The sequence below is a fragment of the Canis lupus genome, chromosome 23 (genome assembly GCF_011100685.1).
Source record: "Canis lupus familiaris isolate Mischka breed German Shepherd chromosome 23, alternate assembly UU_Cfam_GSD_1.0, whole genome shotgun sequence".
NCBI lineage: Eukaryota > Metazoa > Chordata > Mammalia > Carnivora > Canidae > Canis > Canis lupus.
This window is the reverse complement of record NC_049244.1, coordinates 2,597,858-2,658,805: the sequence shown is the minus strand read 5'-3', so window position 1 is coordinate 2,658,805 and position 60,948 is coordinate 2,597,858. Positions and strand designations below refer to the sequence as shown.

Here is a 60,948-nt window from a genome sequence, read left to right as displayed (position 1 = left end):
GAAAGATCTGCTTATAGAAAAGTCATATCGAGAGAAGAGAAGGAAGGAAGAACTTCAGGGCAAATAATATAACCTACCACCACAGACAATAAGGTTGTTCTCACAGTAATGTGACCATATAGCATAGTGATTAAAGACATAAACATCGCAATATGGGTTTGAGTCCCACCTCTGCTACTTCTTGGCAAAATGACCTTAGGCAAACTGTCTGGGCCTCAGTTTCCACATCCAGAAAATGGAAACATTGACACACAGACCTTCCAGTGTGGTTGTGAGGGTGAGTTAAGAAGACAGATGTAAACTACTGAGCTGGGTGCCTGGCATCTGGTAAGAACCTAATAGATGCTGGCTGGTATGTTGTTAGGAAGAATCTATTGAAAATTGTGCCTTCTGGGGACAAGCCCTGCAGCAAGGTGAGGGGAGAAACATTTCAGGGAAATAATTTGAAAATCCCTGCATGATAGGCTCATGAAAAAAGGAAATAGCTCAGTAACTGAGTCATTCACTGAGCTCTGGGAACAGAAAGCCTGCAGGTTGGCACTGTTCTCCACTGCAGAGTTGACAGCTTGTTGGAGGAGGGATGGCACAAGGTGGGGGTGGGGGGCAATTTCCTCTCCCGATTGCTTGCTCTGGCTCACCCAGAGCTGTGTGCACATAAGGGTCCAATTTCTGGAACAGCCTCACTGACTCGTAGAAATTCTGGGTCCCAGGAACTGCCACTCTGCAGTTTGAGGAGCTAAATATATGTAGATGCTTTGTCTATACTTAACGATAAAATCCCTCCAAAACTGTATCACCCTACATCATTTTTTATTCTTGTGCCTACCCAAATCAAGCCCTAAGCTGATGGAAGAGAGAAAATAAATAATAGGAAACAGGAAACTAGCAAAACCCCGATGACTGGCTCAGAAGTCACACCAGGTACGGGATTCCCCCCAGCGGGTGCTAAGACAGCAGGTGTGGGTGTGCAGGCCTCCAGCGGCACAGTGGTTAGGGCATATCTTTTAGAATCACATTGCCTGAGTTCAGGTCCCATCTCTTTGCTTCCCAGAGAGGTGACTGTGAGTAAACAAAGCCCTCACAGTTTACTGATTCAGAATCCTCACCAGTTGAAAGGGGCGATGATAACTCACAGTTATTGCAAGATTTGCATGAAATTCTGTGGGTTTGAAGCACTCGCTGTGCTGTAGCCACATGCATTGTTTTTCTTCATGACTGCTCAACACAGTCGATAAGCATTCCATTAGCCAAGGTCAAGGGTTTTTATTCCTACGTGGAAAAGAGTGTTTGCTTTGAGGAGGGACACAGGAGGGATGGGGGAGGCATGTAGATCAAAACACCACGCAGGCTAGATTCAGCCTGGTGGCACCAGACTGTCGGCTCACAGCATTGGAGGCTCTGCACTTTGATTCGTTCATACATGTGTCTTAGTAGTGCTCCCCAAAAGCAGACCCTGAAATGAGGATTCATGTGGAAGTGATTTATTAGGGGATGATTTTTTAGCAAGTGCCTCCTGGAAACACTGGTAGGAGAGAGGGGGAAATGAGAGTGAGCAGCAAACATGCCACACTAAACCCAGAGGGTAGGTCTGGCTCCATCCTGCTTCGAAGAGTGTGCATCACACCGCAGAGCATCTCCAGCACGGACTAAGTTGTGAAAGCTTTAGCAGTCCTTGGTCAAGGGTGGCCCAAGAGGATGCAAATTCCTAGGCATTTCCGGCTCTCCCTGCACTCAGACAAAGTGGGTTTGGCAACCTGAGATCCGTCCTCAGGCGTCAGCTGTTGGAGAGAAAGCATGCAAGTGCACACAAGGTAAGGGCATCCGAGGGATGGGCAGAGCCCCGACAGCAGCTGGTAAAGCATCCAAAGGTGACTGGGTGCCAGGGACGGGCTAATGTAAAGCAAACGCCCAACAGATGGCACTTCTCCAAGGAAAAACAGAAGTAGCAGGCACTCCGGGTTCCCTTGTGTAGGACAGACCCATGCTCTCCAGGGAGGAAAGCCTGGCCCTAGCAGCCTACGGGCTGAGGTGCACTCGGCGGGAGAGCTGGCTGGACTTTGTAAAGGCCCGGTCCCGGAGCCCCGGTGGTGATCAGGCCGGGACAGGTGTTTGTGGGTTGGGATCCCACATTGTCTTGGCAGTGTGCGAAACAGGCTCTCCTGGCCTTGCCTACGGTAGCGGGACAGTAAGAAGCCTGCTGTGGGCGGGAGTGGGAGGCCAGGTTCAAATCCCAACGCTTCGTGGGCCCGCGGTGAGCTCCCGGCCTCTCTGAGCCTCGCACCCAAGATCTGAAGCAGCTGCCATCCGCTCCCTGGGGGGTGGTTTCGGAACCAGTGTCCCAGACCACTCCTGACAGAGCCAAGGGGTGACTACGCTACCCAAGGGGACTGTCGCTCATGAAAGAATGAGTGACAAACCACTGTGGCCCGTCTTCCTCGGGCTCCTCCCTACTTCGAGGCCCATCTCGCCCTTCTTCCGGGGAAGCGGCCTTTCTTCGGCGGCTGCCAGAGGAGCCCTCCGCCCAGGGGAGCGCTGACCCCCGCGCCGCCACCTCGCTGCCCTCCTTCCCCAGGCGCCACCAGCAGGCTGCGGCTGCGGCCGCGAAGTTGCCCTCAAGGCTTGCGAGGGCCGAGGGCCGAGAGCGCAGAGCGCAGAGCGCAGGGGGGTCATGACAGCGCACGGAAGGAAAACAACTTTCAAGGCGGTCCCGGGGCTCCGGAGCCTGCAGGCTGCCGGCCCTTCCCCCCGGGCGGCGCTCGCTGACCCTTGGTCTCCCCCCTCCTGCTGGGCCCCTCTTTCCAGAGCCTCCCGGGGCTCCTCAGCTGCCACCTCCAGGCTGTCCCAGGGCAGGGCTGCTGCACTATCTTCACCTCTTTCCTGGCCCAGGTGCAGGGGCCTCATGGTTCTCAATCAGAAATAAGCAAGATCGAAATTTCCAATTTTTCATTGTGTTCTCATGTTGTTTTGTTTTTGTTTTTTATTTTTTATTTATGATAGTCACACACAGAGAGAGAGAGAGGCAGAGACACAGGCAGAGGGAGAGGCAGGCTCCATGCTCCAGGAGCCCGATGTGGGATTCGATCCCGGGTCTCCAGGATCATGCCCTGGGCCAAAGGCAGGCGCTAAACCGCTGCGCCACCCAGGGATCCCTGTTTTTGTTTTTAAACAAAGATGCAGCACAGCCCAAGAGGCAAAGAGGGACTTTTTCCCAAGGAGTCTGGCTCAAAAGGAAGCTTGGTTTTAGGAAGCACATACCCTCCTGTCCCGTGCTGGTTGCCACCTTCCCAGCTGGCGCCCTCGTGGTCCCCTCTTCCCTAGTCTCCCCACCCTCCTTCACCTTCTTCTAGCCCCTCAGATCCTTCAATCTAATCAAGTCTGGGCTGGAGCCCTCCTGCCTCTTTAAGGTGACTTGGCATTTCTCTGCGTGGATCCATTTTGCTGGCTTTATGGTTTAACTGGCAGAGGGAAGCCTCTTTTCCTTATTCCTGAAGGCTTCCTTCCAGGCACATCTCCATGGCCTCTCCTCCACCCAACCCTACCCCCAGGGGTGCCTGCAGAGCTTATCCACGGTAATCAACCCCCATACCCCACACTCCTACCGCCCTCCTGTTTGCAGATGCAGCCCCTAGAGCTGCAAGTCTTTGGGATGCTTTGAGGTATTCTAAAATGTTTTTATGACAATAAGAAAGCACGTTCATTGCAGAAGAAAAAGAAAACACAGATAAGCAAATCTAAAAATCAGCCTTAATCCTCCATGAGAAAGAGTCTCTGCTAACATTTTGGTAAATCTTCTCCCAGATTTTATTTTCCATGGACCCTCATGCACCTTAGTCCTTTCTAGGTTGCAGGTCACAGAAACTCAGCTGGACTCCTTTGTTAGGAGCTGGACTGTGTCTCTCACCCCGCCTCCCGGCCTCCAATTCAAATGTGGGGGTGTCAGCCTCCAGTACCTGAAAACATGCATGTATTTGGAGACAGGGCCATTCAAGAGATAATTAAGGTTAGCCGAGATCATTGGAGTGGCCTGATCCCAGGTGGTTGGCATCCTTCTAAGAGCCGAGGACATGAAAAGGAGAGAGGGGAGAGGCCTCGGCAGAGCCTAGCCCTGCTGACAGCTGGCCTGCAGACTCGTGGCCCGGGTACAGCCAGGAAGTACATTTCTGTTGTTTACAGCCTGTGTGCTGTGTTGTGGTAGCCCGAGCAGACTAATGCATCCCCCTCCCCCCCAAATTGGCTGCAGCCCAGAGGGGAAATCTGTAGGGAGAGCAGAGTGAGGCTGGGCTGCAGGTGGCTCACATGGTTCAACTGAGTCAGGGACTTGGAAACCACCTAGGGCCACCCAGGACTCATGCTCTGCCTTCCACCGCCCCTTCTTTCTGGCTCTGTCCTCCGGGAACCAGCTTCCTGGACCCAGCAGGAAACAGCTTCCCTGCCAAAGACAGGTAGGCCTTTCATGTCACGGCTGCTTTACAGAATCCCAGGGCTGCGTTTTGATTGGCCTGGCTTAGGTCACGGCCCACTCCAGGCCCCACAACAGGGACACAGCAGCTAATTTGTTGAGCAACGATTCTGAGCCAGGTGCTGTGCTCAACTCTCCATTCATTCCATCCCTTAACTCGCTAAGCTTGTGGAGTTATTCCTATTATTACCCCTTTCCAGGTGAGCACACCGAGTCATGGAGCAGTCAGGGAACTTGCCGGGTCACTGCCATGCTGATGGATCTGGGGCAACGGTGGTCAGAGAGGACACTAGAGGCCTTGTTCACAACCAGTGAGCCTCTACAACCCTGCCCCCATCCCTGTGTCATCCACTGCGCAGCCACATGGCCCAGCAAAGTGTGCCTGCCAAGGGGCCTTTTTTTTTTTTTTTTTAAGATTTTATTTATTTATTCATGAGAGAGAGAGAGGGAATGGCAGAGACACAGAGGAGAAGCAGGCTCCATGCAGGAAGCCTGATGCGGTACTCGATCCCGGGACTCCAGGATCACGCCCTGGGCCAAAGGCAGGCGCCAAACCGCTGAGCCTTCGGGGATCCCGAAGGTCACATTTTTTATTCAAAGGTTGCAGAGGCCAATGCAAATTACGTGAGGCCAGTTGGTTAGCATCCCAACCCTAAACAGAGAATGTGTGAACTCCAAGAGCCCCACCCCGCTGCCTTCCGGCTGGGGCTTTCCAGGCAGGAATCCACAAGGCACGTGGTGGGCTTGTTTTCGACTTGTCCTTTCTCCTCTTCTTTCTTCTGCTGCAGCTGTAGACTGGGGCACATGCTCAAGGGCAGCCGTCTGCTCTCATCAAGCCCAGCCGGCACTCCCAGGGCTGCTCAGCAGGCACTGCTGGAAATGACACTACCTACGAGGCCACCCAGGCTTCCTTTGTTGGGCTGGCTGGCTGGGCCGGGGGCAGGGGTCTAGCTTGGGAAAACTGCACAGCAACCCAGCATCTCAGAGATGAATCCTGCTCTCCATGGAGGCCATCCTGTTAGGATGCCACCCAGTGAAGAGTGCTATATTCATTTGTGTTTTCTTGACAGCATTTGGGTTCTGCCCCAGGGGTTTTGACAGCCATTCAAGGTTGTGCAGGAGAGCAGAACCATCTTCCCAGCACTTCCATGCTACATTCTGGTCCTGCTAGTTGAAATCTGTTCCCGTAGGAATCATTCAGGTCATGGTGCTAAGGAGCTGGGCTGAGACCAGGGTGAGGCAAATGAGGCATTCACCTTAAGTGCAAAATTTATGAGGTGCCAAAAAATCAGAAATCGAGAGAAATAATATTCTCATGCAATATTTTAAAAAATCAAATCATCAAAGTATGGCCTCAAGGCTGTCTGCCTGTTTTAATAAATACAGTTTTATTAGGACACTGGGCTCACCCATCCTGCAGTACTTTGCTGCTGTGATATTAGAGTCTGCCAAAGAGTGAACTTCCGCAGACACCTCTGACTTTGGTACTGTATTAGGATTCTGCAGGGAAAAAGAACAGAGGGGATATAAATATATACATATATATGTATACGTATATATATGTGTATATATATAAAGAGAGAGAGAGAGAGACAGAGAGAGGGACAGAGATGGAGAGAGACAGAGAGAGAGAGAAGAGGTTTTACTCGTAAATAACTGGCTTACACTATTGTGGAGGCTTGGCAAGTCCAAGACCTGCAAGGTAGGCTGGCAGGCTGCAGGCTCAGGAGAGAGTTGTGGTTCAAGTCCAAAGGTGATCTGCTGGCAGAATTTCCCTTTCTTCTGGGCAAGGCAGCTTTTTTCTAGTAAGCCCTTCAACTGATTGGGTGAGGCCCACCCACATTCTGGAGGGTAGTGTGCTTTATACAAAGTCCACTGATTTAAGTGCTTATCTCATCTACACCTAGAATAATGTTTCACCAAATACCTGGGCAGCCTGGTCTCACCAAATTGACACATACCATTAACAATTACAGGTGCCTTCTATTATTATTGAATCCATTGTGGCCACTTTATATTCTCCATGAATACTTTTTCTCAACAGCAAGGGGGGAAAAGCCTCCATTTGCAGAGAAGCAACTGGTTTTTAAAAATTTTTTATCATTATTTTTTTTTTATTCGTGAGAGACCCACATAGAGAGAGGGAGAGAGGCAGAGACACAGGCAGAGGGAAAAGCAGGCTCCACGCAGGGAGCCTGACGTGGGACTCGAACCCGGGTCTCCAGGGCCCCGGGCCGAAGGCAGAGCTAAACCGCTGAGCCACCCAGGCTGCTCACGACTGTGTTTTATATTTCTCTGCGTGCTCTGGCGTTTTCTAGCATAGTACTTTGCACAAAGTATCACATGTTATTTACTGATTTATTGATTTATTTTTCTGGGGGGGTCAAAGATTTGCAGGACCTTAGGAAGAAACTGGTTACTTTTCAAAATTCAAGTAACAAATAGTCCAGGTACAAATATCAGAAAATAGTCCTTTCGAGAATAGGTTCACCAGTTCTTCCAGCTCACGACTTAAAATCAGTTTCCAGCCGTTGGCCTTTGGGAGAACCCCTGTCCATGAGGATTCAAAGGTCCAAGCAGTCTTTCTCTGTGGAATGCAGTAACTATTCCTCTTACAATTTCTTTCTTAAAATCTTAATCCTAATAATATGAAAATGATTTATCAGATGAAGACATAAATTAATCCTGTCTGAACAACTTGATGTTATCATATTTAATTTCACATTTAATTATTTTGGCATTTAGATACAAAACAGTTAATTACTTGATTGTAATTATGTGTCTTTTTAAAGGAGGAAGAAGCCAAAACTCCCTGATAAGAGGCTGCCCTGAGGCACAGCCCTTTCCTGGTTTATCTCGAATTTGTATCAGCCCTGCTTCTTGATTTTCCTGCTGCTCAAGCTTCTCTGTCATGTCCTTTAAATTTCTCAATCCCTCTCTGTTCTTGGTCTCTTCCTACACTTCTAGAACCAACACCCAAAGCCACCTTCTGCTGCTCCATTGATTTCTACGAGCAGGTCTTCCAAAGCCTTGTTGTTTGACCAGATCACTTAAATAGCACTACTCTACCTACCTCAGAGCCAGGAGCCTGTGTGGCGGTTTGAAGTCATGGGTTGTGACCCCCAGGCTGTCAGGTGTCACTTGCCTGTAGGCACCAGAATAGGGCGGGCATCATCTGGTCATGGTGGATGCTGGTCCTTACTCTGCTGCCCAGCTGTGGGGTCTGCAACTTCATCCTTCTGGAATGAGGGGTTCTAGGGAAGATGCCAACACGCCTGGTGTGCTGGGGTCGACTCGGGGCTCAAGGAGCTGGCTATTTGCCTATTGGCACAGAAGCATTTTGACATTTTCACAACTGGTGCATGACCAGTACTGCAGGGCCCAGTCTCCTCCCTGACCCATGGGGGCAAGGAGGGTAAGAAAGTGCATGAAGCAGGCTGATGGTCACCCGTGTGCTGGGGGATGCAGGAAACTGAAGAAGTGTGCCCCAGTAACTACATTGCTTCAAGGAAGCAGCCTGGTGATGATCACAGAAGGCAGACTTTTTTTTTTTTTTTCCCCAGAGAAGCCCAAAGCCAGATTTTTATGAAAAAATTTTAGATTTTATTTATTTTATTTTTATTTTTTAAAAGATTTTATTTATTTATTCATGAGAGACACACAGAGAGGCAGAGACACAGGCAGAGGGAGAAGCAGGCTCCATGCAGGGAGCCGGATGTGGGACTCAATCCCAGGACTCCGGGATCACACCCTGGGCCTAAGGCAGACACTCAACCGCTGAGCCACCTAGGGCATCCCCAAATTTTAGATTTCAAGATGTTGAAAGCCAACTCAAGTTATTGTCTTCTTTTTTCCAAACGCCTGTGGGTCAACCAAAAAATAATTGAGGGCTGGAGCTGACCCGGGAGGCCCCCTCCCCTGCTTGGAGTCCTTGCCTCTCCCTCCAGCGTGGAGGTTCTACTTTCCACCTTCCGTTTAAAAGTGAGGCTGGCCTTCTGGTGTCCACGGAAGACATAGGGAGCTGAGGAAACTTCACTCCCACCCCTATAAGATAACGACTCAAACACTGTACAAATTCAAACTTTTCTGGAACCCGGAGGACAGCTGAGGTCACCAGCTAAACAACTCACCCCAAATCCGAAGAAAGGCAGGCACCTCTCAGGAGCCTGTGGACATCACCGGATGCCACCCTAGTGAGCACGAACAAGCCCTCCACTTTGTAATGATTTGCTGAAGACGGAGCCCCCGAGGGCCGGGACACGGGCACCTGGCGGCAGCGGCAGCCTCGCCCGAGCCGGGCCCCTTCTCCCCTGTGGGGCAGCCTGAGGCGGGTGCGCTCCCTCGAAGAAGAGGCACAAGTGCGTCCCGCACCCAGACCACGAAAGGCCTCCTACGGCTGGGCGAGGTCCAGCGTGCCGAGAAGGCCTCCCTCGTCACTTGGGCAGGGACAACCTGCCGGCCCAAGACGGCCTTTGAATCCGAACAAGGCCATGACCGGGTCAACAGGCGGCAGCGTCTATGGCCGGGAGGGGCGCAGCGCACGGAGAGACACCTCCGAGGGCCGCTGCCGGGGGCCCTGAAGCTGAGGGTGGAGCAGACACAGACAAACCCCTCTGGAAACAATTCAAACGTCCAAGTGGGGTCAGGATAAACGTACCGTAGTACGTTACACTGTAGGATGCTGAACGGCACGGCAGCGGCTGGCGGTCTGGATCACTGATGCCCTCCGAACCGCGGAGGGATCTCATAGGTGCTCTGCTCACTCCTCCATACCCACCTGGGAGGATTCCATTTATAGGAGGTTCCTGCAAAGGCAAACATCCAAGGACGGAAAACAGATGGGTGGCTCCCAGAAGCTGGTGGCAGGCTGCAGATTAAACAACAGGGAGGGGGTAAGCAACAGAGCTTACCCCCTCTGGGAAATGCTGGTGGAGGGGGTAAGCAACAGAGCTGGTCCTTATTTTGACCGTGCTGTTGGTTCCATGACCCTACTCTTCTCAAGACTTGCAGGATTATGCACTAAAACGGGAGACTTTTACCCTGTGTAAAATATGCCTTAATAAAATCAATGGAAAAAAAAAATGAAGATCCCAAAATAATCAGATCAAGCATCTATTTCTTTTGGTCATCTTTTTTTTTTTTTTCATTTAAGTTTTTATTTAAATTCCAGTTAGTAGACATACAGGATAGCATGACTTTCAGGCGTATACTATAGTGATTCATCATTTCCATATATCACCCGGTGATTGTCACCATCACCCACCCACCACCCCTCTGGTGATCATCAGTTTGTTCTCTATAGTTAAGACTCTCTTTCTTGGGTTGCTTCTACTTTCTCCCCCCAACCCCCCATGCTCATTTGTTTTGTTTCTTAAATTCCACATATGAGTGAAATCATATGGTATTTATCTTTCTCTGATTTACTTTACTTAGTATTGTACTCTCTAGCACCATCTTTTACTTTAAGTTGGCCATGCTGTCCTAAGAAAAGTAAAACTGTAGCAAAGGATAAGCCAATAAGTTGGTCAGGCTGCTTTTCTACTCAATCTAGCTTAGATCTGAGAGGTAATTTGATTAGAAGACTACATCTCTCTTAGACTGGCAACCTGGATCCTGGGGGTGACAGGAACCAGGGGCTCACTTCTGTTCCTCATCTCCCTCTCTCCCTGAATACATTCTCTCTCACTGCACACTGACACCTGAGCATGGCTGTCAGTAGCTCCCAGTCTCACATTTCAGTTTTACCAACAGAGAAGCTACATCTCTTATTCTAATTCCAGTTCAAAAAATCCCAGGAAGCACTCTGATTGGCCCACCTGAGGACAGTCAACAGTGGCCAAGGGAAAGACATCCTGTGATTGTTACCTTCCATTCCACATGGTTGGAGAGGAGAACAGATGATCTCCCCAGAAGGTAGAATGCAAGCAGACAAAATATTGTCTTTTTGCAGCACCTCATCATCTTGCACATTACATTTTCTTTTTTGTTCTCCAAAAGAGGATGGAGTTCCCCGTCTGGCTTTAGTTCATTTCAGTTTTGTGAGCCTGATCTAGGCCAAGAGGTAGAGGAATAAAGATGAGTAAGGAAGGTCCTTCCCCTCAAAAACCGGCGCCCCACTCTAGTGGGGGAGACAGACACATAAACAGCTCATTACAAAATCCATCAAGCACAATGGGAAGGGGCCACCTAACCAAGCACAGGGGCTCAGACAGGCTTCCATAAGAAGTGATTCCAGGACAATTTGAAGGTCGTGTAAGAAGGGGAAGGGTATTTCAAACAGAAGTAGAAGACCCCAATGAGTTCAAAGGAATTACTCTTACAACTGATGAGTTGTGAATGCCTCAGTGGGGGATGTCGGGTCTTTTATGATAAAGATACAATTCTTAGGTTTTTTAAAAAAAGCACCTTATAGTTTTTAGAACACTTACAAATCTGTTTGTTGTTGCTTTGGCCTTTCAGTACCCTTATTTAACAGAAACAGAACCAAAAATAGGGAAATAAGAACAAAACAATTTTCTGAGAAAGGATAGGATAGGTTTGCTTCAACAGTGCTCAGCCCACACAGCCCTTCTCACCCCAGTCCCAGGTATGGGATTGGCCTGCAGATAGGTTGATTGCTCCAAGGTTGGGGTTTGCAAGATGGGTGTGGCAGAAACAGACAATGGCCAGGACCTTCCAAGTTGCTAAGTGATGCCTTGAGCTAGAAGGGTAGAGAGTGAAGTCTGCAATTAAAAGATTTCTGAGTTGTGTAATTCTAGGAGGGGGTGTGCTCCACAGTATGCCACCATGTAAGTGATTTGCCAAAGAGGGGAAGTAGGGAAATTGTCATTGGAGTTATTGGAATAGGTCAAGGATGAACAGGAAAGCAGAAGCTGTGGGGTATATGGAGCAGCTTGGAGTGGAGAAGAAAAACAAGCAAGGTTTGCCAAAGTTTTTAGGGATAGAGAGGGAGTGATCTGAAGGTCGGTGGAAGGTGGCTGCTGGGAGGGGAGAGGGAGATAGGGATCAAGGACAGAAACTTCAAGAAGGAGATGTCTGCATGGGAAGTGCAGTGTGCAACAGCAGCTGCAGAGTCAGTGGGAGACAGGCATTGCTCCACTGGCAGCAAAGCAAGACAGAAGAGTGGAGACAAAATGAGTAGCACGCACTCAGGGAGTACACTGCACTGCCTAGGCCAGGACTGAAGGAGCCAACACAGAGAACATTTACTGAAAGCCAGCTACTGCCTGAATATTCAGATTAGCTCAGTGTCCATCAAAGTGTCCCACTGGGTCACTTTCCCTAGGTGAGGTGGTGTCAAGCAGTCCATGATGATCATTTTCTCAATTTAAGATTAACAATTTGAAGCTAACATTCTCATTCTAATATGTGTTATAAATATGTACATAACCAGCATGTTATCCTGGAGAATCCACAGATATTCTTGCTTAGAGTAAGGCTAAAGTTTAAAATGGAGTCAACTTAAAGAAAGAGATCAACTAAATAATAAAACAGATGGTACACAAGTCAGGGGCAAAGTGTGACCGTAGTACAAATGCCCCAAACGTGGGAAAGCCTGGACTATCTCATGTACTCCACACACCTCCATGAGTTTGACATAGCAGTCATTGCCAGCTGTGTGTGATGACAGCCCAGGTGTCTCACCGCTGAGGCACACGGCAGCCCCAGCTCACACAGCCCCAAGCAGCCGCCAGGTCTGTGCTGCAGAGGGAACCACAGTTCTCAGCCACAGGTGTCTTTACAGCCTGGAATGGAGCACAGGGAACCCTGGGCCTGCTAAAGGGAAGCTTCTTTCCCAAGTTACCCATCCTGTACCTTTTATACTGAGACATTTGGGATGTCATTCCAGCCTGATTTCAGCCCAATTTCTTCTAGAAAATGTAAAGAAGAAAAATCACCCTTACCGTGTCAGACACCTCTGATGCCTTGTTCTCTTAAGTGGCTGGCACCCTGCCCGGCCTCTGCCGTGATGGCCTCCAGGAAGCAGCTACGTTCTGCCCCCCTGAGGCCCCTGTGTGAGTCTCTGGCTGCTCCCGTGACTTTAATACTCAGATGACCTGCCGTGCTGCTGGCTGTTCCCTGGGATCTAGCTTCCCCAGTGGCTCCTGAAGGACTCAAGCCATACAACCCAGAAGCACAGGGAACTTAATTCTCCATGGGGGGAACTGGACCGATGAGGGACAAGAGATGAGAGAGAGCCAGAAGACAAATCTCCTCTCCATTCCACCATAATGGACACTTTAAAAGCATGATGTTTCTGAAAAATCCACTCAGAGACATCCCACATGGCAAAATTATGTCTCTTCTTGAAGCTGCTTGGTGAAGCACCACGGTGTGTGTTCTTCTCATTTTTGCCTGTGGCACTTCCCCCCACCACCCTTGCCGCCCTGGCATGGCAACTTCTGATAAAGCACTAGCACGTATGCCTGCCTGGTGCCATCTGTTCAAGGGAGCCCAGGCTATCTGAAACCAAATAGGGATTATTTCTTCCCCCCAGTTCTCAGCCATAACAATTTAAAAAGTCAATTCCAGGGATCCCTGGGTGGCGCAGCAGTTTGGCGCCTGCCTTTGGCCCAGGGCGCGATCCTGGAGACTCGGGATCGAATCCCACGTCGGGCTCCCGGTGCATGGAGCCTGCTTCTCCCTCTGCCTGTGTCTCTGCCTCTCTCTCTCTCTCTCTGTGACTATCATAAATAAATAAAAATAAAAAAAATTAAAAAAAAAATTAAAAAAAATAAAAAGTCAATTCCAAAAGTATAGTGGGCTATGCTCCTCACCTCAAAAGACTGCCCAGAGGAACAGAGTGATTTGCTGGCAGAGGCTGGGAGGAAGACCGCCTGCTTGGGTCTAGGGAGTGGTAGCAGCAGCCGCCATGCTTCTGTACATGCTCAGCATTGGGTGGGAGGCGCCCACCCACTAGACAGCCCAGAGCCATCAAGTGCACAGACATGGCAGCTGAACGAGATGGACCTGAGGCGAGAACAGCAGTCATGAGTGCCAAGGCTGTGCCAAGGCTGTGCCACGGCTGGGTTCTGGCTTCTGGCTTGGCCTGTCCCTTGGACTGACTGAAAGTCCCTGAGACAGTCCCATCCGGTGGGGGAGGGGCAGCACCTTTTGGAATGAGAACTTTGAACTGGATTATGATTGAATTCTTGGATTAGACTAACATTTTTATTGGATTAGACTGGCCTTTACTGGAGTGGACTGAATTTAGTGTTCCTGCTGCCAAGTGGGAATGAGAGCTCATTAAAGAAAGTACATGCAATTATTATTATTTTTTAAGTGCATTTGTACTCTCCCAGACCCTACTTTAATTTGGCCAGGAGCCCTGTCCTTGAGTGTGAGCCCTGAGGAGAGCCAACCAGACTCCGGCACTTGGACAAACAGGGCTTATGTTTCTGAGGCTGGAATAACAAGGCCTGGGGTAAATTACCAAGATGGGGGTCAATGGTTGAGTGGCAGGGCCTGTCTACATGAGAGGCCAGCTGTATGCTCCTGGCCACAGAAGTCCTGGGAAGGAACAAAACATCAGCACTTCGACTGCGTTTTTAGTATGCTTTCCTGGGTATCATCAGTGTGAACACAGCCCCAATATCAGTTTGCTGGTTGTTGTAGAAGTGGGTGTGTGTGTGTGCTTGTGTACACGTGTGTACAAACGATGGCTCAGAGCTCAGGCTCTGACCTGACAGATGTGGATTAAGACTTGGTGTTATCCTCCACGGAGGTGAAGACCCACCCACCAGCAGTGTAAGGTAGGACTTCTTAATGTCTCCAAGGCATGGCTGTCTTGTCTGGAAAGTGGGGATGATCCCCCCCAACCTCACCGGACTGCCGTGAGAACCCAAACTACATCCATGACATGCGTGCCACCTTCACAATTCCCGCCCTCCGCAAGTCATTCTCGGCTCCAGCTCTGCCCCATCCTACACCTGGTCTCCACGCAGACCCACACCCCTGGGAGGCTGACCCACGGAAGGCCTTGGCAGGAGAAGATTGCTCCAGGGGGTAAAGGCCTGGCCACCGCTTCCCGTTCCTCCTCACTCCAGGGTCCTGACTCCATTCACAGCTGGGCCCCTCGGTGTCTCAGCTCTCAGTGGGGCCTGGTCTCCTTCTTCCCTTTGGGCCTCTGTGGTAACAGCTGGCCTTGGGGCTACTTTGGGGGACTTCAGCATTTATTCAGGCTCCATTTACCCCGTCCTGGGATCTGCGAGGGGTCCCCTCATCAAGTCTTGTCATGGGGACCATCAGGGAGGACTCTGGTTCCTTCCTAACCCTGGGAGACACACTCCCGGAGTATTGTTTAATCAGTGTATCCTTAAACACATCTTACAAATCTAAATGATTTGTTTTATGGGAATTTTATGTCTCCAAGTCATTGTGGACTTAATATGCTGGTGTCAACCTTCCTCATACACATTAAAAGAATTTACTTTTAAAATAAAAGTACTCACCACGTTCCACCCCAAATCACCTCCGGTACCTCTGTGGCCTGTGCAGCCTCCTGTAGGAAGCGCAGAGTCGCTCCGTGGTAAAGCTCTCAGCTCAGGACACACACTTTCTGTCTGAATGCCGTCCGTAAAATTAGGGCCCACGCTGTCACACGGCAGCCCCTCCAGACATGTGGCAACTGCACACCAGGCTGGAACATGTTCCTTCTTAAGCCATCTATACTTTTCTCATAAAATACAACATATCATCCTGTTGCTAATAGAGAATGAATGCCCCCCGTTGTGGCAGCTCTCTTCATGAGAAGCATCTTCTCTCCCCTGCAGAAAGGGCAAGGAGTTCATTTTGAAAAAGAAATTATCTGCAATCACCCCCACTGCAAACATAAAGTCTTTCTGAAGCCCATCTTCAAATTACAAGTATTTTAAAAATAAATTTGGTGGAATCTTGCTGGGATTTTCGTACAAGAGGCTGAATGGGTAAGACAGAATGTATCAGTCTTTGTTAAAAAAAAAAAAAAAAAAAAAAAAAAAAAGAACAGGCCTGGCAAGCTGGGCTCCACTCCTAAGCACCATCCCTGCTGTCCCATCTCTCCCCACCACACCTCCCGGCCACACGCTCACACACTTGTGCACACTGCACCCCCACCCCCAGCCCACCTGCCGCCCAGCCCCAGGCTGGATGGCGCCTGGCTCCCTGCCCTCAAGCATCGGGAGCTGGCTGCTTTCTGTACAAATTGCCTCCAGAACAAAGCAAGTTGGCCTGTGAGAGGACTTCCCCACATCTGCCGCAACAGTGCTGCTCAGGATTGAGCCAGACTGACGAGAAAACTTATTTTTAAAAATTCTTTTTGCTTTTTCAGTCACTGCCGACGAGAATCTGAACTGAGATGTGTAGAGGGGTGCCCTGCTGGGTGCCCTATAACTTCCACTTGTTTATGGGAATAAGAGGGAGAGAAAATGACTTCAAGAAGCATACTTTGGTCATTGAGAGGGGCTTTTTTGGAGGCAAGCCTGTCCTGTGTCCCAGTGCCAGTACCTCCTATTCTCTGCAGAGGTGAAAACAGCCCTCTGGCTTGCTAAAGAGACAGAGAGCCACGGGAAATCCCTATAAGCCCCATGTCAGTAGGGCTTCCCCTCCCTGCCAGATGGAAGTTTGAGGACCAGACCCACAAGGCCACTGTGAGGAGCCAGGTCCCACGTCCTCCACAGATCCCTGCAAATTCTCAGCACTTACTGCCAGACCCTCCCCATGGCTCCAGACCCTTCCCTGTCTGGAATCCAAGGTGGTGCTCCATTCACACCTAGGTGGCCCAGATGAAAAATACCAGCCCTCTCACTGATTTCCATAAAACAATCCACTCTTACAGGTACAACTCTCCACCACCTGACATCATCAATTTATAGCCCTCTCCCCTCCAACAGGCGGGCATAAGGTAGAAGTATTTTGCAAAAAAGCCCCAACTATTTATTTCAATGGAAGAACCTTTAATCCATCCACGCGGATACTCCAAAAGGTGTACCGATTTTTCACACACATAAAATTCTTCTATGAAAGAGGGATCCCTAGTTTATATAAGGTGAAAACTATAGGTTTCTTTTTTAAAACGCCAGTCATTTATTTCAATAACTAAGGCAGCACCGAAAACATTCTTGAAGTCTCCTAGGTGCTGTGAGTGTCTCTGGCTAAGCACAGTGCTAAAGGACCTTCTCTGTGAAGGCAAAAGGCAGCACAAGAACACAAAGAAACCAGCACAGCAATGATGTGAGGACTGAATGCTTATGTCCACCCAGATTCATATGGCGAAACCCAAATGTGAAGGTATCTGGAGGTCCTAGGAGGTGATGCGGTCGTAAGGGTGGGCCCCAGGATGGGGAGGAATTTTATGTCTTGCCCTTTCCCTCTCCATCCACCAACTGGGAAGTGGGCCCTCACCAAGAACCAGATCAGCCCACATCTGGACCCAGGGACTCAGTCTCCAGAACTGTGAGCAATAAATGTTTGTTTTCAACCCCTCTGTCTATGGGAATGTATTAGACATATTAACATACATGTGTTTAAAAAAGCCAAATAGGGGCAGCCCAGGTGGCTCAGAGGTTTAGTGCTGCCTTCAGCCCAGGGCCTGATCCTGGAGTCCCCGGATCGAGTCCTGCATCAGGCTCCCTGCATGGAGCCTGCTTCTCCCTCTGCCTGTCTCTGCCTCTCTCTCTGTCTCTGTGACTCTCATGAATAAATAAATATACTCTTTAGAAAATAAAATAAAAATAAAAAGCCAAATAGTACTAGAAGGGAAGTGAGAAAAAAAGTTTTTCCCTTCCCATGCTTCCTACCCCAAGATCCAACTCCTTGGCAAATAGATGTTTCATTTACCTCCATTTGTCTGAGCAAAAGGCTTATACTATTGTGTTGATTTTCCCATTTTATACATAATCTCCTGCCTTCCTGCTGTGGGTGAGGAAGGTTTTGCATATATACCTTTGCTTTATCTGCTTTCCCTCCTGCATCCTGCTCATGTATTCATATCACAGTTTTTGTTAAATAAATATTCCATGACTGTATTATTTTTACTAAGTAAACATTGGTCAAGCTGCTCCAGGAAAGTATTACATTTCCTTTCTTTTTTTTTTTTTTTTTTTTAAAGATTTTATTTATTTATTCATGAGAGACACAGAGAGAGAGAGAGAGATAGAGACACAGGCAGAGGGAGAAGCAGGCTCCATGCAGGGAGCCTAATGTGGGGCTCAATCCCAGGACTCCAGGATTAGGCCCTGGGCTGAAGGCGGCGCTAAACTACTGAGCCACCCGGGCTGCCCTACATTTCCTTTCATATATGACTTTTGTTTTCTCTGGACTTAATAATTGGCTTTTTTCCCCCCAAGAGCATAATTACAGGTATCCATCACTTATTCTCCCCATAAACTCTCCAGAGGAGATGTAAAATTCTCCTCAATATATTCAAACACAGGGCAGCCCCGGTGGCGCAGCGGTTTAGCGCCGCCTGCAGCCCAGGGCGTGATCCTGGAGACCCTGGATCGAGTCCCACATGGGGCTCCCTGCATGGAGCCTGCTTCTCCCTCTGCCTGTGTCTCTGCTTCTCTCTCTCTCTGCGTCTCTATGAATAAATAAATAATAAAAGAAAAAAATATATATTCAAACACATTGGTTCCATCTGTATTTTGAAGCTGTCCTTCCTCCTGTTCCAGTCTGGGCTGAGGCTTCTTCCTATCCTTGCTTCCCAGTGGTTGTCCTAGGGCTTCACTCACCAAACCCTGGATTCCCTCTGCCTTCCTTCTGTGTTGAATTCATTTTCTGGGTCCTATGCATTCCTCTTTCTCTGTTAATTCCCTATTTTAGCAAATCTCTTCTGGGATCCAGAGGCGACCCATGGCTGCTTGACTGGGTACAGTAGTCCCCCTTTATCCATAGTTTTGCCTTTTGTGGTTACAGTTATCCATGGTCAACTGCAATCCAGAAGCAGATGATCCTCCTTCTGATGTACTGTCAGGTCAAGAGCAGCCTGATGCTATGTCACAGTGCCTACATCATTCACCTCCCCTCGTCTCACCAGGTAGGCATTTATTTTATCATCTCACATCATTACAATAAAATACAATAAGATATTTTGAGAGTGACCACATTCACATAACTTTTATTCCAATAGATTGTTATAATTGTTCTGTTTTATTATTGTTATTATTCTCTTACTGTGCCCACTTTACAATTTGTTTCATCACAGGGACGTATGTATAGGAAAGACATAGCACATACAGGGTTTGGCATTATCCACAATGTCAGGCAGCCCCTGGGGGTCTAGGGAATGTATCTCCTGCAGATGAGGGGGGACTAACTATATAGAATTCTAGACCAGAAATAGATTTTCTTCAACATTTTGAAAGTCTCATTTCCTTTTTTTCTAGATTACAATGTTGCGGAGATGATTGATGTCACTCTGACCCCAACACTTTGCATGGGATCTGTTTTTCTCACCCTGACTGTGCCTGACTGTCCCAGAGGGGTTTTTAGGATCTGCTCTTAACCTCTGAAATATTTAAATTTCATGAAAATGTGCTTCAGCTGGACCCCTTTCCCCTTTTAAAAAAATTCAATGTGCTGGGCACTTTCAGTGTGAAAAAGCATATTCTTTAGTTCTGAGATATTTAAAAATATTGCTTCTGATAATCTTCTCTACTCCCTTTTTTTTGGTGTTTCTGTTGTTGTTGATCTCCATGGAATACATTTTATTTTCTATTGGACCTCTTATTTTACCAAGTATTCTTTATCACATTTTCTGTGAGATGACCTTGTCCTTAGCCTCATCCTCTTTATTTCATTTTATTTGTCGTGTGTTTTTTTCAATACCCTTATTGTCTTCTGAACACTCAGCTTATCGATGCCGATGCCGTGACTTCTCTGGCCTCCAGGGTGGGGCATTATCTCTGTTTATTCTGTTCCTTCTCTTGTTTATTTTGATACCCCTTCCCACGTTGTTGGTATTTCTTGTGGTCTTTGTCTCTTTATATTAGACCGGTGACATCCAAGGTTGGCTGGAAACTCTAAGTGGGAATGGGCTTGCCACCTAGGGCTTCACTCCCTTAGAGGGTTCTCCCAAATTCAGCATTTTTGTTTTTTCTCTGGTTTCTTACTGGCAATCAGTATTCTGGGAACACACTATGGATAGAGGACCAAAGCAGGAGTAAGACCTCAGCATTTTACTCCTTCTCATCTCTGGCTCGGCCTTACCTCCTTCCCAGCTGTGCCAGGCATCTCCAAACCAGAAGTTGCCCTGGGTGGGTTTCTCCAGGGGGAAAACTCTAGGCTCTTGCTGGGGCAGGGAAGGGCAGAGCTCAGGTTGTGTGGAGCAGGGACTTGACTGCCCTTCACACAGACTTATCGATGCTCTTCCTCAGCCTTACCACTTACCCTTACTTTCAGAGATACCTGGTCCTTCGATTCCTGACTTTTTCTGGGTGTCTGTGGCATGAATGGGCATGTTGCTTGTTGGCATCCCCCGTACATGCTTTTAACAGCAGAGAAAGCTGAGCGCTAATTGGATTTTCCTTCTCTTCGTCATGCTGGGTGTCTGCCCTATTTATTGCTTGAATGCAAGTCCTGGTTCTAGTTTCTGTGCGTTCTCTCTCAGACCCATCCTCACTACCCCACGAGGTAGGTACTATTATCAACACCACTCAGAGAGGGGAACACAGGCTACTAGTGAGTAGGTAATCTGCTAAGGCCCACGGCTATGGTGTGGACCTAGGCCATTTGACCACAGAGCCCTTGCCCTGAGCTACCACATCAGGCAGCCTTGGGGGTGGAAGGGCAAGAGCAGAAGATAAGGGACAAGATGTGGGAGAAGAGTGACCCTGTATAGGGGTCCCAGCTCCTTCCCCTCCCACTGGCTGCATGACAGGCCGTTAAGTCGAGAAGCAAGGTGCTGGGAGCAGGAAACGACTTTATTTGGAAAGCTAGCAATCCCAGTGGTCCATCTCCCCCAGCTTGAGATTTGAGCTTCTTTTATGTTAGCAAGAGGGGCAACAGGGCAGGGAAGGGGGTGAGGAGTCAGAAGGTGACCGACATCTACAGACATCCCAGGAAGGTGGTATAACCTCTGTGTCTTTGGTCAGTTGGTCTTTGTGTATAGGAATCTGGTCATGTTGTTCCTGCAAACCTTTAAGGTGGTATGGTCACGTCTGTGTGTACTTCCTTATCTCCTCAGGTGCGGTAGGTTTCAGGTAAAAAGCAGCTTCTGCAAACCTTAGCTGTAACACTCCTGCATGCAGGGCTAAGCGGGAGTTTCTAATCCACAGGTCACAGCAGCAAGAGAAATGGAAGCAATATGGGGTCAGATATGCTAAGTTTCTCCCTGATACGATCCTGGAAACTCCTCTGAATGTCTTCCATTGGCTTGTCTTCTGTTGAGTCTTGGGGCGAAAATCTATTACACAGAAGTTTTAGATGGTGGGAGCAGTACCTCTGGGGAAGAGCTGTGGTTGGTGGAAGCAGCAAACTTTGTGTCCAGCCCAGGTACTTCACAAGGTGTCTGGGTTTCAACACAATTTGAAAAAGGAAGTGTTCTGAGATAACTTCGTTCTGAGCAGTTTTCAAACACTATTGTAATCAAACACCATTACCATCCTCTGAGAGACTTTAAAAATCCAGAGTCTCGGGGTCCTCCCTCCCCAAAGCAATTAAACCAGAATCCCTGGGAGTGTGGCTCAGGACTAGAGTGTGGGACGCTTTCCAGGGATTCCAATGCGCAGTGAGTTCAGAACAAGTGCTGCAGACCAGTGCTTTGCAAACTGTAAGGTGCACCCGAATCACCTGGGGATCTTGTTAAAAAGCCGACTCTGATACACTACATCTACCAGGCTCCCATGTGATGTTGCTGGTCCTGGGACCAAAGTGCCTGCATTGATGATGCTGAGCAGGAAGTGCTAGCCTGGGAGGCGGAAGCTAAGGTTGGCATTAAGGTCTGACTTTCAACTTCATGATTGAATTCTTTTTCACAATTGCTATAAAGATTTATGGGAGCATCTGGGTGGCTCAGTTGGTTAAATGTCTGACTTGATTTTGATTTTGGCTCAGGTCATGATCTCAGGGTTTCAAGATCGAGCCCCACGCCGGGCTCTGCACTGGGTGTGGAGCCTGCTTAAGATTCTCTCTCTCTCCCTCTGCCTCTGCCTCTCTTCCCCACTAAAAAATTTTTTGCATTGCAGAAAGGGATATGAATTCTGTGACACAGTTCTAAACAATTTAAGAAGAATATTAATTAGCAAAAGTTTTTATGCTTTTAGAAAGTATAGATGTTACTGAAGATATCAAAGGGGGGGCAGTTTATATGTCACATTTGGTTTATAACCTAAATGACCAGGACCAGGTGAATACCCAGGTCTCCCCTATCTCAGAATTCCCAGGGGTGACCAACATCTCTCTGAAGCTTCATATCTACTCAACTCCTTCAGCAGTTTTCCTGCTGACTCTCCTTCAAGATCAACACAAAAATCCCTCCCCTTGAATAAAAAAAGAGTAATTTACTCTGTCCTGAAAGCACCTACCTGAATGATGCAAACACTGTTCCCAAAGACTCTACTGTTTCTTATAGGAATTTTGATATGTTAAATATTCTTAAAATATATATTAGACCTATAAGGAGAAATCTAGGTTTACAAAAATAATTATGTTTCTGTGCATTTCTGTATGATGGTTAAAGAATTCCAAATGTACCCCAAGGGGTCCAAGCATTCAGGGAATTTCTGAGATGCTAAAATGGCCTGTACTTACTCGTATCTTCTTCCTCCCATCCCTACCCGGCATCTCATATTCTCTCTGCTTTTCTCCACCTGCAGACATGTGTATCACATATCAAAGGGAAAGAATACTTCAAGAGGAAATCTGTACTGTCCTTATTTTATAAATTGGGTTTAATAATTCATCTAAAAGAGAATTTTTAGCAACAAGGTTTGCATATAAAAAGGGAACATGCCTTCCCTAAACAGGCATCTGTTACTCTTGCTGCAATGCTGAGTGGGGGGGAAAAAGACCAGTCGGGTCCAAGTGCCTTTCTCAAATTTGCTAAGGATACACACGGTCTCCAGCCCATTAGGCAAAGTGATTTGAGAGCAAGCCTTGCAAGGAATTTAAACCACACCCTAAAAGCCTCTTCTTTGTCACTGCAGAAATCCACCTAGAGGTCATTGCAACAAACACATATATTCCAAAAATGTCTGCAACTGTAGGTCTGTTCATTTCCTGGTCATGAAACACCACCTGCCTAGACTCCCATGGTTGCCTCAGATACCAAAACCACAGCGTCTTATAAGTCAGATGGCATCGGGTTTGAGGGTCTGCAGGTCTCCACAGGCACACACAAAGCTGTTCAGAATGTCAAGAAAATCAGTCATTCACACAGCTGTGCTGCTCATGCGTGACAAGCTGACTTTAAATATTTGTCACTCCAACTTGCTGATATGGGGGGAGGGGGAGCTGGTAAAATGAAAGGCTGGGGGGTGGGGGAGGAGATGAACAGAAACCTCTAATTGCCCAGGTTTGCTGCCTTGAATATATTTCTGCAGTAGCTCTGCGGCACGCAGCACCTTCAATGTTTTTAGACCTGACAATGGGTAAGTTGCCAGGGAGCAAAGGCCCAGCAAAAGAAGCAATTAATAGTTCCTTTTTCAGTTTATAGACAGCATCTGTCTCCCTGCCTGATGATATGAGAATTAACTTTGCGAGTTTCTTTCTCTAAAATGTCCCTATTTTACCATATCCTTTGCAGAGTCCCATTCAGTCAGGGGAGCATCTGAATAAATGAAATTTCCCAAATGTTTTTAAAATCTGCAATAATATAAAGTCTTTCTCTTGAAATCCAGCATATTCCAACAACATTACCTAGGCATTTTTTTTCTTTAAGGGTGTCACTTGTTTGTTAATACAGATTCTCTTGAGCAATGACACCCAAAATGGGGAGAAATATGGACATGTACACTCTTCCTAGAGGTGTGTGGACTGAGACCTCCTTTCTGGAAAGTATGTGAACCCTTTTTTTTAAAAAAAAAGATTTTATTTATTTATTCATGAGACACACTGAGAGAGGCAGAGACACAGGCAGAGGGAGAAGCAGGCTCCCTGTGGGGAGCCTGAGCCTGACCGGACTGGATCCCAGGATCCCGGGATCACGCCCTGAGACAAAGGCAGATGTTCAACCAGTGAGCCACCCAGGTGTCCCTGTATGTTACCCCTTTAAAAGCATGATGTTCTTTGAGGGGCAGCTCCACTGCTAGCCATTTGTCCTAAGGGAGTGGTCATGGTGTATTAAAGACTATTGCATTCTAATGTTCACCATTTATAATAACAAAACTAACAAAAATATAAAGCTAGTGATTAAAGTATGGCAAAATCATGCAATGAAATACTGTGCAGTCATTAAAAAAGAGTTGTAGGAGAATATTTGATCAGGAAATGTTCATGATGAAGTGTTAAATATTAAAAAGTATAAAACAGAATGTACATTGATACTGTTTTAAAATTTTTAATAAGTCAGTTTTAATTTATCACAACATATCTGCATAGAAAAATGACTGGAAGGATTTTCAACTACATATGGTATGGGGGCGCTGAGATTACAGGGGACTTTCCGTTTCTCTTTTGGGTTTTCCTATATTTTCCCAATACTGTGCATCACTAAGAGGAAAATAATAAATGGGGAACCGAGAACCAAATTCGTTAAACTACGAATATTATCACCATTAGAATAAAAGACGCTACCAGTCAGTTTAAAATGACCGGTGGCCTTTATTGATCAAGCGTCAAGAGATTCCACGTGGCCCAGCCAAAGTCCATTACTTCGAGGCCTTCTGGGCCTGAGGGAGCAGCCCCAGGGTTCAGATGAACTAAATGGTGTTTTAGGCGCAGGCAAGAGACAAGGGTCCCTTCACCCACGACGTTCAAACAGGAGTCTGAGGGCTCCCGCGTTCAACAAGTAGGGAGCGTGGATCCCTGGGTGGCGCAGCGGTTTGGCGCCTGCCTTTGGCCCAGGGCGCGATCCTGGAGACCCGGGATCGAATCCCACGTCGGGCTCCCGGTGCATGGAGCCTGCTTCTCCCTCTGCCTGTGTCTCTGCCTCTCTCTCTCTCTCTCTCTCTCTCTCTCTCTCTGTGACTCTCATAAATAAATAAAAATTAAAAAAAAAAACAAAAACAAGTAGGGAGCGGGTAAGATGCAGGTTCCAGAAGCCACGCTGGTGCGAGGCCCGCCCGCCGGTAGGCTTAACCTCCCTGCCTCACTCACTCACTCCCTCCTCCGGACCCAGCGCGGCGACAGCACCTGCTCCCCCGGGCCGAGGCCGAGCAGCGCCCCTCCGGCGGGGGCTGGGAGCGCGCCCGCCCCGGACGCACGCCGGGACCCGAGGGACGCGGAAACAATGCGCGCGCCCCCGCCCCGCGCCCCCCGCGCCCCCGCCCCGCGCCCCCCCCGCCCCGCTACCCCGCGCCCCCGCGGCCCCCGCGCCCCCGCGCCCCCCGCGCCCCCCGCGCCCCCGCCCCCGCTTGTGTGCGCGGCTGTGGCCGGTCGAGGCCCGACCACCTGCTCCGAGGACTGTGTTTCTTGCTGACACCAAACGCCCGGCAGGGGGTGGAATGAAAAGGACAAATAAATTAACTGTAAAGAAAAAACAACCCTTCCCGCATTCTGCCACCTACAACGGCCTCTCCATTCCCAAGCGTTCTCTCAGGGCCACCACCAGGCCCAGAAACCGCCGGAAGGGGGAAGGGACGTGGATAAGAGCTAGGTGAGGAGCCAGATGCGTCAAGGAAGGGGGACGTCCTCCTGGGCCCCCCGCCCCGCCCCGCCATCCGACCTGCGCGCCCAGGTTCAGGGCCCCTGCGGGTGCTCGCAGCTGGGGCCGACGCACCTGCTCCAGGGGCCGAGGCTCTGGTCCCGGCAGGGGCACCCCGGAGCTCCAGCTCCGTCTCCTGCCTGGGGGCGACAGGGCCCGCAGAGTCAGCGCAGGGGCCAGATCCCAGGTCCCTGTCTCTCCCACGCGATTGAAGAGAACATTTTTGAAAGGAAACTGAATTCATCTTCGAGAACACTATGGCAAACTGATAATCATTTTGTTTTTATGATTAGAATGTCAGGCACAGAAGTCACAAAGATTTTATATGGGCTCAAGATTGCTTTCTCTCAGCAACCAGAGCTCTTCAAAATGAAAAGAAAACTAATCTCTAAAGTTTTCTCTTATATAGCCTATGGAATGTATATTAAAATCCTAAAATTCCAAGGGAATTTTAGCTGTCATTGTCAGGTGAGCTTGACCCACTGGACAAACATTGAACAACTTGAAGACAGAAGTAAAATGATGAAATAAGAATGTTAAAAGCCCACTAAATATTTTGTAGCGATTGGTCCTGTGTTTGAAATCAACTTTTTACCCTTTTCCCCCCCTTGTTTTCGTTGTTGTTGTTGTTGTCGTTTGTTATCTGTACATTATTGTCTTACAGAGAGTGTTGGTCTCCCTTTGGAGCTGATTTGACCTCACTCCCCTTCTGGCAAAGCTTTTATTTGCATTTCCCTTGTGCACCCAACAGGTATGTATATTAACAACATACTTCATTTTTGGCACAACAGCCTCATTAATTATGTCAGCAGAGAACTGGCATCAGGACTCCTGATAATTCTTGTTTCCCCTCTGCTGGCATTGCTGCTTCTGAACTACCAACCTACCATCAGCAGGCTTCATTTTCTCTCTGCCTTCACCCTACTCGCTCCTGTGCTCTAGTCTGCCAACCTCCCAGTTCTGCAAAGAACAGAACATGAGGTCCTAGAAGAATGAACTCTACTAGTTTTATTATTATTTGGCTTGAAAGAGACTTTCTGAGCCTACATCCTGGGTCCTTCTGGCCTCTTTGATAAACTTTTGATGAGGAGGAGGAGGAGGAAGAGAAGGGGTGATAACAGTGGTTACCACTTAATGAATACTTACTATGTGTCCTAGGTATACCATTATTTCTAAAAAGACAGATTATGCCATTTAGTTCCTAAAACAACCCTAGAGGAAGCTATCATTATTAAATATTTTCATTTATTTATTCAGAGAGAGAGAGAGAGAGAGGCAGAGACACAGGCAGAGGGAGAAGCAGGTTCCATGCAGGGAGCCCAACGTGGGACTCGATCCTGGGTCTCCAGGATCATACCCCAGGCTGCAGGCAGCACTAAACCGCTGCGCCACCGGGGCTGCCCAGGAAGCTATCATTATTAATACCCATTTACCAGATAAGAATGCTGAGGCTCAGTGAGTTAGAGTCACAGAGCCAGGACTCGCAGGACCAAGGTGGGACTTCGATATGTCTACTGGTGCCATGCCGTGAGGCAGTCCCGTCTCTCACAACACACAGCAATGTCGGCAAAAAGTAACTGGGGGCTCAGAGGTGTGAAAATCACTTCAAGAGTTAAATACCAGATAATATGAACTAATAAAAGATCAGGAAAGCCATTTCTGAGCGTCCATTTGGCTGACACAGCCCAGCAAATACTATTGTCAAAAACACAAACACAAAACTCGGCTGTGTTTTGTTTTTAGTTTCTGAAGTTTCTATTCCGAAGTCTGAGATTCTGGTCAGTAATTTCTCCTCGAAGCCTAACATGCCTTGCCCAGTGACCAGGGAAGTAGGGCACAAGTGGTTGTTTTCACAGATATTCTTCTGATTTTAGTCTATACCATCATTCAGGCCATCACGTTCCCTTTCCATCCACATCTGGCATCTTGGTTGACATCCCAGGTGAAGCCTGTAGAGGAATTGATGGCTTGTCCCCACCCACACCCCCATCCCTGCCCCCCAGTGGCTGCCTTATTAAGACAACTCAGTGGTTATGAGGAGTTCCTGAATATGAAGGTTCAGCCATCACTCAAGAACATTGGGGGTTTGGGATCAACTACATCAGGCACTAAGCTGAGGCACTGCAGATAAATAAATGTGGTCTCCATTCCCATTTTACTTAAAATTAGGGCTTTGAATAAATCAGAACAGCTGACTTATGGGGCAGTTAGAAACTAAGGATGACAGACAGTGCGTATCATGTTAGAGAAAGCAGAGAGCAGGAAGGATCCAAATGCATCCCCGAGAGAGAAGGAGGCCCTCGGGATGGGATCAGTTACCGAAGATGGAGAGACACTCCCAAGAAGAGATAGGACAGATACTTGGTCCATACCACAGGGTAAGGCAAATGGCTCATCATAAAGCACATTATTTTTTAAAGTTACCAAAATTTGATATGTTTGATATGAAAACTTCAAACTCTATGGAAATAGAATACCTTGGTTGGCATTACCCTTTCACTGTCCCCTGGTCTATAAGCTCACTCCCTAGGGACAGGTACTGTCAACAGTTCAGTGTGGAATAAAGGAACGTAGTTGCTTCTTTCCTGAACATGACCAAGAAAAGGATTCCAAAGAACATGGTCTGAAGGAAAACAGACCACAGAGCTTACAAGGATCTCTGCTTGCTGAGTTGTAAGATTCGTCTGTGGAGCAACTCACTGATGCCTGACTTCTGCTATCTGTTTTGGAAGAAAAGCCTAAGGTAGGTAATATGTGATTGTCATGTGGAATCTAAGATTCGGTGGCAGTCACCAGGCAAATGACCATTCCATCCTCTGGATAAGGTGTGAACAGGTTCTGGTTAGATGTCAGTGTGTCCACCTGGTTGCTGCCACGGTTAAACCTTAACCAACATGAACGTCTTTATGTTAAACTAACCTGTCACATTGTTAGTGTGCAGAGCCTTGGGGAATGGGACAGGTGTGTTTTAAGGCGAGGAAGAGGAACTTGGGTTGGTGAGTCAATGCCTGGGGCGAGGGGGGTGGGCATCATAATCATAATAGTTCCAGCTCTGGGCAGCTGGAACTCTGGAGGGAATTTGGAAGGGAAAGAAGGGGCCATGGTTCCAGGGGTGGGCTATGTCCAGGGGATGAGTTTTACACACTTTACTTTGCCTGGGGGCAGACAGTAATAATTATGATATAAAGTTAAATTTGGGTCGATTTTGATTAATTTATATCGGCACAGACTTGTCAAAGGACTCTATCTCTCTACATCCTGCTCCAGAACCTTGACCTTGCAGGGATTTGAACAGATCTTGAAAGGCTGAGTAAGGAGGAGTAGCCACACTGTCAGCAGGGCCCCCTTGCATGGCCCATCACAGATCACTGTGTGGCCCTGTGACCAGATTCAGCCCCAGGAGGGATGAGTGCAAGTGGTGTGTGCAGTTTTTCTGTCCTGCCCTCTGTGTTCCCCTTGAAGCCTTACATGCCTTGCCCAGTGACCAGGGAAGTAGGGCACAAGTGGTTGTTTTCACAGATATTCTTCTGATTTTAGTCTATACCATCATTCAGGCCATCACGTTCCCTTTCCATCCACATCTGGCATCTTGGTTGACATCCCAGGTGAAGCCTAGAAATAAACGCTGACAGCAAGATTCCAGTGCAGGTCGTTTCTTTGAGAAGGTGATTCTAGGAAACATAAATAGGGAAGAGGGGAAAGTGTGTTAGTCTGGATTTTCTGAGGAGAAGGTGCCAAGGTGGGATGAAACATGCAGGATTTTATTAGGGGAAACATGTATGTGAGGCACAATGGGGACGGAGCCAGATGAGGCCAGGAGAATTGGCACACCGCCAGACAAAGGTGAATCTGAGAGGGAAAGCCTTTGACTGCCTGCCAGGCTAGGAAGGGTAGCAAAGCCAGCATCAGGGGAGTCCCAGTTCTCCTGGGAATGACCTGCTTTGGAGTCCTCATGATGGTCATTGACTGGAGCAGCCCATGCAAAGCAGGGCTTGCACGAACACAGCCAGGGCTTCACAGCACAGCAGCCGGCCTTAGAAACTGTACGCTCTGATTGGAGGCAAGTCTGCTAGTGCATTCTCTGGCCACCCCAGAAAAAAGGCAGGGAAGGAAGCGGCGTGAAGAGTGCACTGGTGAGCAGCTGGGGGCAACCAAGGCACAATCTGCTGGGGCTCTCTGGGGGACTAGGTAATCCCCCACAGGAGGAGCATGGGCAGGGATGCACCCCCACCATCTTGCAGCTGATTGGCTGGCCCTCACCACCAGAGCTAAACTAGCCTAGCAACCAGTACAGGTTCAACACCCAGCATGTGCTGGAGACACTTGTTAACTTCATTTTGAGAAAGCACTTCTGTTTGCTCCTGCATGGAATCTTTCCACCAGAGCTGCTAACAAACTGAACATATAACTGATTGGGGTTATGCTTCCTCTTTCTTCACACTCCTCACCTCCCACCCCACTCATTTCTGCTGGAGAATTAGAAAAGTGTGAAATACCCCCAGAGTGAGGAACATAGGGGATTCTGGGAAAAACCAGATGGAACAATCCATCGCTTCCCCACTGTAAGGACACACCACCAAACTCTGATTATAACCATTTCTCTTCTTTACAGTTCTGTGTGGAAACTTATGGTCAAGAAAAAAAAAAAAGATTAGAAAGAATATACTGTACTAAGGGTGGTATTATTATGGTTATTTCCCTTTTATTCCTTAATGAAGTGTGATTTTACCTCTTTAAATGTTTAAAAATGGCTATTTTTTTCAACTTTTCTGTATGCTTACATGCTTCCATTATAAGAATTATTCTTTAAATTTCAAAACATTTATTCCTCTTACCTTCCCATTTTTGTTACCTTAATATCCTCTGCTTCCTGTTCTTCCCTTCACTGCACCATTCTCCCTGCCATCAAAAAACAAAAGATTCCATTAATTCCAAATCTTTGGTGGTTCATAAGGGCACATGTGATCTTGGGTGGATGGCAGACTTTCGTTATTCCTGGCTGAGAAGTTCGCTGAATCTGAGGAGTGATGACGATGGTGGGGTCTTACCTGAGAGGAAGATGGCAGATAATATTTGGTCTGAGTTTATATTCAGTCTTCTAAAGAAATGTCGTTTCCTGCAGCAAAACCAAGTAGTTAGTCATCAAATCTCTCGTCCTCTTCTCCTTGCAAACGATAGTGGGACCGTATTTCCCAGATTCCCTTGCAGTTCATAAATATCCCTGAGAATGCTGCAGCCCATGAACAGCAGTAGAAGTGATAGCATTGTTTCCAGAGCTCCAGATGTTATGAGCGTGGGTCCCTCCCTGATCATCACCTGGAGGGGAGATTCCCACCCAGCAGGAACACCCATTCTGGACTTGACTTAGCAAAGAAATAACCTTCAATTGTATTAAGCCATGGAAATGTTTGTTTCAGCAGTGAGCCTACCACAACTAATACACTGTTAATCTTTCATGTCTGCCAAGTTCGCTCTAAATCTACAGAGTCCAAGGTGAATTTGACTGCAGGGACTAGTGGAGCTCCACATTTTAAAAGACCTACAACCTGGACTCTTTTGCAATCACAATACCATGAGGAAGTAGTAGCCTTGTTGTTTCCCGATCTCTTGCTGTCCTCTAGATTACCGTAACTTCCACAGTGGAAGCAGCAGCTTTAGACAGGGAGCCCAGATTATCTGTCCCTACTCAAGAACAAGATGATGCATGAATCTACTCAAACCCTGAGAGCCTCGGAAAATACCAGTTCATTTTAGAAACAACCAACCACCGCAATACTAACAGCTAACTGTGGCCGAGTGAGAGGCTGAGGACTTTGAATAGATGAACTCATTTAATCTATATAGGTACTAGTGATGTGGGTGATAGTCTCACCATTTGGGGAACAGAAGGCACTGAGGCACAGAGAGATAAGAACATCACCCAATGCCACAGCTAGTGAGTATCAGATTCAAGCACAGGCAATCTAACAAAAACAAAATTCTTGGAATTCCAAAATCTTGAGATTCACACTAGAATGAGATGTTCTGTGACTGCAATGCTCTTGGTGCTGGCTGTGTGATGGCCTGTGCATGGTCATTCCCTCCTCCCCTCATTGTGCTCTCATCCTGCTCTTAACATCCAAACTCCTCCTGTTGATGGCCTCAGCTCTGGAAATGTACAGCCTTGCAAAGGATGACACGATCTCCCTCTTTCTTGATCTACTTAATCTCATTAGGCACAAATTGTAATATGCCTTGATTCAGGGAACTTCTCTGCCAAATTAAGTCCCCTGAGATCTCTCACACACAGACCTTGATTTATGAACACCAGACTCTTTCAGTCCTCTGTGATTTTCTTTACTGAAACCATGCAATGCCAGTAAAAGAGAGTTGATGATAAAATCTTGGTTTCCTATGAATTCAGAGAATTCAGGGAACATCAGAGGTCATGTGTTTCAAATACATAGTAAATCTCTATGACTCTACTTACTGGGATGACAATTAGAATAACAACCAGACAAACCCTGGGCTTTGATAGGACACTTGGTTTAATACTGAAATACTAATAAAATGATCTGTTACGACTATTTTCAGTAATTCAACATTTCTTTTACAAATGCCGCATCTACTCGGAATTTCTCCAACTGCAGGACATGGTGCGCTGGACCATAATGAGGATAAAAACAGTTACCATTTATTAAGCACCCACTATGTTCCCAGCACTGTGCCAAGCAAACACTATTGACTTACCATTGCATTCCTATTTTAGAGATAAGGAAACTGACACTCAAGGAGGTTACGTTACCTAAGATATGACAGGCAGTATACTGGGCCCCCCAAAGATCTTCCTGTCCTAATCCCCAGAACCTGTGAATGGATACCCTGAAAGGTAAAAGGGACATGGCAGGTATGATTAAGTTGAGGACCTAGAAAGGGGAGATTATCCTGGATTATCCTGATAGTTCTTATAAGGAAAAGAGGCAGGAGAGTGAGAAAAGGAGATGTGACAAGTGAAGCAGAGGCCAGAATAATGTAAGGCCATGAGTCAAGGAGTATACAGGTGGCCTTTAGAAGCTAGAAAGGCAAGAAAATGGATTCTTCCCTAGAGCCGCCAGGGAGAATACCATCCTGTCAACCGATTTTAGACATATGACCTCCAGCACTGTAACATAATGAATTTGTGTTGCTTTAAGCTACTAAGCTTGTGGTAATTTGTTATGGCAGCAATAGGAAATTGCTAAAACAATGTCACATGGAGGTTGAGTCGTAGAGGCAGGATTGGAACTGTGTTCTGTATGACCGCAGAGACCATGCTCTTTATGTATAAGTTAAATTGCCTTGGAACTTAAATATATGGCTTTTAAAATATGATTTTTATGTTACACAAAATATTATATTAAGAAACAGAATATGCAACCCCAAAGATTTTTTAAAGATGAAATACGAGAGGTCAAAAACATACAATAGACCAAAAGAACAAGTAGAAGGCATAGAACTAGAGTCATCCTTTTTTTTTTTTTTTGAGATTTTATTTATTTATTTGAGAGAGAGAGAGAGAGAGCATGAACAGGAGGGAGGGGCAGAGAAAGAAGGAGAAGCAGACACCCCACTGACCAAGAAGCCCAATGTTGGGCTCCATCCCAGGACTCTGAGATCATGACCTGAGCTGAAGGCAGATTCTTAACCAGCTGAGCTACCCAGGCTCCCCTAGGGATTTCTTTATATGGTAAATTGGTACAATGATGAAGGTGGTATCACAAAACCATAGTGTAAGGATGGATCATTTAGTTCATTGTGATAAGAAACTGGAGTTTAAAATCCAGTAATAAAGTATGTGCAAGAACGCCTCAGTCCCAGGATTTTTTTTTTTTTAAAGATTTTATTTATTTATTCATGATAGTCACAGAGAGAGAGAGAGAGAGAGAGAGAGAGGCAGAGCGAGAAGCAGGCTCCATGCACCGGGAGCCCGACGTGGGATTCGATCCCGGGTCTCCAGGATCACGCCCTGGGCCAAAGGCAGGCGCCAAACCGCTGCGCCACCCAGGGATCCCAGTCCCAGGATTGAGTCCCACATCGGGGTCCCTGCATGAAGCCTGCTTCTTCCTCAGCCTATGTCTCTGCCTCTCTCTCTCTCTGTGTCTCTCATGAATAAATAAATTAAGTCTTTAAGAATAAATAAATAAAGTATATGCAAGGCAGTCAGACTACAGCCTTTCCTCATACCCTGAAATGGAAGACTCCAGATTGACTAAAGTTTTAAATGTGAAAGGAAGGATGATAAAACTAATAAGGGAAAATGTATGAGAAGATCTTCATAACCAAGAGATGGACAACTGTAAGGCAAACAAAGAACAATAGATCTAATTGTATTAAGTGAAAATATTTCTGTTTGGTAAACCAATATAAACAGGTATTAATTTGGAAAAATATAGTCACAATGATTTAAAAAGAGAAAGAATTATTTATTCAAGAACAGGCAAAAGATATGTATAGTCCATTCACAGGTGAGTTTCTCAAACTCATATTAATGCAATCAGATAAATGCAATTAAAACAGTGGACACAACATATTACACCCAAAAGAATAGAGGAAAAATAGAAAAGTAATTAACAATGAGGGTTGATGATATTGTGAGAAAACAGAAAATTTTGTGTGCTGCTAGTGGAAGGGGAGACTGAGATGGTCATGCAGGTAACCTATCTGGCATATGCCCTAGGACCCATGGCTTCTCTCCTAAATAATATCCTAAAGACCTGATCATATGTGGATTGTAAGTGGACGTTTATAAGGATATTCACATCTGTGTTATAGAGCTGGAAGCAATGCAGGGACCTGTCCTTGAACACAACGGATAACAATGTATTATGGACACACCAGAGGATATGCTCTACAGCAGTTACCAACACACTAGCTGTACAGCCGTGTGGACATACCTTAAGACACAGAGTTGAGTGAAAAAAGAAAGAAACAGAGCAAGTTCCAATGCCATATACGCAAATTAAAACACAAAATAACACTATGTTCTACAAAGAAACAACTTATCCAGGGGCTTTTATCAAACACATTGAAGTGGATGTCTAGGGAAAGAAGGGAATAGAAGAGGTGATAAGGGATAAAAAGGAAAATAAATCAATATAACAGGAGTGGTGGTTCCTACAGAGCAATGATGCTGATATGCTGTAACTTCAGATCTTTCTACACCTAAAATAATAGAAATAATAGTTTAAGGCAGGGGAGGGGCTCTTTTCTCTAAGCCACACCATACTACAGAACCAAGTCCCCAGGGGAAGCCACTTTTCCGTGTCATGTCAGTTAGAAAACATGAAGTGTTAACAGGTACCTAATGTCATCTGATTCTGTAAAACACTCAGAGTTATAAAGAACAGAAGCAGGGTAACCTGCATCTCAAAAAGCCCTCTTTAAGCCCTTTTTAAGGGCTTTTTAAGTAAGCTTACTTAAAGTAGGAACTAAAATGTCATTTCGAGTAGTGAAAAAAATTAGAACAGCATCTTTTTAAACTTCAAAAGTGAAACACAACGTTTCAAGAATATGCTTTACCTCATACTTTATAAAATTGTATTTTTAATGCAACACTGGTCTGCTGTATTGCCCAGAGCTGGAAACCATGCAATAAATATTTGTTGGATGAACAAATGAACAAATGATGACCAGTTCTTAGGAAGAACTAAGGATGTGGAATGAGCACTTGGGTGTTATGCTATATGGTGGCAACTTGAACTTCAATAAAAATGAAAATAAAAAAAAAGACAGAACAAAGGATGAATCGAGTGCTAGGTTTTTCTTCAGAGCTTGTCATCATTCATTTCTTTTTTTTTTTTTATTTAAATTCAATTTGCCAACACCCAGTGTCATCATTCTTTCTCTCGTTTTTTAACTGGTTTAACTCTGCAAGATGTTTTGGTTTTGCTGAGCTTGCATGTGACTCTAGTGATTCTCCAACTTCACATTTATCAGCTTTGTGAAAACCTACATATTCACAGGTGTCAGGATTTCTCTTTGCAATTGCCCTGCATTGTATTTACATTGCAAGTGTGGACATGAACATTTTGACAGGAACCGCTTTCATAGCTGATCACTGAGAAGTGGCTTTTTGATCCGTATGTTCACTTCTGCTTACCATGAAACCCTATTTCTCTGAGGGCTCAATGAATGCTCAGGTTACAGAAATACTCTCTACTAGCTCCACTTTGCAGGTAAGAAAACTGAGGTTCACAGAGGTGAAAGGCTTGCCCAGAATCTCATGGCTTGAAAGTGGCAAACCATAGGAAGCACAGTGGGAGGTAGACTATTCACTCACATGACCCTCAAGCAACACTATCAGGGGGTCTCTGTCATTGCTCCCACTTTACAGATGTGGTGCCTTTGAGGCTCACAGAGATTAGCTGCCCATGAGGAATCCTAATAAGTAGGATGCAATTTGAACCTGAGCCAATTTTGGATTTTCACTTCCTCTGCCTCCTCTGGTTTCTCAACTCTTAATTTTTTTCCCAATTCTTTTGTTGTGGTGAAATACACATAACATAAACTTTACCATCTTAATATTTGACTACGTCCAAGTTCAGTAGTATTAGATATTGTTGTGTAACCACCACCACCATCCATCTCCGTAACTTTTTTCATTTTATGAAACCAAGACTCTGTACCCATTAAACAGTAACACTCCATTCCCCTCCTCTCCCAGCCCCTTGCAACCACCATTCTACTTTCTGTCACTATGATTTTGACTACTCTAAGCACTTTATAAAGTGGAACCAAATAATATTTGTCTTCTTATGACTAGCTTATTTCACTTATTATGATGTCCATAAGATTCATCCATACTGTGGCATATTCCAGAATGTCCTTTCTTTTTAAGGCTGAATAATATTCCATTGTGTGTATATACCATGTTTTGTTTATTTGTTCTTCCATCAATGGACATTTGGGCTGTTTCTACCTTTTGGCTATTGTGAATAACGCTGCTACAAACATGAATATGCAAATATCTTTTTGACATTTACACAATAGGCTTTCAATTTTTTTGGATACATGCTCAGAAGTGGGATTGCTGGGTCATAGAGTAGTTCTATTTTTAATTTTTTGAGGAACCTCTACACTGTTTTCCACAGCAGCTATGCCATTACCTTCCCACCAGCAGTGTACAAGGATCCCCTTTCCTCCACATCCTGGCCAACAGTTGTTGTTTTCTAACGTCTTGATGGTAGCCATCCTGATGGTGTTAGGGGGTTATTTTATTATAGTTTTGATTTGCATTTCCCTAATTATCAGTGATGTTGAGCATCTTTTCATGTGGTTGATGTTTATTCATACATCTTCTTTGGTAAAATGTCTGAATAAGTCTCTTGCCCACCTTTAATTAAGTTCTTTGGTTTTCTTGTTGTTAAGTTTTAGGAATTCTATATATTCTGGATATTACTCCCTTATCAGAGGTATGATTGACAAGTATCTCTGCCTATTCTGTGCATTGCCCTTTTGCTCTGTTGATTATGTCTTTCATTGTACACAATTTCAAAATATTCATGAAGTTCAATTTGTCTTTAACTTGTAATTTTTTGAAAAAATATTTTATTTATTTATTTAAGAGAGAGTGCTCAAGAGAGCATGAGCAGTGGGGAGGGGCAGAGGGAGAAGAAGAAGCAGACTCTCCGCTGAGCAGAGAGCCTGATGCAGGATTGGATCCAGGATCCTGGGATCATGACCTGAGCCAAAGGCAGATACTTAACCGATTGAGCCACCCAGGTGCCCCTCAACTTTTAATTCTTGTTCACAATGTCATTCCTGGCCTCTTCTCATCACCATTTCCTTTTTAGCTTTTTGGAAAGTTTGGAGAAACAGAATGGTTGATAATCATTGCTCTGATGACAGATCCCAGCTTGGCATTTTCACAAAGTCATACACTATAAGCACCATTATTACTAAGTCTTTATTGACATCATCCTGAACCTGTGTTATAGCCTGGGTCCTCCCCACTCCAAAAGTAGACTCTGAAATAAGGACTTGGGTGCAGCTGATTTCTCTGGGAGGTGATTCCAAAAATTAGGAGTGAAGGAGAGTGGGACAGTGTGAAAGGAAAAACCACTAGAAAATTGTCGTATTGAGGTCATCATTATGAGCGACTGGAGTTAAAGACCCCAGGAGATACTCTTGGGGGCTTAGAGGATGCTTCTCAGAACTGTCCTCTGTGGGTCTCCATTTATGCATTAGCTTCTAGCCTCCATGGATTGATTCTCCTGCGTGTTTGGGCTGTGCATGGTGGGTGCTGAGATGCCCCCAGATTCCCCAGCAGAGAGGAAGGCTTATTCCCCCAGTGCTGGTGTGCTGCCTAAAGATGGCCATCAGCTATCAGAATTCCTGGGGATAACTCCAGAGAGGAAAACTTCCTCATCCAAGGACATTCTTCCTTCTGGGGGAGCCCACAGTCTGTCAATGCTGGGACACAGAAGCCTGTCCCAGCCCCCTATATTGGGCAACCTTGTAGGGCTATCACAGCTTCAGAGCACGCTGAAGGTTCAGCTCAGGGTCTCTTGGAGACCACATCATGGCTGATTTCTTCCTCTGCCCTACCTGCCTCCATAACCTCAGAGGTTGATGCCGAGATCACTCCTCAGCAAGCCAGACCTGGTACAACTTGTTTACATACCACGCATGGGTCCTTATCTTAGGGAAGGGAAGCCCCAGAGAAGGAAGTGGAGAGCACACAGCTTGTGGAGGGATGCTGTAGGCCAAAGGAGCAAGGGGACTCACAACTCACCAGGGCTGTAACTGCACGTGAGGTTTGGGGGGGCCAGATGCAAGGCCCAAGGACACACCTGCTACCACGAGTCAGAGCTGATTCCCAAACCATCAAACAAATCTGAGTCTTGCTCTGCTGAAGTTTAAAGTTATAATTCATTGCCATTATTTTTGAGCACCTCAATATGCCCAGGTAAAATGATGTTAATCAGAAGAAGAAGTGGAAAGTTATGACATCAAGAATAGTCATGATGAGGACAGACAAAGGCTAAGAACACATCGGCCACTGAAATAAAAGCAAAAGGCCTGTTCCTTTCATAAGCCCAGCCACTGACTTCCAGTCTAGTGCTTTTAGTCTGGCAGGCCAGCCTCCTGCAGTGATGCTGGTAGGAACTGGAATCATCAATATTCCACTGCTACCTTCCAAGTACTGCATGGAGTGCCTCATCACCAAGGAGGGCCTGCATCTGGCTCTTTTCCACCCAAGTCACTGAGAGGAATGGAGACCCATAATCGAGGAAGCAAAAATGCATCTGTCCACACTGCTGAGGGAATCCTAGAGAATGCATACTGGTGCCAGGAAAGGTTTTGGGGAGCTGAGACATGAGCATGGAAGAAGGGCTGAGAATGGCATTACTGATCTCAATTTTGTGCTCACCGGGGCCTTTGCCTATGCATGATACTCTGTGTTTTGTTTTGTTTTAATCCCTGTTTCAGATTAGTCCACAGTCCATCTAAAGGAACTCTCCAGAAGGGAAAAAGACACCAGGATTGAAACTCTAATAGGGGATATAAGGATTTTCTTTTATTTACCAAAGAACAAAATACAAGGAAAGATCAGAATAGTGAAGAAAATCATTGCAGCAGAGATGATGGAAACATTGGCTGGATTGAAAAGATGCTAAAGGAATTTCAGAATAACCAAATTGCGCTCAAGGTACTTAATCCCTTGACTGGGGCCAGTGGCTTCTTTCTAAAGAATATTTATGAAGTCTGGGGGTCTGAGATGCTTCAAATTATATCCGGCAAAAGAGAGAGTCACTTAATAAGACAATAAGGTGAATAATTGTGGAAGTGCAAGCAAATTATGTAGTGGCACCTTTAATTCTATTTTTTGGAGCCAAACAGAGTGGCATGTTCAACGTTTTCTCCCCTTCTGAATGGAAATTAAGATAACAGTATTCAGGAGAAGGAATTTGTGCAGATCCCTGAGTACCTCACTTGGCAAAAGTGAGACTCAGGATTTCCAACAGCAAAGTGAGCGGTGGTGGAAGCTCTGGCAGTGTAGGTATTGGGTCTGACAAAGTCAGATACCCACCACCAAAAGAAAACATCATTGAAAATTATCTAGATCTTCTTTTATTTTATTTTTTATTTTTTATTTTAATTTTTTTAATTTTTTTAAATCTAGATCTTCTAAGAAAAAGGCAAAATTATGTGGTGGTTGTGTCACTGCTGATCACCTTTTTTTTTTTTTTTTTTTTTTTTTTTTTTTTTTTTTTTTTTTTTTTTGGTTTTTTAAAAATTTATTTTTTAAAAGTTAATATGTGCATAAAAGGAAACTGAAAAACACAAGAAGCAAAGAACAAAGTCATCCATAATCACAAGCAGTTTGCAGTTTGACTTCTAGGTCCCGTGTGTGTATCTATCTACACAAGTAAGCATTTTAAGTAAGATTGTACAGTTATGTATCATGCTTTTACACACCATGAATATTTATCATGTCAAAGTCCCCAAACTATGAGTATTTTGATAACCAAGAATACACCAACTCCATCTGAAAAAAAAAAAAAAAATGTAATCCTGCCTTTCTTGGCGACAAAAATGGCAACAGGAACTCTGGATAAAGATATTGACAGAGTTACAATTAAAATACTGCATTCCCTTAATGTTCAATTAAAACTGAGACATAAAGTAACAGAGTACACAACATATAATGCTTCTAAAAGAATTCATCATCCAATCTATAATATTCAATTAGCAAAGAGGTATGTTTCCATTGAATCACTTAATGTATTCCTATAGTACAGCCAAAGAGACTAATACACGTTATCATTAAAATGTAAATATGAAAACATCCGCATACAATTCTCCCTCTATACTTCCTTCTGCCCCTCTGCTGCCAACCTAGTAAGTTCTGACATTTCTCAGAGACAGCTTAACAATCTCATGTCCAAGATGCTTCTTTCCTATCAATGATAACAAAGAGAAACTTATAAATTGGTTAATTCACTAGCTGTACATTTTATCATACATTGTCACCTCAGGACATCCAAAAAGCTTAGATGTTGCAAAATAACGAAACTTCTCCACAACAAACACAGGTACTTCATAAAAACATACATATAAACCTATGGTTATAACCTAAAACTGTCTTCTAGATGTGGAGATACTAGCAAAAAGCCCTTCCCTTCACCCCTCCTCTGCTCCCTCCACCATATTAACGACTAAGTATAGGACTACATCTAGCTCTAAGAAGTGGATTAACAGACACTCCCAGAACAGTCCTTCCTAAAAACTAACAAAAGGACATTTATAAAGGGATTATTTTACTACCTCTACTTTTAAACAGAATTTTAGTCTAAAGACTCAAGGGCACAGAACCCTTCTCTTCTCACTTCTTCCCTGCCCCTGTCCCCCAGTGAACAGTCAGCATATTCTCCAAGACATCAGGTTTAACAATTCCATTCCCAAAGTAACAACCATTCCTGTAAATTAATACTTAAAGGGTGTTGTTACTTTAACTCTCTACTCCTAACATGTTGTTCACTTTCAAACATCCAGAATACTAGATGTTTCAAGTTAAGTATTTAAAATTTGCCCACTACATACATAGTAGCACTGAAAAAACATTCTGGCCTAACCCTTCCTCTTCTCATCTATATCAACCTAGTGAAAAGTATAAGCATCTGTAATACTTAGAGGGGATTTAACAATTTCACTTCTAGTTTTCAGAATAGTCTTTCCTATGAATTTAAACACAAAGTGTACACTATGTATTTGTTTACTACTTTTGTCATACACTGGCAACCTCTTTAACATCTAGAAAGACTAGATGTTGTAAATTAGGACTCATTTGTCCTTTATATACACTATATACATAGCTAAGTACAACAAAATGCAGACCTACAGGACAATGGTTAATCCCACCTAACTATAAACATACTGGTGTAAAGCCCTTTGCACTTTCTTCTCCTTTCTCCCTGAACCAGCACAGATATATAATGTGTGCTGCTCTGAGAGGTGGTTTGATCACTTTGATCATACCATTTTCAAAAGATAGTATTTCATATGAATTTTAACAAAAGGATTATCTACAAGATGTGTTATTTTACTACCTCTACTTTTAACATACTTTGTGCACTTCTAAACATCTAGAAAGGCTAGATGTTTCAAATAAGGACTTAAGTTTGTCCACTATATACACAGTAGTGTTGAATAAACTACACACATGTAACAATGGGTTATATCTGAAAGTGTCTTCTGCATAGGAACATTCTAGTCTAGAACCCTTCATTTCTCCCTTCTCTCCACTGCCAACCCAGAGGGTGAGTAGACAGGCACATGTCACTGAGATGTGACTACAATGTTCTCTCTCAAAGTCCTTTTCAGAAGACAGCCTTTCAATGAATTTTAACACAAAGTGTACAAAATGTGTTAGTTTACTAACTCTACTTTTGTCATACATTGGCAACCTCTTTAATATCTAGAGACTAGATATTATAAAATTAGGACCTATTTGTCCAGTATATATACAATATATACAGTCGAGTTGAATGCACATAACATATATCGCAATGGATAAGCTGAAATTTCCTAGCACACACTAGCAAAAAATCTTTTGCAATTTCTTCCCTCCCACCTCCCTCAAACCACTGAACAAGTATACTGTTCAGAGAGGTGGTTTTAGCAATTCTATTTCCATAGATAATATTTCCCATCAGTCTTTAAAAGCTATTTACAAGAAGCGTTACTCTACTTCTAAATACATCAAGCATTTCTAAGTATCTAGAAAGACTAGATATTTCACATAAGAACTAACTTGTCCACTATGTACATAGCACTGTTAAATAGAATTGCACACACCTAACAACAGGTATAATCTGAGGTATTTTCTAAATATGACCACCATTTTGGCCTAAACTATTCCCTCCCTCACTTCCTTCTCTCCCCCACTAATCCAGTAGACAGGTACAGACATGTGTAATGCTTAAAGGTGGTTGAACAAATTCATATCCAAAAGTTATTTACAGAAAAAAAGCTTTCCTTTGAATTTCAACACAATGTGTACAGAATGTGCTAATTTAACTACTTTGTCATACATTGGCAACCTCTTTAACATCTAGAGACTAGATGTTGCAAAACTAGGACTCATTTGTCCATTATATACACTATATACACAGCAAAATAAAATGCACAGACCATACAAAAAAATGGTTTTATCTGAAAATGTCCAAGTATGAACACACAAGCATATTACCTTTTCCAATTCTTTCCCTTCCACCTCCTCCAAACCACTGAATATACATGATAGCCTATATTGCTCAGAGGTGGTTTAACAATTCCACTCCCAAGAGTTATTTCCTATGAATTTTAGCAAAAAGATATTTACAGAGTGATATTTTACTACCTCTACATTTAACATACGTTGGGCACTTCTAAACATCTAGACAGACTAGATGTTTTAAATAAGGACTTAATGTGTCCACTATATACATAGCAGTCTTGAATAAACTGCACACGTGTAACAGTTATAATCTGAAAGTGTCTTCAAAATAAGAACATTCTAGCCTAAGACTAACTCTTCGCTTCTTTCTCCACCAGCCCAGTGGGCTATAATGCTCCAATTTTCAGAAGACAATCTTCCTAAGAATTTTAACACAAAATGTACAAAACATATTAGTTTACTATTTTTGTCATACACTGGCAACCTCTTTAACATCTAGAAAAGACTAGATGTTGAAAATTAGGACTCATTTGTCCAGTATATACACTATATACACAGCTAAGTAAAACAAAATGCAGGAACATAAAGGACAATGGTTAATCTTCCCTCTCCATAAACACACCGGCAAAGCTCTTTGCACTTCCTTCTCCTCCCTCTTCCTTTGAACCAGTGCACAAACACAATGCATACTATTCAAAGTGGTGGTTTGGCCATTCCCCGCAAATTAAACAGCATTTCCTATGAATGTCAACGAAGATATTTACAAAATGTATTTTTACTACCTCTATTTTTAACATGTATCAGGCACTTCAGAACATCTAGAAAGACTAGATATTTGACAAAGGTACTTAGCATTGTCAACTATATACACAGTAGTTGAGGAATAAAATGCACACACAAAACAATGGTTATAATGTGAAAATGTCTTCTAAGTATGACCAGTCTGGCACAGAACCTTCTTTTCTTCCTCCTCAAGGTCGTCTACTTCATGTCCTCTTACCCACTGCACAAACGTGAACGTGTCGCTCCTGATGTCGCTTCTAGAAGTGATCTAACAATTCCATTTCAAAAAGTCATTTCCAAAAGACATTTCTATGATTTAAAAACAAAAACAAACAAAAAAAACCCACAAAAAACCAAACAGGCATTTACAAGACGTATGATTTTCTAACTCTACTTTATCATATGTCGGCAACCTCTTTACATCTAGAAGGCCTAGATGTGGCAAAAGTTTTCTTTTGAAAAGGTTGGGGGGTAAGTTGAGAGCAGCTTTTTCATATTATATACACAGGCCTTCTATAAACGGCCAGTAAATCTTCCCAAAGGGTGGTCTTCCTATTGGCCAAACGCGGTTCGTAATTCTCCCATTTCGATCTTCCGACAGCAATGTCTGTAGAACGAAGACCAACCGCCTTTGGCCCATTAACTGTTCCACCCGTCGCCGACCGGGGCGGGGGGCGGGGGGGAGCTTCGCTCACCTTCCGGCCGTTAGGGCCTCTGTCCACTGTTCGCCGTAGGTGAGGTTTCGTCCACCTGGGGCGGAGTGGTCATCCCGGGGCCCGGGTCTGTGGGGCGCCAAAGCCCGAGGGCGGCCGAGCTTACGTCCGCGGAGACCCGCCTTCTCAGGCCCTCGGAGGCCCCAAGGGCCGGGCCGGCGTTTGAGCGGCCGCCATTCTTCTCACCCCGCCACACCCGACGTCCAAAGGCTCCGCGGCCCGGCTGGCTGGGCGGGGGCTTCGCGTAGGCTCCGCAGAGCTGGGCCAGGAGAGTGGGCAGCCGGCGAGGCCCGGCTCCGAGAGGCCGCAGCCATGGGCGCCGGCGTGGGGGTGGGGGTGGGGGTGGGGGTGGGGAGAGGCTCACAACTGCTGCAAAGTGTGGGCCTGGCCGGTGGGCAGCTGCGGCGAGGGCGCTGGGTGTCTGCAGGTCCGAGCTCCTGACCTCTCCTTGGGCCCCCCAGTTCACCCCCGGCCTCAGGCCGGAGGGCCTGGAGGGCCCGGGACAGACCGCCGCCCTGCGCTTCTCACCTCGCTTTCTGCCGGAACTACTGCTGATCACCTTTAACCTATTCTCCAGTTCACCCAACTAGGGGAGGCTTCGATTGGCTTAGTCAGGCAATATATCATCACTACTAGATCCTTCTTCATTGAAGGCAATCAACCTGCCATGAATTCCTGTGAGACTGAGTTTCAGGAGGGTGAGGACTGTGTCCCCTTCTCTTGTGGCTGTGCTGTGCTCAATGTGTAACATGCTCAGAGTCTGTTGGCTGAATGGGTAAAGGGAGCTAGAGTTTGCTGATGTGAATACCCAGCCTTTATAATTCTCCCTCTTGCTCATCTGTCCTTCCTACTCCCTACCCTACCCTCAAATGACTCAGGGGCTTTTTTCTTAAGACCATATTAGCTACCACTAGGATTTGCTTTTGGCCTGGATTTTCCAGACAATCATATCCAAGAGATCTCCAAAACACGAGGTTAGTGGGAAATAAAGATCAGAAATGAATGGCACTGATATTCCAACAGAAGAATCCTAAGCAATTAGAATAAAAATGCAGGAGGCAAAGCAGGGGGAGCGGAGCGTGGACCAGAGGGGGATCCAGTAACACTGGTTTTGTAAAATTTAATAAAACGTATAATTGACCCTCATTAGATTTATTCACATTACAAAGAGAAAGCTGTTTGCTAATGAGAAAAGCTTTATTCCCCAAATTTCAGATCACGAATTCATTTCCCTCTTCCTTGCTGGTTTGGCACATTTTTAAATGGCTTGGTTAAAACAATTATTAATCCTAAATTAAATATCCATGACAATTAATCCCCCAAGAGCCAAGGAAAGTTGCTATTGCTTCCTACCTCATTTTCTCCGTGACCAAGTTGTTACTTGCTCTCTCTAATGCTACTTGTGAGCTTTATTAAAGCAGAAGAAATACACTCTAGGTTAAAGGGGAGAAAATAAATAAAAATAAAATAGACAGTGAAAATGTTTGTTAATTAGGCCATAGGCGGGCATTTTTAGCTTTGTTTTACTGTGTACTTATTAAGGATTACATTTAAAATCGAAAGGCCAAAATGTTTATTATTAGCTGTATACTTCATCTGTAAAATATGAATTATAATTGTACCTCATAAACTGTTGCAAGGCTTAAATGAGTTAACCCATGTAAATTGCTTAGAACAGTGCAGAGTGCCCCACAAGCCCTGGTCCATGCCAGCTGTTATCATTGTGCCCCTGTGTGTTCTTTCCACACATTTCAGCTATTATTTTGGCATTATGTCAAATAATATTTTTAAAAATATCTGATCAACGTTTAATTTGGACTCTGAGAAACTAATTTTCTTTCTCTCTTTTTAAGATTTCTTTATTTATTAGAGAGAGAGAGATTGAGGGCAGAGGGAAAGGAGGGAGACAATCCTCCAACAGACTCCTCACTGAACATGGAGCCAAATGCAGGTCTCCATCTCAGTATGCTAGATTATGACCTGAGCCGAAATCAAGAGTCAGCTGTTCAACCGACTGAGCCATCCACATGCCCAAAACTAAATTTCTCTTTAAAAACTTTTATATTCTTCTGTTTGAAATAAAAGTAATTGCAGACCTTCCTCTACTTGCAATGGGGTTACATCCCAATAAACCAGTCATAAGTTGAAAATATCAGGTCAAAAATGCATTTAATACCCCAAACCTACCAAACATCATAGCTTAGCCTAGCTCACCTTAAATATGCTCAGAATACTTACAATAGCTACGGGTGCAGAAAATCCTCTAACATAGAGCCTATTTTATAATAAAGTGTTGACTATTTCATAGAATACTGTACTGAAAGTGACAAACAGAATGGCTGTAAGCATATGGGTTGTTGACCTTCCTGATGGCATGAATGACCTCAGTGCTGCGCTTGCTGCTGCTGTTCAGCATTATGAGAGGATGGTGCATATTGCTAGCCTGTGGAAAGATCCAAATTCAAAATTCAAAGGATCGTTTCTTCGGAATGCATATCACTTTCACACCATCGTAAAGTTGAAAAATTCTAAGTTGAACCATCATAAATCAAAGACTGTGTGTACACGTATTTGTTATATGCAGTTTTCTGGATCAGAAAAACTGGGCAGTGTTTTAAATGTTTTAACTATTTAGATCATAAACCATTCCTTCTGTTATACACTTTTCTGTTTCAAAATTTCAGCAACATTAGCTGCTAAATTCAGCGATGGCCAGCTGATGAGGCTTCCCCTACTGTGTCCACCTCTCACAAGTCAATGAGAGAGACTCATGGACAGGGCACAGCTGGTCTTCGTCACATATTTTCATCCAGGTCCAGTCCTCCTTGGTAGGAATGAAGCCAATTTCTCTTTGTCAATTGTAATAAGCCTCGACAGAGATAGATTGGAGTTAGGGTATCTTATTTCCATGCGAAGACATTTATCTTTTTTCCCTCCAAAAGATGCCTAATTTGCATTTTCCAGTGGCACACAGGATGCCCTGTCTAGAAGCCTGAGTCAATGGACAGCATACTCTCTAGGGTGCATTTAAGTACTCCTTACAGTCTGTACCTCTGAACAGGTGCCCTCATGGGACACAGCTTCAGATGACTCCCAAACCAACTCCTACCTCATTCACACTCTATTCAAGTTCTCCTCCTAATTGTCTTATTTTTTTTTTTCCAGAATCATACATTTATTTCAATGTAGGGCCAGTGCAGCATGTGGGGAAGCAAGGAGAGGAAGTTAGAGGCTCAGAGGACCAGCAAGTAGGAGATCAGAGTTTTCCAATGAAGATTTTACTCTGAGCTGGAAATGAGTTGCCCTTTGGGTTCCAGTACAATCTGTGCCATTTATCTGCCAGTCTCTCAAAGGTAAACTAGAACATCTCCCTGCAGGTAGTCACCCTGACAGTGAAATGGGCAATTTCTATCCTTGTCTCATTTCGTCTTCACAGCCAAGTTGTGAGGTAGGCATCTGTATAGCTCAGGGACACCTAAGTAAAGTGGTTTGGCCAAAGTAAGAGTTTTATTTCCCTCATGTGACACAAAGTCCAGACAAGGCTGGTACAGCTGCTTGAGGAGTTAATTATCAGGAACTCAAGAACCTGCTCCACTACCATTCCTGAGCATGTGCCTTCCAACTTCATTGTCACAAGATGGCTGCCCCTCCTTCAAGAATAGCATTTATGTCCCAGGCAAGAAGAAAGGGAAGGGCAGAGAGTAAAAGGCATGTGCCAGCTGAGTCTGGCCCTATTTATAAGGAAAGCAATAGCTCTTCTTGAAGCCACCCCAGCAGGCTTCTGGCCACCTCTCATTAGTAGGAACTAGCAATATGGTCACCCCTGGGTGAAGGGAGCCTGGGCAGGGGAGCACTTAATTTGGGACATTGTCTTTCCAAATAAGACTAGGCTTCCATTGGTAAGAATGGAGAGGTTGTGGAAGTAGACGAGGAGCAGTGTCTGCCTCACTACTATTATTCCTGTTTTACTGATGAGGAAACAGCTTTGGAGAAGCTACAAGATCTACTCAAGGCCATGCACCCGGGCAGTGAAAGAGCCAGACCTTGCCTCCAGGTCCTCCATCTGTGCAGATGCCTGTGTGAGGTGGTACAATGAGCAGGAGCACAGAAGAACCAGGTCAGTGATCCTCCTGCACAATATAGCACAGTTGGAATTCAAATATAAGGAATGGTTAATTTTTTGTGTTCCTGGGTAATATCTTTCATTTATTTGCCAGTGATGTGGATATAATTTGAGCTGCACCTGTTTTACTGACAGAAAAAGTTCAAGCCACTTAATCCAACTATTTACTTAATCAGTGGAGGAACTGGGAACAGTGCCAGATTCATGATGAGTTGAAGGCAAATGAGCATTCCACTGTGTTGGATATGCTACCCTGCTCTATGAAAGAAATCCTAGAAAAATCAAAGACATAGAATACCTTTGGGATTGATAAATAACATCTCCATCATGCTTCTTTAATGAGGTTTACTCAAGAATTTAAAATTTCTCCCAGGGCTGCTGGTCTGTGACCATTCAGAAAACTGAGAGGTATCCCAGCAGATAGAGAGGAGTGGTACTTGGTTTTCTCTTTAGGGGTTGTATACAACATACTGGCTTGAAGGAGATTGCTGCCAGCCTTGTGAGCCATCTATACTTACCAGTTCATTGCAGTGTCTCCTTCACTGTGTACTATGTATGTGAATAATCTTGATCATAGTTAGGTCAGAAGAGTCATAAAATCCAAATTCAAATCTATGTAGATTATTGGTGCATAAAGGTGGACCCGTGGCCAAAAATACTGTCCTACTCTAACGCAGTCACTTCAACTGCATGCCTCAGTACCTGGGTATCTCAGCCACCTCTAGGCCTTTGCCTGGGTAGATCCTCTGCTGGACCTGACCTTTCTCCTTACCTTGAACTCCCCCAGAGTAGCCCCTTCACATCCTTCTAGCCCCAGGTTAGCCATCCCTTGTCCTGTAGGTCAGGATTAGGATTCCTTCCAAATGGCTTCCATAGTCCAAACTCAGAACTGGCCACTCTGTAAGGTTAGCAGATAACTAAGGTGATCATATTATTTACCACCTGAACTAGAACCCTTAAGAAGGAATGGCAACACTATTAGTAATTACACAAGAATAACCACTATAGACAAGCACATGTATGCTCAACTCCACTGATTTCAGAGGTATTAAAATATGAACATAAAAAAGATACATCTTTAAATCAGTGAAATATAGCATTTAACTTTTCCAATTGTTTGGACAAATGAAAACTGTGTTTTCCATGGCCTTTGTGTGTATTCTATTGTTATTGAATGTTTGTTTTTTTGCTTAAGTGATAGAACCTCACAAGGTTCCAGAAGATTCTTGACACTGTGTGTCAAATGTCTTAAAATCATTCATACCCTTTGACTCAGCATTTCTATCTCTGGGAATCTATCCTATAAAAATATTCGAAGTTTTGTAAAAAAAAAAATTGTCTGTACTTATCATAGCATTAATAAAAAACAGGAAATAATTTAAATATTTGGCCTATAAAGTAGATTAAATAAACTATGGTACAAATTGACAGAATTTGTATATAGACTACAAAAAGCCATTGAAAACTTATGTTGTATGGGGCACCTGGGTGGTTCAGTCAGTTAAGCGTCTGTCTTTGGCTCAGGTCATGATCCCACCAATTGGGATCGAGCCCCACATCAGGCTCCCTGCTCAGTGGGAAGTCTGCTTTTCCCTCTCCCTCTGCCCCTATCCCCCACCCTGGTTGTGCTTTCTCTGTATCTCGAATAAATAAATAAAATATTTTCTTTTTAAAGAAAAATTACATTGTAGAGATTGATTTAATGACATTTTGTTAAGCAGAAAAAGATTTATAAAATAATTGAAACAATTCATTTTTATTTGTAAAATATTTTTGAAAAAGAAATCTATAGATGTTTTCTCTATATGTCAGAAAAAGATGGAAGGATATACACACCAAAAATCATTTATGATAATTTGTTTTTCCCTGTGCTTTTTAATAGTTTCCAAGTGTAAGTATAAATAAAATTACAAAAAAGGACTTAATGTGTACTTCTATATAAAAAACATTTTAGGTAGTGTTTCTGTTTTTCTGTACTTCATCTGGTTCTAAGAAGAGAGACATACTTTTGAAACACATTCTCCTCAAGACTGGAAGCTGGTTTGGGGTAACAAAGCCAAGCATCTTGTCTGGCTAAACATATTTTCTTTTTGGCATACAAAGAGCCAATTTTGTACATAGGATCATACTTTTATACTGTTCTTCTAAAGAATGTTTTTAAAGAGAAAGAATAGGTGTTCCTATTCTTTTTCATGCAGCTATACTGAACTGGCCTCAGAGCCATCTAGAAAACTGTGTTCACCTTTCAGCAGAAAAGCTGACTCCCTCCAGGCCTTGGGTCCAAGATCCCAGTCACTCTGAAGAATGATGATGTCACGCCATGGTCAATAACAGCAAGGGAAGCAGCTTTTTCAGTGCTGGTCCCAATGCCTTAGCCTCAAGCCTCTTGAGCATCAGAGAATCTGTAATGAACAGCACAGAACAAAATACAGGATAGGTGTCTCTATGTTCAAGTAATTTCCTGATTCCAGAATCTGCACTGGAGCCCCAGTAGCTCTTTTCTGCAGTTCCAGACCTGGTCTACGATGCTCAGCATCTTCCTAGCATAGCAGCAATTCATGGGTTCCAGCCCAAAGGCACAAGTAGTTTCTGATCTCAGGGTATCACTTTCTTTCCTTATTGTTTTTCCAGTCCTTCCAATGCCCTGTAACCAATTTTCTTTAAATAAAAAAAAGACTACTTAACATTAGTCTCCATACTTAGTTACAAAGAAAAGCTCTACTCTCTTAGCAACTTTCAAATGTATAACACAGTATTATTAACTATAATCACCATGCTGTATATTACACTCCCATGGCTTATTTAATTTACAGCTGAAATTTTGTACTTTTTGACTGTCTTAACCCATTTTGCCTACCCTCCCCACTACCTCCCCACCTCTGGCAACCACCAATATGTTCTCTATATCTATGTTTTGATTTTTGTTGTTGTTTTATATTCCACATATAAATAAGATCATATGGTATTTGTCTTTCTCTGTCTGACTTATGTCACTTAGCATATTCCCCATGTATGTGGTCTTCAACAGCAAGATTTTATTCTTTTAAAAAAAAGATTTATTTTTCCATGAGAGACACACACACACACACGCACACACACAGAGAGAGAGAGAGGCAGAGACATAGGAGAAGGAGAAGCAGGCTCCTGCAGTTCCAATGCAGAACTTGATCTCAGAACTCTGGGATCATGCCCTGAGCCAAAGGCAGATGCTTAACCACTGAGCCACCCAGGTGTCCCGATTTCATTCTTTTTTAATGGCTAAATAGTATCCCATTTCTATCTTCTTTATCCATTCATCCATTGATATACACTTAGGATGTTTCCATATCTTGGCTATTATAAATAATGCTATCATGAATACATGGATACAGATAGCTTGTCAAATTACAGTTTTCATTTTCTTTGGATAAATATCTACAAAATGGAATTGCTGGATTATATGATATTTCTATTTTTAATTTTTTGAGGAACCTCCATACTGTTTTCCATCATAGCTGCACCAATTTACAGTCATATTAATAGTGTACAAGGGTTCCTTTTCTCCACATCCGCATAATACTTATTTCTTGTCTTTTTTATAATAGCCATTCTAACAGGTATGAAATGATATTTCATATTGTGGTTTTGCTTTGCATTTCCTTGATAGTTAGTGATGCTGAGCACCTTTTCATGTACCTGTTGGCCATCTATGTCTTCCTTAGAAAATGAGTCTATTCAGATTCTCTGCCCATTTTTTTTAATTGGATTTTTTTTTTGCTATTGTATGAGTTCTTTATAAATTTTGGTGATAAACTCATTATCAAATATATGATTTGTAAATATTCTCTCCAATCAGTAGGTTGCCTTTTCATTTTGTTGATGATTTCCTTTGGTGTGTCAATTTTCTGTACTAAGTTCTCTCTTTTTTAAATACCTAGATAGTTTTTACATTCTTGATGGGACCATGAGTGATATACCATAATAGCTCAGGTTACCAGACTCAGGGTGTTTGTATTTTAACATTCTAGAAACTGATACTTCATTCTAGATACTGATACTTTCTCGGAAGGTGAAAGTCTACTTGGGGAATTTCCCATCTCTCCTATGTTTTAAATGCCCTTTGCCTTTGAGATAGGAACAAAACCTTACTGTGGCAAATGTTGGATGCATAAGGGTCCACAGGCCATAAAGGGTCTGAATAGCTATGACCAGGTTGCAACCATAGTTACCCACTCCTTCCTCCCTAAGACCCAGAAAAAGCCTGGACAGAAAAAAAAATCCATCATTGATATCCAAATGAAGTATGTTCAAGGATAGCGGGAAGCCACCACTGGAATTTTTTTATTGATTGGGGAGGGATGGCATGTCCTCAGAGAAAGGGAGAGGAAGCCCTTACAGAGGAAAATGTGGACGTTGAGGAGGCTTGAGCAGTGAGAATGGGAAAGGGGAGCACCCCTTTGGAACACTCAGGAGGCCTGGTCTCCCAAACAAGGTAAGTTAGCTAATAAATCCCCTCAGTTTATATGATTTGGGAGACTTAGACTGGAATTCCTTCTAAAGGCATTGTTAAAACACCACCAGAAGTCACTTTACATTTAGGATACAGAAAACTAACAAAGCCTATTTTCGAAAGGGTAACCTCCCTTGCCCCCAACACATAAACACTGTATCGACTTCTGGTGACCCTTATCCCATTTCCCTCAGACTGGCAGAAGAGACCCCAAGTTAGAGTCCCTTCCTTTTTCCCTCTGCCCAAAGGGCAGCGTGGGACGCCCCCCAGTCCTGTGGGATGGAAAGGAGGGGCCTGGAACAAGAGTTATGTTCCAATATTGGGGTAACTGAGGGCCAGTTCCTCGGCTTAGTCATATCTACATCCAAACAGAATGGCATATAGTCGGCACTCAATAAATATTTATTGATTCAAATTCGGTCTGCACTTCTATGCATGCCACCCCCTTTGCATCTTCTCTGCAAGTCTACCAACTGGAAAACACTTTGCAATGCTGTTTCTGAGCCAATACACACCATCATTTCTTTTACAAACCTTCTGGGACTTGGATTAGTTTTGAGAAATCCACTAGCATTAGGGAGTCCTATGAAAGGGTGTGAGGATAAAGAAAGACAGTCACTGTTCAATATATTTTTGCTGACTGGTGTGCAGCTTGGATGTTAACTAGTACCAAGTGAGCAGGTCTCATCAGATGTGTAATGGCAATGAAGTGGCTCACTTCTTGGGTGAGACTAACTTGAAATCTCTTTAGAAGAAAGAGGGTATGAGATAAGCTTTCCCTTCTGAGAAGTAAATTGGCAGGGTTTACTAATTAAAGTTAAAAGCAAATGTCTGAGTCACACTTCCTTTCTGGCTTTCTGGCTCCTTCCTTTTGGTCTCCCACTTATTTCTAAAACATGTGCTGCTCCACTGGAAAACACTGTGGATAACACATTTGACACTAATGCAGACACTAATGATTTTAAGTTTTTCCAACCAAATCTGAGAGTTTGTGATACAAATAAATATGTGCTTTGGGCTATGATTCTTCCAGTTAAGTTCTTTGGAATTCTGTACACTTGTTTTCCCTTTTTTTCTCTAAAGCATAAAGGTTTTCATAAATGCAGGAAGTGTGCATTGGGGGAGAGGGTGATGTGAGAACTTACTGAACTCCAGGTTGATAAAATCCTATGGGACTTTGAGAATGACTACTGCCTCTTTTCTGGAAGGTATGTGGAGTAGAAACTTCTGCTTCTTGGTTTGACAGCACACACTTTAAAAGGAGCCTCCTTACGGTTTTGTAATTGATTTTCAATTTTTTAAAGTGAAATAATACTGCAAGCATGGCAATAAAAAGCACTGGTTTCTTCCCTCCTCATTACCAATCCACAGGTCCACTCTCCAGAGGCAACCACTTAGTTCAGTTGTTTGTCCCAGTACTAACCCCCCTGTTTTAAAATAACATGCTATGCTGCAGTTTCTTGATTTACCAGTGTTGGGAATGATTTATTGATTCCTATTAGTTTAGATAATGACTTAGCACTCTTACAGATCCTCACATTCCCTTCCCATTTCACCCATTCTCCTAATATGCTATTTTGGGAATTAAAATAGTTGCCAATGTTTATGTTATTACAAGTATGTAAATATTGGTCACTGCTAAAGCAGGATAGCTCTTTCATCTTTCCATCTCTAGTAAAATGTTTTGTTTTTCCTGCAGTTAACCACTGCCTCAACCTTTTCCATTTACTACTTTTCCCCATATCTTCCAATGGATCTGTCAAGTATGTACAAATAATATTTTCTAATGACCAAGTATATCAGGCGCTTTATTAGTTCTCTTGATTTCCTAAAGACCTCTCTTCCACAGCTCTCTACCCTTCTTTTTTATTCTTAACTGGGTGTAGACTACATTCTGGGTTTCCTGTCATGATCCTTCTGTGTTGTTTCCCTGGTTCAATGAATCTAAAGTTTTCCTCTTTCCTTTCCTTTCTGCTTCCTCCCTTCTTTGCTTAAGCACACCCTCCAGCAGCTTCCTGATACTGGTTGCTTGAGAAACAAATTTCTTAGGGCTGTACTCATCTAAAAATTTTTGCTTTCAAATTTGACTGATAGCTTGGAAATACAGATTCTTTGACTCAAAATTATTCCTTCTCATTCTTTTAAATTCATTGCTTCCATTATGCTATTGGGACGATCAGTGTCATTATGCAGCCCAGTCTTTTGTGTAGGATCTATTTTTCTTGTTCTTGGAAGCTTTCAGAATTTTTCTTTATTCCTGGGGTTCCTTGATGTGGATCTTTTTCCCGTTTCCTGAACTGGATAACTAATGTGCCCTTCCAGGTTCTGGAAATTTTTTCTTGGAATGTTTCTTTAACATTCCGTTCTTTCATTTCTCTTTCTAGAATTCTGGACCATTTATGTAATTTTTAAAATTTTCTCTGCCCTATCATTCATATTTTTAACTTTTTATTCTATTCTTTGGAAGAATTCCTATACTTTATCTTCCAGTTTTTAATTTTTTATAATTTTAATTACATTTTAAAGTTTCTAGGTTGTTTTCATATTCTCTCCATTGCTTCTTTTCCATGGTATTGTCTTTTTTTTTTTTTTTTTTTTTTTGGCTGAACTATGCTTTCTTTTCTTTTTAAGAGGATTAATTTAGTGAATAGGTACATTCATGTGGTGGGAGACAGGATCCAGGGTGCCTTTCTCTACTTTGAGCGTAGGCAGGGCTTGTAGATTGGTCAGTGTGCAAGGGCTATTGCGTTGCATTCAGGCCTGGTCTTGCCCCCAATGACAAGATCTTCAGGCTTTCCTTCAAAGTCTACAGATTCTTTAGAGAAGAATCTTTCAATCTTCTGCCTGTAGTAGGGGTACCTACATGCCCACATTTGGGGACAAGATAAGACAACAACAAAGGGACATGTTCAGAATGCAGACTTGCATTTTGCCTGCCATTGTAAGCCCCATATCTCTCTGTCACCTCCCCTGTGCTCATGCCACTGAATCTGAAGTATCTGAAAAGATACAAATTTCTCATCTCCTGTGGGTGATAGTGGGTGAGACCGAGGGTCTATCCACTTCATATATAGACAAAGCTAGTGTTTTACCCCTATTTGCCCTCCAACTTCTGTAGTTTGGTGTCTTAGGACCCTGAGCTTTTTCTGAATTCTGCAAAGTGAACTCATTTCTTCTCAGTACTTGGACTATGCCTGCCTCGATGTGCAAAGTCAGAGACGATGCTTCCAAATGCTGTTTGCTCCCAAAGATTTTTAGAAATCCCTTGTCTACAGCTTTTTACTTCTTGTTTTCTCTGTCTAAAATGAATCTAATTTTATTTCTTTGCTGTCATTTTAGGGGAGTTTCAGCAGAGAACAAAGATAAAGGTTTCTGTAAAATATTTGCAAATCATGTATCTGATAAGGGCTCAGATTGCTACAATTCAACAATAAAATGATAACCCAATTTAAAAACAAGCAAAGGATTTGAATGGACATTCCTTCAAAGAAGGTATACAAACGGCCAATAAACACATAAGAAGATGCTTATCATTAGTCATCAGAGAAATGCAAATGAAAGTCATAGTAAAATGCCACTTCATATCCATTAGGATGGAGATAAAGTAGCAAGTATTGGCAGGATGTAGAGAAATTGGAAACTTCATACATTATAGGTGTTGGTGGGAATGTAAAATGGGATTGCGTTTTCCTTCAACAGAAAAAAAGAGAAGGTTTTGATTATTGATCATTATTAGTCCATCCATCTAGTCATCTCTTCAGTTTTCAAATTGTGTTTATTAAGCACCTACTCTATGCCACACAGTGTTTTAGATACTACTAGGATTCAATTGGGAGCCAAAAAAGACCAAGTCCCTGTGCTCATGAGGTTTTCAGTGAAGATGGACATCAACTAAAAGTGTACCAATACTCAATTATAACTGAGATAAGTGCTGCAAAGGAAAAGCAGTGTTCTTCCATGGGAGAATATAAGCAGTGTTCTTCACCCGAGCTGTGTAAGGACAGGGAAAGCGACCCTAAGAAGGTAACTTTGAACTGAAACGTGAAGTTCAAGTAGGAACTCATAAGGATGAAGGAGAGTGCTCTAGACAGAAATGAAGACCCTGAGGAAAGATTACACAGGGAGTGTTTGAGGAACTTCATGCGAACACAGTGTCTGTTTCTTGAAAAGCACAGCTCAGAAAGGAATGAGTTGAGGCTGAAGCAGTGACCCAGCGCCAAAAAGATCCTTAAGGCCATAGCCACAGTTTTTTTATTTGGAAGGTAATAACAGGTCATGGGAGGATTTTAAGCAAAGGAGAGATATGTTTCAATTTTTATTTCTTTGTTTAGAAAATCACCTTGGGCTTCCAAATACAGAAAAAATGGTGGGGAGTAAGCATCAATGAGAAGTAAGTATTAGAGTGGTCTGGTTGGGAAAGTCAGTAGGTGAGCAAAAGTTTGGAATAGAGATGGAGGGAAGTGATATTTAGGTTGTGTTAATGGGCTTTGGCAATAGGATGGGATGTAAGGGCAAGAGTCGTGTCCAGAGGAAGTGTTGGTGCCATTTGGGGGGGTGGAAGAAGGTTTGTGGGGAGGATAGGGAGACCACAAGCTTGGCCCTTGATTTGTCGTATGTGAGGTATTTGAGCCATAAAACTAGAGGTGCTGGGGACAGAGGGACAACTGGATATGTGGGCAGATATGGGGTAAAGTGGGCTTGAGGTGTATATTTGGATGTCATGTATATTTGGATGTCATGGGTATGCCAACTATTGACATTTACTTCTTGTGCAGCTGTCAACTTAACAAGCAGCAGTCAGAAACTTCAACCAAAATCTACTTTCCTCGAATGAAATCAGTAAACATGATGACAGCTCATGGTATACAAGGTTCCATCCTGGAGGCTGAGGGGGAGTTAAGGAGTGTAGGTTTGACACTGTAGCTCGAAACAAGTAAGAGCCAACTCAAATAAGAATACAGAAGCCAAAGAGCAGACCACCACAAGATGCCCTAAACAGCATGCAGTGACTGCTGAGCAAGGAGTAGAAACATGAACCTCCTGATTTTTCTGACCAGGAAATGATAATACCTCAGTTTTCCTCCCCCTGCCTCATCAGGAGTTCTGCTCCCACATTTCCATTATGTTTCTTCTTGCTGTACAAAACAGAAAATGCCATACTCTTTCTTCCATTCCTGTACCCCTTCCTTCCTGCATGTCTCCTTTCATTCCTCCTTCCCTTTCTCATGCTCTGTTCTTCCTCATCAACAGGCATCTAGAAGCACAGATCTCCACTTTCTGTGTCCAGGGGAACATGAACTCATAGAATGTAAAAATCAAACTGCCTGAAGAGCATCAAATCCAGCTTTTGTTAAAGTGAGGAAGGGAAGGGCCCCAGAATGGGGAATCAAAGTCCTCACTCAGCACATACACCCAATTCTGGGCATCTGGACACTCCTGTGGCCCTCTGCAACTTCTCTCTGAGATCACCAATGTCCTCATGGCCACCTTATGGTTCCCTTAGAGGCTCCAGGACAATGGGTTTTCCTGCTTATCCTCCTACTTCTCTGACTTCTCTGTTACGTTCAAGACAAGATATTTGGCTTGATACCTTGTCTTGAACATAACCAGCCTTGGCCCCTTCTCTGTTCCCATGTGAGCCTTTCCTGGCAATAAATGTACTAGAGTAAGTATGGTGTCCTAGTTCAATAACCTTCTCTTCAGGCAAGGTCTCCATTTCCTTTCTGAACTCCCAGTTGGACTGAGGATTAAATGAGATAGAATGTGTTGGCAAGTACTGACAAAAGTGACAACAAATTTAAAAATCTCTTAAATGAAACTAGATATCTTTTCTTTACCTCCAGATATAAATGGAACTAACACACTTTAGTAGTAACAGACTTCATCTCCTGTGGAACTATCTCTCAGAGTTATGCTCCTATCAATTAGGAGTATTTTCAGAATACAGAATAGAAACCTCAGTTTACAGGGGACTTATTAGATACGATTGATTTTTTTGGTATGACAAGAAGATCAGAGGTAGGCTCTTATAATAATCAGTTCAACTCAACCAATTGTGGACCTCGTTTCCATCTTTCTGTGTGATGGCCTTTTCCCCTTAGGTTGCAAAGGGTTCCCCTCATGGACGCAAGATGTTTGCCACAGCCCCAGGCATCCCCTTTGCACCTAAAACAAGGTAGAAGAAGGAAGGGGCAGTGCAAATAGTATCTATTCTTTCAGTTAAAATCACAGTCCTTCCCAATAGCCTTCAAGAGGCTCTTGCTTACATCCTTTTGGCCAGAACTATGTCATGTGGCCCTCTACAGTTAAAAAATATTCAGATCATGACATTCCGTATGTCTCTAGCTTTAACAAAACAGAGTGTTTATTGGAACAGAAGCTTAAATTTTGTAGATATGGTATCTGTTCATACTTTAACATAAAGTGTTCATAACACACACACACACACACACACACAAATATTCAGATTATACCACCTCTGTACTGGAGACTGGTATTGGAAGAGAGGATTGGGATTGGTGTTGAGTTATCCAACCGCCAGTCTGCTGTTGACTCTTCTTTGACTCTGTAACATAAAGAATCAGGAGGTCATAACTATAAGTAGATGATAGAGATCCAATCAATCATAATTGTGTGTGTGTGTATGTGTGTGTGTATAATATATATTATATATATAATGTTTATCTCTACATATATACATATAAATATATATATAAATATATATAGAGACACATCCCTAAATATATACATATATAATAAGGTCAGGTGAGTTGAGGTTTCTACTTTATATTTATTAATTAATAAAAAGGTAAATTTCATCTTAAGAAGAAAACAAAAATATTTTTGTTTTTATTTTTATTTTTTTTAAATTTTATTTATTTATTCATGAGAGACAGAGAAAGAGCAAGAGAGAGGCAGAGATACAGGCAGAGGGAGAAGCAGGCTCCATGCAGGGAGCCCGATATGGGACTCGATCCCGGGTCTCCAGGATCACGCCCTGGGCTGAAGGCGGCGCTAAACCGCTAAGCCACCTGGGCTGCCCCTGTTTTTATTTTTAAGTAAAAATTTCTTTTTCTTTTTTTTACTGAGAGCCTGCGTGTTCTGGGATTTTGTGGATAAACTTAAATCCTTAAGACTAGCAATGTAGACATTATTATCCCAATTTCATAGCTGGGGACTAATGATATTCTATTTCTTAGTTGGGTAGAGCTGGGTTTGGCCTTATGCCTTTCTAATTTTAAAGCCAGAGCAACACAGAATCCAGGACAAGGAATCCCCAGGGGAAAATGTACAACCCTGGGAAGAACATCTGAAACTATTGAGAACTGCTCCCTGCCAAGTGGAGGGAGATGCTGTGAAGTCAAGTTGTACATTGGTGAATTGCAAACACCACTGAGTGGGGACCCAGAGCAAGGAGTTTCCTTCCTAGTGTTTCTGATCTGGCCTCTCTCTGGAGAATCATCTAAAGCCCTTAAATTTCTGAGTCCTGGAGTAGAGGGCATTTCTCATCTCAGGCACATCGAAAACTTTTTCTCTGGTGGGAAATAACTGCTCTCCTGCCAAACAGGACCAATGAGCAGAGGCCTGAATCCACACTAAATCCCACATAACTCAAGTGCCAACCAAAAGCCTCCAAACTTGCCAACTAAGTGCCAGGTGTGATGCTAGATTGGATCCTACATTGTAGGGGTATAAATGTTGCTATAAAAAATGGGGCCATTAGCAGTATAGCAATGTTAATTCCTCAAATTCTATTTTTGAACTGTGATTATGTAAGAGAATGTCCTTTTTCTAAGGAGATATATGTTAAGTATTTAGGGGCCTAGAGTCTTAGTCTCTGCAATTTACTCTCAAATGTTTTTCAAAAATAAGGAAGGAATGAATAATGTATATATTTCATATGGTTCAACCTTATAAATGGAAAGAGAGAAAAAAGTGGTAAATGAAAGTGGAAAAATGTGAACAATAGGTGAACAAAATATAAACTCTATGCCAAAGATATGTTGGAGTCCACTGAAATATTTGAAACTTTTCAGTAAGTCTGAGAATTTTTTCCTAAACAAAGGGTTAGTTTTTAAAGACTCAAAGATGGAGTAACATGCTGTTATGTAGTGGGCATACTAGAACACTTTGTAGTAGGAGGGTGAAGTGATAGCAGTAATTTGCAAGTTCTGCATAGGTGTTGCCTCCCTTTCTCCACAAAGCATTCTCCAAGCAGGCACTTGAATCCTACCCAAGTCATTTCAAAATCTCCCACAAGATTCTCAAAACTGCATGTCTCAGAAGTATGGCTAATGGGCTCATCTGCAAGAAGTTACCTTGACATTTGACTTATGACTTCCCCTCTTTCTCAGTTTGAGGTGAAAGACTAAGTGGTTTTCCAAACTTGGCAGAGTCCAATGGGCCTTTCAAGGCAGTCTTTA

General features: G+C 43.9%; 2 long non-coding RNA genes across 7 annotated transcripts; one reads left to right on the top strand and one right to left on the bottom strand.

Moving 5' to 3' along the window:
• Window positions 1-24,944: 24,944 nt before the first annotated feature.
• Window positions 24,945-58,962, top strand: LOC111091893. Of its 6 annotated transcripts, XR_005376786.1 has the most exons (9): window positions 24,945-25,190; window positions 25,903-25,989; window positions 27,757-27,981; window positions 38,688-38,907; window positions 47,079-47,266; window positions 47,798-48,030; window positions 55,865-56,017; window positions 56,857-56,915; window positions 57,301-58,962. It is a non-coding gene; the product is annotated as an uncharacterized LOC111091893 (long non-coding RNA). The 6 variants fall into 6 exon arrangements; XR_005376783.1 differs by lacking the exon at window positions 55,865-56,017 and having other exon boundaries at window positions 47,897-48,030; XR_005376784.1 differs by lacking the exon at window positions 55,865-56,017 and having other exon boundaries at window positions 47,890-48,030.
• On the bottom strand, window positions 27,243-50,434 carry LOC111091894. Its single transcript, XR_005376787.1, has 3 exons — window positions 50,279-50,434; window positions 30,091-30,137; window positions 27,243-28,909 (listed from the first exon to the last, which is right to left on the bottom strand). It is a non-coding gene; the product is annotated as an uncharacterized LOC111091894 (long non-coding RNA).
• Window positions 58,963-60,948: the final 1,986 nt, after the last annotated feature.